We start from the raw sequence: 72089 nt of genomic DNA on the forward strand, positions 1-72089 counted from the left end.
AATAATCATGAGGCACTCCACCTTCAACTGTGAACTACAGACCACACTTGCTTTATCAGACTGACCCAGTGTTTTTCATAACCCACAGTCTAAGCAGGGGCTTATTAGCGGGTCACCAAAGTCTGGCCGATGACGCAAGGGATCGTAATCCCAGTATGTGGATTTCAAGTCCTCCCCTAGAGACAAGTCAAGGTCACCAAGACCTTATGCGACCATAGCTCAATGGCGCATATGGGTATCTCTTATACATGAAATGGCGTATAGGGGTATCTCTCATATATGCATACGCTTCACCCTAGAAGGTGGATTTCTAACTTTCCCGAACGATCTATCGATATGCATGTCATGTGATGGTACATGGATGAAGTTTTGGCCCCTATCTCTGTAGGCTACCATCACACACAAGGGTTACACAGTCCCTTGGCTCACTCATTCAAGCATGTTCTCCGACCTCATCAAGGGCTAACCCATAAACCCTCATCTGTTTGTTCTTCATGCCCAGGTAACATGGGTTTTTTCCAACCGACTGACCTAGATCGTCAAGCACAGATCGGTATCAACAAACCATCGTTTGCTTAGTATGGTCCACAAGGGACCATACTCATACTGAGTTCATGTTCAACTATATCATTTTATTTTACAAGCACTCATAAAGCCTTTAAAGGCCACATAAACCCAACATGGGCTACCAAGGCTCGAGGGCCAGGCTAGACCGAGCTAGTACAGGACCACAATTGGGCTGGTCCGACCCTCTTCTTTCTTTGTTTTTTTTTTCTTTTTCTTTTTTTTGGCATGACCCTCATGAGCCTAGGGCCGGGCTTGGGCCACAGCTTCTTTCGCCTGGTCCCCGGCTAGGGCAGATCTAGTCTAGGCCGAGCCAGGGCAGATCTAGTCTAGGCCAGGTGAGGGTAGATCAGCTCAGGCCCAACCTGTTCCTAAGCCTACACATAAAGTAACCCCCAATTTACAATTATTTTAGGCTCTTCCAAGACTTAATTTGCGGTTATTTATCAATTAAATTTGTTGTTATTTTGAGGGCATTTCGAGGCACACTTTTGTGTTATTTGCCCCTCAAGGTTGCTGTTGTTTTTTGAGTCACTTCTACTTCACTTCGGCTGCATTCCAACCTTGGAGTTTGTTATTGTTTTGTGAGCCAATATCGGCCTCAATTTGTTGTTGTTCAATTTTGAAACTAGTTGTTTTCCTTTGGCCAAGTCTAGCCTCGATTTGGTGTCATTCTACCAGTAAATTTATCATTACTCGGTAACCTATTGATTCGACTAAAGCCGTCAATCCTTTCCAGGCACAAATCTAATTTAAAATTGTGATTTATTTCTATTGCTTACGTTGATATATTTGATGTACAAATCTAGCCAACTTAACCTACACGAATAAAATGACATTTAAACTAGCGATGACATACCTACCAAAACTAGAGAAACTAAATGGAACTAATTTCTCAGTGTGGAAGAGCAAAATAGGTGACATTTTCTTATAATATAGAGTAGATTATGTTCTAGATTCAAAACTACTACGTCTAGAGGCTAATGCTAATAATCGAGCTAGAAGGTTATCAGAAGAATAGTTAGAAGATGACAAAATAGTTAAGACTACAATGTTCAGTTTCATGAAAGATGCCTTCATTAGGGCTTTTAAACTGTCCCACAGCTTGAAGCATGGTGGGTGCCCCATTTGAGCAGAGTATGGGAGCATTTCTAGGACCCATTTATAACATCTGTAGAAAACTAAAACCCTTATATGATGAAGGAAATAGACTCTTGATAACCTGTTTTGATTGCTTTGAACCAATGTGCCGAGGGCATCACCATGTTAAATCTTCCCATGTACCTCAGCTTTGAAGTTGAGTAATAATGAGGTAGAAGTCAAATGAGCTCCACTTTTCAAAGTTTTTCTTCACAAACTGCTAAGAAAATAATGAGACTAATAATAATAAGAGTAATGATCCTATAGGACCCTCCCCCACTTATATGTGTAGGACCCTAAAGGATCACCATTATAGTTGGCATGGATCTCAATAAAAGTTATCACATGCATGTGGGACTTGACTTTTCTATAGATCCATACCAAATTTAATGGTAATCCTTTGAGGTCCTACACACATGGATGGGGGAGGGTCCTATAGGATCATTTCTAGAATGATCATTTATAGAATAATCATGATGATGAAAATAATAATAATAACAATAACAACAACAACAGTAATAACAACAACAATAAGAATAATAATAATAGTAATAGTAATAGTAATAATAATAATAAAGTAATAATAATAATAATAATAATAATAATAATAGTAATAATAATAATAATAATAATAATAATAATAATAATAATAATAGTAATAATAGTAATAATAATAATAGTAATAATAATAATAATAATAATAATAATAATAATAATAATAATAATAATAATAACAACAATAATAACAATAATAACAATGATAATAACAATAATAACAATGATAATAACAATAATAACAATGATAATAACAATAATAACAATGATAATAACAATAATAACAATAATGATAATAATAATACTAATAGTAATAATAATAACAATAACAATAACAATGACAATGATGATAAGTATTAGGAAAAGAAAGAAATATTAAAATTTCAAAAAAGTAGGCTGATAGGACATGTTTTTACTATAAGAAAACCAAGTACATCAAGGCTAATTGACTAAAGCTGAAAAATAAAAGTAGGGACTAGAATAATAACAATACCCAGAATAATATTGATCAAAATAAGAAAAATGATTTTATTTTTATAATATCATAATCAATGGTTATTGATCGTGATTTGAGGAATTGGTGGATACACTCAGCTGCCTGATATGTTCTAGGACCAAGGATGGATTTCAGAGTTGAGGGAGATTGCAGCTAGTAACCAACGAATTTATATGGGAATGACACCTATTTTAATATAGTTGTAAAAAAAAATAATAATAATAATAATAATAATAATACTCCTGCTTACTAATACTTTGTATGCATTCAATATGCGGTGCAATTTGATTTTTCTTCTTAGGCATTTATATATGATACTAAGTTGACAATTAGTACCGATTCAATATTAGTGAAGATTCCTCTTATTATAGTCATATGGATGTTTCCTTTGATGGTTAAATTTATTTGGATCGTGCATATTTATGGTGTTTAAGATTGAGATATATAAATAAAATAGAATGAATAAAATGGTAAAAAAGCGGCTTACTCCCCAATTTAGGAGAAATTATTTTTAAAAAATGTGAGCCATGTCTTTCAGGTGAATCAACTAAAAAAGACTTTCCTTAAAGGAAGAAGGTTTAATGAACTTCTTAACTTTGATATATGTGAGCCATAACATGTAAAAAACACATTAATTAGTAGAAAAACAAATGTTTTAGAAACACTTAAAGAATATATATAGAATATAGATGACCATTATTGTTATAGATATGTATACCTAATCAATTGAAAATTAAATGCATTAGTAAAATTTAAAGAATATAAAGCTTAGATAGAAATCAACTAGGGAGACATATCAAAATTCTTGGACTAGAATGCAAAGGTAAATATTGTTCTGCCTTATTTAACTCAATTTTGTAAGGAGCATAGTGTAATTCACCAAACCACTACAACATCTGAAAGTAAAATTAGAACTCTAATAAAAATGGTTAGGTCTATGATGAGCTATTCAGATTTATCATCTGATTTTGGAGTGAGGCTCTCAACAAAATATATATTATTAACCGTATTCCAAACTAAAGCCATAGGCCTAACACCTTATGAATTATGTATTAGTAGAAAGCCAGACCTTAGTATATTAAAGGTTTAGCGCTCTTGAGCACATGTACTTATACCACCATAAAATAGAGATAAATCACAAAATAAAACAATCAAATGTTGTCTTATAGGGCTAAAAAATTCTAAGGAGCTACAAATTTTATAACCATGATACTACATCTTTAGTAGAGGCCGCAATGCCCATTACTTAGAAAATATAGATGATGAATGTACTTTAGGTAAACATATTTCCATATGTGAAATTGATAAAGATAAGGGTCTCGAAGACTTTATTACTCAATCTCCCTCTATAATTGTTGGGCATAGTTCCCTTAAAACTAATATACTAGATAAACGCAAAAGAACTGCAACGCCGCCTACCACTTTAGATGAATTTTATGTGTTTATGAATAAAGATAGCTATTTTCCAATGCGTGAGGATACAATAGATGAACCTCAAAGCTACATTGAAGCTACTAGTTCACATGACTTAGCTAAGTGCATTCAAACTATGGATAATGATCCCATTAAAACAAATTAAGTCTGGGAGTTAGTTGATCTTCCTGTGGATAGAGAAGTCATTGGTTGCAAATGGGTCCTAAAGAAAAAAAAAAAAATTTAATAGAAATTGATCCATAAAAAAAATATAAAGTTAGATTGGTAATTAAAGAGTTACTAGAAAGAAAGGTATAGATTATGCAGAGACCTACTATCTAGTAGCCGAATTTTACATTGAGTAGGATCATTTGTATATTCCAAGGTTTTTCAAAAAATAGATCAATGAACTAGATCGGCTACCCCAAAAACCATGTTGGATCGGTGGATCGACAATCCGGATCGAAGAATTGGCTGGTCTGAGCAAAAAAATTTCAAAAAAGCTACAATTTCTAAAAAAATCTAGTTTTTTAAGTTTCTAAAGAAACTAGTGACAATTGCATTATAGTTGTTAATTATTGTATCAGAAGTGTGTAAGTACTGATAATCTGTCTTATGTTGAGTGTTTGTTGTCTATTAAGTTCATTAATAAAATTTAAAATGCAACTCATAGCAATAAAATGAATATCTAACTCTCTCTTTTTTGTAATAACTTAAGAGTTTTTACTTTAGTAGAATACGTTATTAGTAGAGAGATAGATAGAGAGAGAAAAAGAGAAAAAATTCATGGAATTTTAAGTGAGTTGGCCATGTTTGATGCGGCCGACCAAGTACAACACCTGCTAGGAGGTGCGAGGTAGTTTAATTACAAAAACTGAAAAGGGCAAAAGGTAGACCAAAAGGATGTGGCTAGAAGTTGTCCGAAAGATAAGGGACTTATGACCTCTTTAAAGATATAACATTTAATAGAGCAAAATGGAAAACCAGGTTTATGTAGTCGACCCCAATTAATTGGAAAAAAGCTAAAATGATTATGACAATAATTATTTATAAAGAGAGATTTAATAGAATTGATTATTGGTAGAGAGAGATTGAGACTAGGAGGGGGAAAGGGAGAGGTGAGGTGGACGTGGAGAGAGAGAAACCCATAGTCATTGATAGAGATAGAGATTAGAAAGAGATCCACCACGAATTGATCAGTATGTAATACTATGTAATGAACATTAAGAGAGAGAGTGGGCATAATGTCATGTCCCACATTGGACATGAGAGACATGAACGTTGAGAGCCACGGAGGGATGGATGCCAAGAACGAGAGAGAGAGAGAAGTGGTAGTAGTATTTGACGCCCAAACAAATGTCTCATTTTTGACATTTCAATAGCATGATGGCTTATAAAAAGGCTAGCTTCCCCCAATGGATTGCAAATATTGGTATCGTAATAATGCTGACCTATGTATGCACAATAGTTGACTAATGAGTCCAGGGGGTTGGGCCCACTCTTTTTTTTTTTTTTGGGTAAATTTTGCAATTTTCAAAAAAAATTTAAAAAAATTTATCTTTCAAAAAATTCAAAATTGGCTCGATACTTATAGAACTGGCTAAATACTGCCAGAACTGGTACAGACCGGTTTGGACCTACCGATTTGATAGGGGACATGGACGGATCTCGATATATTATGGAATCCATAATGGTTAGGACGATTTCTGATCCGGATCGGGTGATTCCGAATACAGAATTAAAGGAAGTCATATGGATCAAACATTCAGAAAGATATGCAATTAAATGCTAAGAAAGCAAAGTATACAACCTTAATAAACCTTTATATGGTCTGAAACAATTTCTGGGCAATAGTACTTAATGCAATAACTAAAATTAGTTATATAGCTAATAGATTAGACCATTGTGTATATATTTGGAACAGTGGGAGCAATTTTTTTATCTTATTTGTGTATGTAGATAATATTTTGTTAGTTGTTAATCAGGGATAAGCCTCTTGTGCAATATGCATTAAAATAACAAGAGGTTGGAGCTTGAGACACAATAAAATTATTTCTAGAGAGTATTTTAAAGAGATTTAAGACAAAAAATTGTAGATACACCGATTGATAAAAGCTTGAAATTATAAAAAATATATGTCCATCAAATGATAGTGACAAATCTGATACAAAAATAATTCCATATGCTCAAGCTATTGGGTGTATAATGTACATTATGTTAGACATGATTTGAGTCATGCATTTGGTCTTCTAAATAGATTGCAGAGTAAACCTAGATGGTTTATTGGCAAGCTGTTAAAAAGATACTTAAGTATATTCATAACACTAAAAAGTACAAATTGTGCTTCCAAATTGATAATATTTATGTTATTAGGTACTTTGTTGCTGATTTTACAAGAGACCCAAGTGATCGAAAATCAACATTATGACATGTATTTCTCTTTGGAGGTGGATGTGTTTCTTGATCAAATAAGTAATAAGGTTATGTATCTCAATATATTATGGAAGCTGAGTATGTTGATTGTAGCATTGTTACTACTTATGACGTCTGAGGGATGCTTCCTAAAGGATTTGAAGTTGTATATAACCAACATACTAGGTTTTTTTTTTTTTTTGTGACAATAAGGTTGCCATCTCATTAATTAGCTCTAAAAGTAAGTACATTAAAATTGATTATCATCATACTTATAATATTATTGAAAAGAATGAAGTATATTATAAGTTATTTACATTCATTTGATATAATTGCACACCACTTGACAAAATGATTAAGTGTTGCGTGTAAGATTGATAGGACTTAAGAATATCTAAGTGAGAAACTCCTAAAGTGATATTTTTGAAGTTTTGGTCATGAGAGGAAATACTGCCAATAGCATGAAAAACCCCATGATTGAACTAACATGAAAAGCTTCATGATGAGAATATACATGTGAACAATAAATCCTCTAAGTAGCAATAGACCTTATGGTACATTCAACCATTATGGACAAACGAGAGATGTTGGTACATGTGTGGCTATGGTGTCTCACATGTACATTTGTAGAATATTTTATTTTGTTAAACCAATTTTAAAAAATAATATATGAATTAATTAGTTTTAAAAGGAGGAACTTTTTTGAGAGAGAATTTTTTTTTTTTTTTTTTTTTCACAGCAGCTCTTTGTACACGTTCCTTACTCCAAAATTTTGAGGGTCACTTCTTAAATATTTCATTAATGAAAATTGAAAGTTGGAGAACAACCTTTCTTCTCCATATAATAAGAATTTTAGGGTCATGAGAGACCCAATTAAAAAAGTTGTTCTTGATCATTCAAAAGCTTAGTCTCTCTATGATATACAATTGGACGACATTTCCATTAAATTTTGGGATTTTTTGGAGTTCTTCATTTTCCTTTTTTTCCAATACAAGTGGTTCAAAAAAATTTTAATTAAAATTTTAATTTAAAAAATAAAACAAATAAAATGGAACCCATGTGATTAAGGAGATCCAGATCACCTAGGTCTTAGGGGTGGCAATGCCAGGTTCCTTGACCAGGCTATCCTCAGGCCTAGCCTGACTCTAGTTCCCATAGGGGCGGCCTTGACTGGGCCAAAAAGGCCTTAGCACAACGTCGCCCCTAGCCTTAACATGCAGGGATGATCCAGGCCAAATATAATTTTAAAAAAAGAAAAATTAAAGAAAAAGAGGCCCAGTTGAACCGAGCCAGCCTTGGACCGGGCTTAGCCCAACCCAGCCCAGCCTCTCATTGAGCCACGGTTACCAGGCCCTGGCCCTGCCCTCGAGCCACATTTCATGGCTCAGGCCCAACTTTTTAACGGCCCTGGCGGCCGAGAAGGCCCGGTTACGCGACTCATTGCCACCCCTTCCGGGTCCGTTTCTTCAGCACAATCAAGCTAGTCCATAGTTGCCTGTGTAATCCACGTCATTACAGTAGACGTCCGACCATACCTGAGCCCATCCACCGTAAAATAAGCGGCGAATCGCCATGGTTGTGCTTTTAAACCCATCTCACTTCCCTCTGTGTTCACTCTGCCCTCTCTCCGTTAGTAAACGTGCGCGAATCCCTTCCCTCTTCGCAACCAATCTCTCTGTTACTTCGATGGCGTCTTCTCAGCGAAAGGTGAGCTAGTTCTTTCATATTCATGAGTCGCGCATCCTGAAAATTAGGTTTTACAATTTTTCTCGATGATTTTTTAATGTGGATGATTCATGGTTGTTTTTCCATCATTATTTGTGCAAACTAGGGTGTCTGTTTTCTCTCTTCATGGATAGGTGATGCTCTAGTGATTTTGGGATCCGGTTCCATTTCTTTCGACATTTTTTTTATTTGGAGTTTCTTACTTAAATTAGGGTTATTGATGATTTTTGATTAGCATGATCATAGGTAATGGTTCCAATTGCGAATGGCACAGAGGAGATGGAGGCGGTTATCATTGTAGATGTTTTGAGGAGAGCTGGGTCTGATGTGGTCGTTGCTTCTGTTGAGAAGGAGCTTCAGATTGAGGCATCTCGCAAAGTCAAGATTGTTGCGGATGCTTTTGTCTCTGATTGTACCGAAAATTCTTTCGATCTCATCGCCTTACCTGTACGATTAGTTGACAAATCACATGCCTTGTTACAAATTGTTCACATTCATGTTGACTTTTTTTCTTGGAATATCTGCAATTGTGGTAGAAATTGTTTTATTGCTTTGTCATTAAATTAATGCCTCTTTTGCTGGCTTTCGTGTACAAGCATATCTGTCAATGTTCTAGGAAGGAGTATAAGTATATGCAAATTGGACTGCGGTAGTTGAACACTAATTAAACTATACATTGTTCATCTCTGCATCGTGCTATGAATCTTTGTGCGTTCCATGGATCGGTTTGAGAAAATTGCTTTTTTGAACCGTTTCGTTTCAGGGAGGAATGCCAGGTGCTAGTTCACTTCGTGATTGCCAAGCTTTAGAAAGTATTGTTAAGAAACATGCAGCTGAAGGGAGGCTTTATGGTGCTATTTGTGCTGCCCCAGCTGTAGCACTTGACTCATGGGGTTTACTGAAGGGATTGAAAGTAAGTTCCTAAATAAGACAGGGAAAATTGCATAAAACTCCAGGATTTTCTAAGCAATTTACCCCCAACCTAACTTTTCCTAGCATCTTTTTCCCCAAAACCATGTTTTCTAGCGAATACCGCCAACTCAAAAATAAGAAAAAAAAAGAAGAAGACTAAAATACCCCTCGTTTGGAAATGAGACTTGATCCGGCACTTCACCATGGCGGTCCGGAAGAATGGATGGGTCCGACAATATACAACCACGGTCCGGCGTTTCCTTTTATTGGGATCCGAAAATGATTTGTTATGCACATGAAGGGTATTTTCATCAAAAAAAAAGAACAAACGATCCAATCACTTCGACATATAATTCCGGAGAAATTTTTTGGATACATAGAATCCGCAGTCTCCTTCTTTGTGATCTAAATGATCAAGCAATTAGGAATAAATCTCTTGAAATTCAAGAAATGAAGAAAAAGATACCTCAACGGTTATACAGATTAACTACCGATTTGGATCGTTTGTCCCATATGTGCAAATAGAATTCGGCATATCTTTACCCGGAGTGGAGCATAAACCTAAAAGACAAGATTGAAGAGGCCCATTCAAGAACAAGAAAACTACACTGTGATTTTGATCTCGATGAAAGAATACTGAACTTTTTGTATTTGCTATAAAACTTGATTTTTGGAAAAATATGCTAATAAAAATTAGGGTGGGGTAAAGTGCCTAGAAAGTCTACTTTTGGGGGTTTTATGCAATTTTCCCAATAAGATAACCCAATTTTTTGTATTTGTTATTCAGTGATCAGGATTTGAAGTATTCATTTCCCTTATTTAGTTGCTGAATAGAAATTTGATATTCTCAGTTCTAGTGGCATTTATGGTTTAGAACTGGTTGATGCGGAAGTTGTGATATTATTGTATTCTGGATATGTAATTTGTGCAGGCAACCTGTCATCCTTCATTTATGGATAAGTTATCAACTGCAGTGCCAGTTAAATCAAGGGTTCAGCAAGATGGGCGGGTAGTTACAAGTCGTGGACCAGGCACTGCAATGGAGTTCTCTTTACTCTTGGTGGAGCAGTTGTATGGCAAAGAAAAAGCTGAAGAAGTAGCAGACCCAATGGTTTGTTGATCTCTTATTTGATCATTCTGTTGCACATGTTATAGGCATGAATGATACTGCACATCATGTGACGACTGGCCATAGAATGCACTTGATCAGGGAAATAATTACATTCTTATCATTGAAATTGCAAGGCCCTATGCTAGGTTGTTTCTTAGTTAATTGTCAATGGTGAGCTCTCTTTTGCTTGATGGGAATGGCACATAGCACTCAGACGATTGGTTGTCTCTCTTTTCTTCTCAATCTAGAGAAGAAAATCATGGTCTGATGTTGCATGTATTGAAGAGTTAGACGGGTAGGGGCCTGTATTCCCCACTGATATACCCAAAAAAAAAAAGAGAGTAGACTTTATCTGTTTCTAGTATCATGCTAAAATATTTTGAACTATTTTTCTATAATGAAGGTTGCTACTGCCTACTGGTCATCTACTGAATCAGGTTATGTACCGAAGTTGGTGGGAGTAGGAAATATTTTGCGGTTTGGTTTATTGGAAAGTCTCTACTTCTATTTAGGATTTTCCACTCTTTTCTCTCACTATTCTATTAGAGAAGAAAGGTTTTAAGAATATATAGAAATGGCTGTCAAGACAAATGAGTACAATCTTGGACATGGAGCATCGATTACTGGGAATGATTCCTTGGGCCTTGATCTGGATCCTGAATGGGTGAATTATATCTTCCAAACCATTGAAGAACATGCAAAATTGGTGGGCGCAGAATTATTTAGTAAAGAGCTTGATGTAATTGTGCACAGAGTTAAAAAGTGCATGGCCCTTGCATGGGCTTAGTCTTTCTTGTTTTTATTTAGCAATTTTCTTAGTTGCATATGCAACACAATGCGCTCCTTTATGCTCATCAATTTGCTATAAGAGCAAGTTTGGGAGGCTGGATTTAGGAATGACATCTATATAGTGTTGTATGTCTGCCATAGGAGCCTCTGGGGTGAGCTCACTAAATGGCTCCAATAGGGGTTGAACCTCTTGTGGAATTGGTTGAGTCTCTGCTCCATCCTTTGCCACAATGAGAAATAATAATCATCCACGACTTCCATTATCATCATTCACAACTTCCTGCCTGTTGTGCGCACTGATTGAATTAGGATTTCCCTTGTGTCCCTCATTACTTTCTCACCCTGATTGACTCTTTCCTCAAAGTCATCTTAACCCTAGGACAACATCTAACACACTAACGAGGACTATATTATCCAATAGGAAGTCTAAGGGACTTAAAAGCAAAAGGTTAGCACCTTAACGACCTAATGAATGCTTTAAAACTCAAGGATATACCCTAAAAAGCTCAAAAAATAGACATCTAGCTCAAAAAATAGACATCTAGCTGTAGGACAGAACTTTCTCTTGTATCAAATTGATGTAATCTAAGATCAACAACTAATGTATGATTCCAAGGCCCTAAAACACATTTGGTGAACAATTTAAATTCTAATAATGCTGGATATCTAAAATTTTAGTAGACAATCGTCCGTAAAACTATGCTGAATCAACATGCAATCAAAGTTTTATTGCTTTGATGCCTTGGTGATGAGATCTCAAGGCCACAATGGATTGAAATCTATCGCTAAAGAAAATCAGCTTGAAGAAAATTGATTCCAGTCAAATTTTAGGGTAATCTACAGCTTAGAGAGATGGCTTAGAATAGCTTTCAATCAATTTCCGAGGGTCTCCCTTAGCTTTTTTGAGGAAAAGGGTCTCCCACAACTTAATTATAAGGTTTTGAGATAATATTCTACAATAATTAGTGTTTTGAATTTAGAGGGGAATTAGGCATTGGGCTTTGTAAGGGATTTTATATTGGTTGATTTTGAGGACTTGTGGTTTTCTTTGTACGGGTTTCATGGTTTTTTGAGGAAAAGAAAGGAGAAAAGAGAGGAGAAAAGATTAAGAGACAAAGGGAGAGAGAAAATAACATGGAGGAGAGGAGTTGAAATAAGATATTAAGGAGGGACATGAGAAGAGAGGAAAAGAAAAAAATAGGGAGGGGAAAGATAAGAAAGGAGCAGAAACGAGGAGGAGGTGACTAATAAGAACTTAAGGAGAGAAAAGCGAAGAAGGAGAAAGCAAAGCAGAACATAAGAAGAGTTGAAGAATACCTCACGAGGGAGGGATTTCAAGAGGTGCTACGAAGCTTTCTCTATGGCTTTCAATCAAAGGAATCAAGAAAGCATTCCTAGTCTTTTTTTTCTTCTGACGTTTTTTTCATGACAATCACTGAGCGGTTGGACACCTTTCTTTCCATTTTGCTAGTTTTCAAAACCTTACTGAACTTGCCAAATATTTCAAAGAACCAACTACCAAGCAGTTTACATGGATACCAACACGTGTGTTGGTCTAGTATGTATCTGATAGTTAAGTGCGTAAGGGAAAAGGGTCGTACGTCCTGATATATCCATACAATACTTTAGCTTTTAAGTGTTGTCATTATATATTAAATTTTCCACATCTGTAATGTCTTATACCTGTGGCTTGTGTGGTAAAGCGTTCTTAACTTTAAAGAGCGCAATGTCATGGGTTCAAACCATAGTTATTGGAAATGCCTGAGACTCCAAATCTTTTTAGAAAATAAAATTGTGGAATCGCAATTGGCTAGAAGATTCATGTTTTCGGAATTGATGTCCAGACAACGGGAATTGCGAGAATCGAGATTCCTACTTTATAGGAATCGAGATTTGATCCGAATAGAATCGACAATCAAGATCCCTACGTACATGGAATCAAGATTTCGACCTCTTTGAAATCAAGTTTCTGACCTATTAGGAGCCGACCCAATGGAATTGAGATTCCTTAATATGCGGAATCCAGATTCCGACATCTTTAGAACTAGTTTCTAATGTATTTGAAATCAAGATTCATACCAGTTTGGAATCGAGATTCGTATCAGTTTGGAATCGAGATTTGTATCAGTTTGGAATCATCTTTTGACCCATGTGTCAATCGAGAGTTGCAACTCTTAGAATAAATACTCTTACACCGACGACATCTTGCTCTGTAACAACTTAGAATCCCATCAAGCAATCAAGATTAGAGGTATCTAAGACCTGACAGAGGTTCGTTAGATTTGAAGTCAATGTTTGACTGTTGAGCCTCATATACAATGTTAAAAGTAAGGTCAATCTATACACACTCGTATTCCACCTAGGGAAATTGTCTACAAAAGATACAAATATCATCTCATGTATTTTTAAAATGTGATTTTGTTTTTATTATTATAGTTCAAAATGGTATTTTGTCTGTGCCATGGTGTTGTCTATTTTGTAGTATATGCCTTGGATACCTGAGGTGAAGACGTGGAGTATTCAATTTTTAATGTTGCAAGGCCCAAGTTCTCTTAATTTTAATGCTCCAACACCCAAGTTATACTTGCCTTTGTTACCTACAGAAGAAGTTATACTAGTATCTGTTGCATGTAAAAGACGTTGGAATGGTTCTTGTTAAGAACTTAACTCTGGACATTTGCATTTGAAAGTTGATTTGTGGAAACAATAATTTAATAATGAGTTCATCGAATTATTATTTGGGGCACATATGAACTATGAGAGATAATTGTCTCCAGATTGGTGTCCGAATAACTCAAACCTACTCCATGAATATTTGAACCAATCCATAAGTCACATATTTGTGCTCTAACACTTTGGTATTTGATTCTGTTCTATTACGATTCCAAAAAAATCGGATCGGGACTCTATGAGGCTGGAAGCAAGATTGATGTTTGATTAATTTGTAGTTTCTTTCATCTACGAACTGCAATACTTGATGTTTAAGAATATGGATTTGAAAACAATCGAATCGAGTATCATCATATGTGGAATCCAGATTCATCAAATATAAAATCGAGTTTAAGCAATTAAGGAATCGAGAATCAATGAACATTAGAAACAAGATTCTATAAGTGTTGAAATCGGGACTCTTAAAATAAGGAATCGCGATTCCTGACTTCACAAAAACAAAGATTTTAGTAACTATGATTCAAACTCCATGGATGGTGCCCATCTATTTTTTAAATTGCTTCAGTTTTTCCTGTTTTATCATATGGAGCGCTAACTAGTGTAGGAATAACTACATCAAGGATCAACATTGAGCCTGTACCTCTTTGTCTTAGTTATGGATGACTTAACTAGGCACCTACAACATATTGTTCGCAGATGACATAGTTTTGATCGATGAGACCTTGATGCAGATAAAAATCTGGGGGCTTCAAAATTTTAATTTTAATTTTAGTTTTATTAATTTTATTGTTAGAGTTATGGGTAGATTATTTATTTATTTTATTAGGGTCAATTTTTAGAAATAGGATTAATTGGGATTTGTTTTAGGTTAGTTTGATAAATTCTATGTTTTAGAAAGTATCTTTTTTTTAATTTTTAGTAGGTCCATACTTTTCTTTTAGTCATCCTTTAAACTTGAAGGAATAGGATGATTTTTTATATTATGAAGATGATTATCTCTGGGGGGAGACGTGGATTTGGATTTATCTTGAAGGAAATGTTGAGAGGATTTAACAATCTAGTCAAGTTTATCTTTTGGTGAAGATAAATTGAAGTTTAAGAGGTCGGACGTGAGAATGAAAAGTATGAAAGCAAACTCCTTTAAAAGGGAACACGTACATTGTAATTGGGGGATTTTGATTGAATGAAATAAAGAAAGTGTTTTCTTGTAGAGAGATAGGCCTTTTGTGGGTGTTGTTTTTTCTCTCGTATTTATGGTCTCGTGTCGGAATACTCGTATCTACGCGTTTTGTTCTTTTTGCTTGTGATTTCCTTCACAATTTTTATTTCTCTTTCAAACCCGGTTATTTTTGCTCGGTGGTTTTTGCCTGTAGTCTTATACTGCGTCAGGTGGTATCAGAGCTTAGTTGATTCTTGTGGATTGTGGTATTTGTCGATAGGCATCATGGCTCGTGGGCAAGTTCCATGGCTTGACATTGGGACTCAACCAATCCAACGAGAGCTAGACCTCCGAGATCTCCAAGAGCTTGAGATCAAAATTTTGAGAAAGAAAGTAGAGGTACTGACCTTGTGCTTGGCGCAAAAACTAGCCTCGACACAATATGATTACAATAGTGAGTTGGAAGCTATTTTCGAGAACCCATTTCATGCCAACGCTTTGTGTCGGGAGCATCATGGTCGGGAGATTGATCTATTTCTTTATGATTGGGAGATTGATCTATCTAAGTTTGATGAAGAATTAGTTGAAGATGAAGATCAAGTAGATTTGGATGTTCAATCGGAATCATCATTCTTTAATGTCACAGGTTACCCCATCTTTGATGAAATTCGTGTTTTTGATGAAGAACAAGATGAAAGAAAATAAGTTGTCCTTGAGGCAGCAAGGATATTTGATTTTTTTTTTTTTTTATTAATGGAGAGATGGAGAAGCAAGAGATTGAGCCTATGGAAATATTTGACGAAGAAAAAAAGTAAGCACTCAAAGGAGAATCCATAATTGAAGCTAAATCAGTTATCAAAAGTTCTTAGCTCCAAGATGCTCGCTTAGTATGTTTTAGGGCTGAACATAAACAATTCCTATGGATATACATTGGCCCATTCCTCGAGGGTTTATTGATTTCATTGCATGTTTTGATCAGTGCATTAACCCGCAGGTTGCAGGATCGTGTTTCCAAAATTCTGATTGAAGAAGGTTGCGACACTAATGGTATCAGAGCATTTATTTTTGTCGAGTGGTATTCGCTGATAATTTTATACTGTGTCAAGTGGTATCCGAGAGAAATAAAAATTGTGAAGGAAATCACAAGAAGAAAGAATAAAACGCATGGATACGAGTGTTTTGACACGGGCCCATAAACACAAGAGAAGAAACAACACCCACAAAGGGCCTCTCTTTCTATAAGAAAACACTTTCTTTATTTTATTCAATCAAAATCCCCCAATTACATTGTACGTGTTCCCTTTTAAAGGAGTTTGCTTTCATATTTTTCATTCTCACGTCCCACCTCCTAAACCTCAATTTATCTTCACCAAAAGATAAACTTGGCTAGCTTGTTAAAACCTTTCAACATTTCCTTGAAGTTAAATCCAAATCCACGTCTCCCTCAAAGATAACCATCTTCCTAATATAAAAGATCATCCTATTCTTTCAAGTTTAAATGATGACTAAAAGAAAAGTATGGACCTACTAAAAATTAAAAAAAGATACTTTCTAAGATATAGAATTGATCAAACTAACCTAAAACAAACCCCAATTAATCCTATTTCTAAAAATTGACCTTAAGAAAATAAATAAAAAATCTACCCATAGCTCTAAAAATAAAACTAATAAAACTAAAATTAAAATTTTGTAACGACCAGATTTTGATCTGCATTAGACCCGGAACAACATCAACACAAAGTTAGAACTTTGGCGGGATGCTCTAGAATCAAAAGGTTTTAAAATTAGTTGGACAAAGACAATATTCAGAATGCAAGTTTAGTAATAATAAGAGTAGAGATGTGGAAGTAGTTAAGATTGACGGCTAGGAAGTACAAAAAAGGCTGTAGTTTCGATATCTTGGGTCAATAATGCAGAAAAATGGAGCGATTGAGGAAGATGTCGCACACATAATTAGAGCTGGGTGGGCGTAGTGGATGTGCAACTAGAATTTTATATGATGGCCACATCCCAATGAAGCTGAATGGCAAGTTTTATAAGACAACTGTGAGACCAACTTTGCTTTATGGGGCTGAATGTTGGGCGGACAAAAAACAATACACTGATAAAATGAGTGTAGTGGAGATGAGGATGTTGAGATGGATGAGTGGTAGGACAAGAAGGGATAAAATTCGAAATAAGTTCATTCGGGGGAATTTAGGTGTGGCACCAATAGGCGATAAGATTAGAGAGAGTAGACTTAGGTGGGCTGGTCATGTGTGGCACCGACCAAGTATAACTCTTGTTAGGAGGTGCAAGTTAGTTCAAGTGGAAGGACTTGAAAAGGCAAGGGGTGGGCCCAAAAGGACGTGGTTGGAAGTAGTTTGGAAAGATATGGGGACTTATGGCTTCACTGAGGATATGGCTTTGTGTAACTGATTCCACTTAATTGGGAAAAGGCTATGATGATGATGATGTTGATGATCATAAGATAATTAGTCATTTATGAATCATCAATGTCTCACCCTCTATGTGGTGGAGTGGACTTCATCCATACTTGGTTTGAGTTTGACTGAGGCTGTTATTTATTGTTACTTCATTATGACTTGTTGAAATACATATATATCGATATTCATTATTCTATCACGGTCATCTCGATAAACTACCCTTCCAAGAGGTCGCAAGTTCAAGACTCAGCAGGTATGTTTGTTTTTTGTACTTTTTAAATATAATAATTAAAAGGACACGGCGTGTCCTAGTGGTTGATTAGGATTTGCACCCATAAAATCTCTCTCTTCAAGGACACTCGCTTTTCTCTCTCTAATAGGATATTTTAGGGTTATCTTCTTCAAAGAATGTGATTAAATCAAACAAAATAAAAGTCGATTAAGACTTTCAAATAATAATTTAATCCATCTGTATTTAGATTCTCTAATAAGATAGTATCTTGACTCTCTTTCCTTTTTGTCTATTTGATTAAATCAACAAAATGAAGGGCTCTTATTGTGTAACGATAAAGGAGCATACATCCCTTAGAGAAGTAGCATCTGCAGTAGCATTGCTTATTAGGTAATTTTTCAACCTATTGTAGCATTTGCTATATAATCTTCGAAGAATTCTTGGAAACCTTTTATCTCTATTAATGCCCATGCCCATGTAGTTATATTAGAAAGAGGGTTTTTTAAATATCTTTCCTGTTTTTTTTACTTGAGAGAGAGAGAGAGAGAGAGAGAGAGAGAGAGAGATGATTTTGTCTAATGCATGCCTCTATCTTGTAGAAAGAATAAGACTCCAACAAATCTTTTCTAAGTTGTTTAAAACAGTTCGCTAGAAAGTTGGATTCACTGAGTACATAGCCTTAGAGAAACAAACTTGACTTCCTGTTTCCTTTGTAATTAGAGATTGGTAGTACATCTTGGCATAAAATGTGATATTCTAATGTGGAAAGTTAGGACTAGTCTTGTGAGCTATAAACTTGACAAAGCTACTATATCCATAATTTGACATTTGGGCACATGTGTACACTCTTTATATGAGCTTATGACACAAGTACTATACTTGGGTGTCTTGATTCTAGATCTATGAGCTTTCATTTAAATAGCATGTGTGGACTATTTATGGATTATATGAGTATTATGCATGGAATGTGGGAGGACCTTTTATGAGAGCTGTGTAACATGAGAACTCGTGTGATGAATTTGGGGTATAGCATTGGCATAATTTTAACTAATCCTTTTGGCGTGTTGTTCCTCATATTCTAACCTTTTTCATGCTTTCCACGAGATAAGAGGAAAAAATAGGAATGTGACATTGTTTAGTTCTTTTGGATGTAGAAAGAATAAGACTCCAACAGATATTTTCTAAGTTGTTCAAAACAGTTTGCTATAAAGTTGGATTTCTTTTATATAAGTGAGATCCTATATAACCAGAATTATGTTGTTCTTATTTTCCTGAATTTTCATGTTGTTGTTATTATTATTTTTGAAATTATATTTTATAGTTTAAAAGACATTTGTATGTCAGGCCATACGGGGCATTGGCCTGAAGAACTAGGCACCCAAGAGGCCATTTCACATACTGACACCAGTGTCGGTGTCTATGTAATACTGGTTCGAAGTAGCTAAAAAATTCTTCTAAGAATATGCTTCAAATAGTGGATAAGATTCTCTATACAGGAAATATGTATTAGTTACTTGCTGCTTAAGCACTTTGTGAGTGTTCTGTTGATTATGATGTGATATGTGTGCTATTTTTTCTTGCTTGCAATATTTGCAGTCATGCGTGTCTTGTTATGCCTGTAAGAGAAGTCCCTTTTCCCTTTGTCTGTTGATACTTGTAACTTGCTGTTCAGGTGATGCGTCCATGTTCTGCAAGCAATCTTACACTGCATGAAGTGAATGCAATAGACTGGTCAGTTGGGAAAACTCCTCAGGTGAGGTTTAAAACACTTTTTTCCCGTCTTCTTTTTCCCAATAATTATGTGTGCTTCTCTCCATTTCATATGTTTTAGAAACCAATAAGCTCTTGTTTTAATATAAAGCTGTGATTTGTGGTTTTTTTTTTTGGCAGTTGATGATATTGTATTACTTAAAGGGATTGTATGTCAATAAACCATTCGTTTTCAGTACAAGGAGGTCTCAATCACCTTTAGCCATCAGATGTGAAATTCGATAGCTAGGGGCGTGTCACACAGTTTAATAAATTTTATTTTGATTTTTTGCTCAACCAATCACACAACCCCAGGCCATCCAATTTCACATCTAATGGTCAATAGCAATTGTGACTTACTAGTGCAAAACATAAATGCTGGTGTTATTGTATAGTTCTCCATAAATAAATAAGAAATATATAAAGTGTTGTGACCTTTACGAAGACAAGGCTTTCTTACACTACCAGAGTGCAAAAAATTTATCTTACACACTGGAGTAATAGAGGAGCTTCTAAAGGGGGAGTCAGAGAGGGAGAGAGATATGGAGAAAGGGGGAGGGAGTGGGGAAGTGTGGGAGATGGGTCGGGAGAGGGTGGGAGAGGGAGGCTTCGCAGAGGGTAGAGTGGGAATGTGGGATGATATAGGTTGGCCTACAAATTGACGGAGCAATCTGTACTGGCGTAAAGTTGGGGGTCAAGCCTTCTTTTAGCTAGGGAGTCGGCCGTCTCATTTGCTTCTTTTAACATGTGCTGAAATACCACTTGAAGGGGCCTGACAATTTTAAAGATTTGGTCGAACACTGCCTGAAGTTTCCATGTACAGGGGGAGCTCTTTGTACCCCAAGTAATTGTGTTCTTGAAGTCACACAGTCACACTCCTCTATGAGGGTGGATTTCCAACTAAGGTCAAACACCTAGTCCTTCCAGCAGGGCCTTGACCTTAGCTGTGGTCGACTCTGCCTCCCAAATTGGCCTAGAGAACAACTGCCCTATTTGGTATAAGCAGTCTCGAAAGAGAACTCCAATCCTTGCCAGTCTCTGAGTTGCTGATTAAGCAAATCTAAAAATTGAGTTTCATAATTCCATTGCAAGTGTGGGCCACAAGTGGGCTTTATAAATCTTCCCTGACCTTGACTGACTGATCTTGGACCAATTTTAATGGCAAGTCCCTCGCAAATTTAGTCACCCTAGGCCTCACCAACTTCTTATCTGTGAACTTCCTCATTATGGCCAAGGCCTTGCCATCAGAGTACATATAACATATTAAAACTTAGGAACTTTAGAAGCTAGATTAGAACAAATAAATATGCAAATTACAATTCCACAATGAAAAAGTAAGTTTTGAACTTATCGGTGTTGTCTATATATATATATATATACATTAGACAATTTATAATTTATTATAAGTTTACTTCCATCTGCAGTATTTAGAATTTGGGTGGTCTTATCAAAGTATTTTGTAGGTACTAAGCCTTCATTTATACAATTTAAATCAGCTCCAGAGTCTATTAATGCTAAAGATTGAAAACTATATTCTTCTCGTACTACTATTCGGATTAAAGTGTACCATTTTTTATTTATTACTTTATCAATAATATTTAGATGGTCTTCTTGTATTTCAGGTTTTGTATCAGAGGATTCAGGTTTTTCTCCTAATGAAAGTTTTTGGTTAGAAGTTATTAAATCATCAAATTCTATTTCTTCATTTGATTCAGGTTCAGAAAAATCTGTTGCCATCTCTAATATACGAATCCTATTTTTTAATTGTTGGACTTCAACTTGTACTTCATTTATCTCATGTTTTAATTCAGCTATAGTAGGTTCCTTTTGTATTGCTTCCCTTTTATTTATTCTTTTAAGTATTTCAGAAAGACTGTATTCATCTTGCGGTTTTATTAATTGTGGGGGTTTATTTTTGTTTTTAGCAATTTGCACATATTGGGTAATAACTTCTCTTTTTTCAGTGGGATCTAAAATTCCATCTATTAGATCTAAAATTAAATTTTCTTCTTTAGTAAGCACATTACAGAAACATTTTTGTATTTCATCGATTGAATCTTTTTCTGAATCAGAGCTGCTCCATATGAGATTTTCATCCTCAATTCTTCTTGCTAACAAATCATAATCAGTGGTTGAGGATTCTTTATTTGATTCGTCTTCTATTTGAATAATATTATAGAGCTGGGTTTTTATTTCTTTATCGAGTGTAAGGGCATTGATTTTCTTTTTTACTCTGCAATTATTTTTATAATGGCCTATTTTGCCACATTTATAACAGATTGGTAATTTTTGTTTTCCTGATTTAAATTTGGCTTTTGGCAAAAATTTTTTTGTAAACTTATCTCTTTGTTTTTCACGTTTTATTGTTTTATTTTTCTTATATATATGTTTTCTCTTGACTTCTTTATTAGAAGAGGGGCTTATATTATATCCAAATTGCTCACAAAAATCACCTAACTCCTTACCTGTCATTTTCTGTTTATCCAATTGTTTTTTAAGTTTTAAGTTTGTACATAATGCTAGGCCTTCTGCGCAGATTTCTGCAGAAAGTTTGCCTAGAGTATAATGAGAGTATGAAATGATTCCATTATTTTTATTTTTCAGTCTATTTTTAACCTTTTCAGCATAAAGGTAAGGCATACTTGCTATAAATTTTTCCTTCCAATGGTCTGCACTACTGTCTTCTCTTAATAAGAATCTTGAGAAGAAGACATCTTTATACCATTTGTAATGAGAAAGAGTGGGGCATCTTAGATTTGAGAGTAGATCTTTAAATCTAGCCTCTAATAAGGATGTACTGCCCACAAAATGAAGGGTTATAGTATATATTAATGTATTGACAGCATCACTTTCGCTGTGAGGCACATCTTGGTTATGCTCATTTTTTACTACCCATTGGTGGGTAGTATGAAGAATTTGGTTTTTGGTGGTTTCATTCATGTGAAAATCCCACCATCCTCGCAACCAACCTGTGAAGCCACAGATGATGGCTTTGGCAACATCTTGATCATGACTACCTGATACTTTGCATGCTGTGGCATACATAGTCATATGTCTCATTGTATCTAATATTTGATGATCCGACATTCCATCAATATTCCAGTTGATAATGGTCCTTCCAGAATAAGATACTGTATGGGATATTAGGTCTTCTTCGAATTGAATGTCTACAGGCGTAGGTCTAGTGTGGTACATTCTAGCATGAGTTGTAGGTCTCCATTTAGCTCCATAGGCTATTCTATCAATTTCCATATTGTTTTCTTTAAAAGCTTGTTCTATATTTAAGAGTTCATCTTCAGCCTTTATAACTTCTTCTTGGATAGGTTCTTCTTGAAGAACCAAGGCTTCTGATTCTAACATTATTCCTTTGCTTTTAGTATATTTAGTTTCTTTTAATTTTAATTGTGATAATCTATTTATTAATTCTTCCATTAATTCCTTATTATCCTCTTTAAGGATAAAACGGTCTTTATTTATTTCAGGAGGTGGTTTAAACATTATTGCTTTTTTCTTTTTTTCAATTTGCTTAAAGGGTTTGCTAATGATATTTTCTATTCGAGTAGCTTGCTTTCCCAAAGAGTGGAGATACAAATTAGTATAATTATTTTGTTCCACTAGGTGAGGAACTAATTCAATTTTATGAGTATATTCTCCAGGAATTATTTTATAGGGTGAAGCTTTAGTTTCTAATTTATTTTTCTTTATCACAATAGCCTTCTCAGGGGGGTGTATGCTTTGACTCCTTCGGGTGTATAAAAAGTCTGATACTGACTTTCAAGAGTATTAATTTCAAAATTAGGTATCTTAACCCTTTTTTCTTGAAGAGTTGTTTTCAACCATTCGAAAAATCCTATATTTTTCTTTTTTTTTTTTTAAAATTTATTATATCTTTTATGACAAGCATCTATTAATTCTTTTGAAATTTTTTCGAAATACCAGTTTCTTATCATTTTATTTTGTTCTGACAAATAATCTTGCTTTATCCACTGCTTATCTATTTTTTCTTTTGTTTGCAGGGTTATGACTTGAAAGTCTAAATCTTCATATGTGCATTCACTGTTTGAGGAACTAGGTTTCGCTGATTTATAGATAGGAATATGGGCAGTACCTTTTGACCTCCTTAATCCTCTTATAATAGGCTCAGTATTTGAAGAAGTTGAATGTCGTTAGGATATTATAGGTTTTTGTGGATTAAGAATACTATCATCTAAAATATTTAGCTTTGTTCTACGAGTATTATTAAATTGTAATTCAATTTCTCCATCGGGGTGTTCAATTATCTGTTTTGGAGTTTGATTAACAGGTACTCTGTATTGTTGATTTTCATTATAAATAGACTAGGTTTTTGGAAGAGTTACCTGAGACCAATCTATTGTTTTAGGAATTGCAGTATTGGATTTTTCATTATTTGTCTGAAATAATATTGTTTGTCCTTTTGTGTCAACTTGTAACACATTTGGGCTTAAGAGTATTCATAACCTTATAACAAATTCGATATACTAAGACTATATTTTGTGATCTTGGGTTCATATCAAATCCTTGAGTTTTAAGATTAAGGGTAAGTACTTTAAGGAGGTTTGGATCACCTAAGGATACAGAAAAATTTGGGAAACAATTGAAATACACTGGGCCACTACATAGGCTAGATTCTACAACACCTAGTAATGAATTTGAAAATTTATTGTGACGACTATCCCTAAGACATAGCAATATTGAAGTATCAAGTCCTAACCTGGTAAGAGGTTTTACAACAACTTGTATTAATCCTATGTGTAAATATTTATAGTCTTTATTTTTATGAATTTGTAATACCTTTTGTGATAGTAATTGGAAGCTTTCTTGCTCACTGGTAATAGATAGATTCTGCTCAACTGTTTTTATTGCATAACTTGTCCTGAATTCAAAAGTTCCCTTCTTATATATATATGTTATTGGTACTTTTGGTATGTTCTAGTTTTGGATTTGTTTTTCAATATTTTCAATTACTATCTCTTCTTTATTTTTCAATCTAAAAGACAAGATCTGCTATTTACTCAATTCTAGAAAAATATATTTATAATTCTTGAATAATAAAGCAGAGAAAATGTTATAACAATGATTGAGAATGGAGAAATATCTAGAATTATCCAACTAGTCTAAGTAATTCCACGAATTTTTATACTAAATATGAACTTTAATTACATTTCTAATTACAACAGCATAAAGGTTCATGCATTAAATAGTAACTTACTGATTACATATGCAAAAGCTGGCAAACAGCTTCCATTCATAAGGGTAATGACTTGGAAGGGAGCTAAGATTACAATCACACATTACAATATCTAAAGTGGTTTATAACATACCACTATTTACATAGACCAAGTAATAAAAGAGTAAAGTTCAGAAACAGTTACCCGGACAGTTGAATAAGAAGAAGTACTTAGTTTACAAACTTCCGGTATGGCTGGACCAAGAGAAAAAGAGGGGAAAGAAAGTTTTTACAGAAGAGAGGGACTAGAGCTGAGAATTACAGAGGAGAGGGACTAGAGCTGAGAATTACAGAGGAGAGGGACTAGAATTGAGGATTTCGACCTGCCTTCAACTTCTAGGTTCTGCCTCCTTTTATATAGAGCGGATTTCAAAGTTTATAGGTTATATTTTATTCTGGTGGCACTTAGTGGAGTGTCGGTGGAGCGTCAGTGATTTTGTCGGACAGGTGGTATCTTCTTTTTGCTAGTGGGGTGTCGGTGATTCCTTTGGTCGGACAGGTGGTCAACAGATCCCGTCAGATAGGTGATGTTTTTGGATGCTAGTGTCGGTTGAGACACTGTTATGTCGGTAGTGGATGCTGAGCTGGCGAAAACTGTTATGTCGGTAATGGATGCTGAGCTGGCGAAATACTGTTCTGTCGGTAGTGGCGAATATTATTTTATTTGATATTGGGCTTCGGGCCTTGGGCCGACTTTTTATTGATAAAGGTCAGCTGATACTATTGCTTCACAGTCCTCATTTTCCATCCTGTAGTCTTCTTCATCTTTATTTTGCTGTGAAGTTGTAGTATTTTCTTCTTCCTCAAAGATTTGTAGTAATTGTCTTTCTAATTCTTCTTTGGTTGTCTGGGGGTGCTGTTTTCTCGTTTTTCTGATATATTTTGAGATACTATTTGGGTTTTCATATTGGGATGGTGTTGGTATTTTCCTCAATTTTATTTTATCTGGCTCCAGATTTTTGTTCTCAAACACATCCTACCATTTAACAGATATCTTTTTTCCCAACCTGCGAATATATTCAAAATTATTGGTAGTATTCTCAGATATTCCGTATGTCCATTTCATAATCCACGGTATCTGATAGATAGCCATGAAATACAAATGGTAATCTATATTTGGGTCTTTATTATTGAATTCTACAAATTTTGCTTGGGATATTTGGAGATGTTCGGGTAAGATCTGAGATCCCGATCCCCAAGTTAGAAACCAATTCCTGAACCAATTTGGGAATGGTTCAGTAATAGGCATTTTTATTTGGACAAATCATGTATGGGAATTATTGCTATTTTGGAGAGAAAATATTTTGTGCCAGGCGTATATATATTCCGAATATTTATAATATTTGTTCTGGAACTCTTGTGCCTGTAATTTTCATCCTCTTGAAGGGTCTAAGCCCCAATCACTATATGGTAGTATTTTCCTTATTTGTAATTTTGAATATGCAACTATTTTGGTATTATGCTGATAATAATGAACCAAAGAAACATAACCTGTTTCTAAAAAGACTGCCTCATACCATTCACGTGTCTTATTTCCGTTTGAGGGATTGAGGTTTTTGAGCAGATATACTGCGTGTCTTATTTCCGTTTGAGGGATTGAGGTTTTTGAGCAGATATACTGCCATTGCATGCTCATCCTCTATGATAGAATCAATTAAAAAAGTAGTTTCTTCAAATTGAGATTTTCGTAAAGGGGATAATCTCTTTGGAATAGGGGATTGAGAAAATACTGGAGTCTGGTCGGAAGTTATTTGACTTGAATATTCTGGGTAATTTGTTGGACTGGTAGGTGGATAGCTCATTATTGGGGATCCAACTGGAGAGGATGGAATTATATCCATTTTAGCTTTGCCTTTGTTTTGGCTATTCATATTTATTATATTTGTATTGAGTAAAATTTTCAAATTACCAGAAATTTCTGGCTGGTTATTGGTGTATATATATATACATATATATATATATATATATATATATATATATATATATATATATATATATATATATATATATATATATAAATAATCTACTTCCATCAGCAGTATTTAATATTTATGTTGTTTTGTAGGTATTAAACCTTCATTAATACAGTTTAAATCTGCTCTTGAATCTATTAAAGCTAATGATTGAAAATTAGATTCTTCTTTTACTAGCACCAACCATTTTTGTATAATAATTTTATTTATTAGATTCACAGATTTCTTTTCTATTTCGTCAACTATTTTGGTTATTGATGATTCAGGTTCTTCTATTCTTATAGATTTGTTATGATTATCTATTAATTGGGTGAATTCTATTTCATCAGTATTTGTTATATTTCCTGAAACCTCATTTTGTAATTCTAATATTTTAATTCTATTTTTTAATTGTTACACTTCTATTTTGACTTCATTTACTTCCTTTTTTAGTTCTGTAATAGTTGGTTCTTTTTGAATTGCATCCTTTTTATTAGTTCTTTTTATTATTTTAGCAAAATTGTATTCATCAGGGGATTTGATTAAAGGAGTAGGTGTATTTTTTGTTTTGATAATATTAATAAATTGGGTTATGATTTCTCTCTTTTCATTTGGATCTGTAATTTTCTCTATTAAATCTAAGATTAAAGTATCTTCTTTTGCTAACATATTACACGAACATTCTTGCATTTTATTATCATCAGATTCTTCTGTTGAACTAGTCCATATAAGATTTTCATCTTCAATATTACCTATTAATGAAATATTACTAGAACTTTCTGTGGAACTATCTTCATCATATAACTGTATGATATCATATATTTTATTTCTAGTAGTTTCATCTCATATTATTGTATCTATTTTCTTTTTAACCTTGCAATTACTTTTGTAATGACCAACTTTCCCACATTTGTAACATACATGTAGCTTTTTCTTTCCTCTTTTATATTTATGTTTTGGTGAAAATCTTTTCATGAATTTTTCTCTTTCATTTGTCCTATATATTTTTCTTTCTTTTTTCTTTGTCCTATATTTTCTTTTTTTATTATATTTTATCCTTGGATTTTTCAATATTATAATTTGTTCGCAGAAATCTCCAAGTTCTTTGCTACCAGTCATTCTCTGTTTATCTAATTGTTTCTTTAATTTTATATCTGTGCATAGGGCAATCCTTCTCCACATATTTCAGCAGATAATTCTCCTAAGGTATAAGCAAAATATGGTATTATTCCTCCATGCTTACTTTTAAGTCTATTTTTTACTTTTTCAGCAAATAAATAGGGTAATCCAGCTATAAATTTTTCTTTCCAATGATCTAATTGACTATCTTCTCTAGTTAATAATCTTGAGAAAAATACATCTTTATACCATTTATAATGTGATAATGTAGGACATCTTAAATTAGATAATAAGTCTTCAGATCGAGCTTCAAGTAGGGCTGTACTCCCCACAAAATGAAGGGTGATGGTATAAATAAGAGTATTAACAGCATCACTTTTAGAATATAATACGTCTTGATTTTGTTCATTTTTGACAGTCCATTGTCTAGTTGTATTTAAAATTTGATTTTTGGTATTTTCAAGTAGATGAAAATCCCACCAACCACGAAGCCATCCAGTGAATCCACATACAATGGCTTTTGCTACTTCCTGATCATGGTTCCCTACCATTTTACAGGCTGATGCATACATGGTCATGTGTTTCATTGTATCAAGAATTTGATGTTCAGACATGCCATGTATAGTTCAGTTTACTATTGTTCTTCCTGAATAGGAGGTTGTATGAGATATTAAATCTTTTTCGAATTGAATATCTACGGGAGTAGGTCTAGGATGATATGGTCTGGCTGTAGCGGGTTTCCAGGTTTTACCATAATATATTCTTTGAATATGTTGATCATTATTATTTTCAGTAAATGCTATTTCCATAAATGCTATTTCCATATTTTCTATTGTACCTTCTATGATAGGTTCTTCTTCTTGAAGAGTTAAGGTTTCTGATTCTTGGATTATTTTTCCCTTACCTTTTATATCTTTTATAATATCTTTTTCTTTTATTCAAGTTTAGCTAATTTTGATATTAATTGATCCATAAGAGTTTTATTGTTTTCTCCAACATGGAATCTTTCTTTATTTATAGCAGGAGGTGGTTTGAATAGTAACGATTTTTGTGATTCTTAGCATATTTTCAATTCTTAATGTTTGTTTGCCTATGGATTGCTTATATAAATTGGTATAATTATTTTGTTCGTATGAGGAATTAATTCGGATCTATGAACAATTTCTCCAGTAGTCATTTTATAAGGAGTAGCTTTTGTTTCTAAAGTTGGTGAGCTATCTGATTCTTTTTCTTTTATTATAATGCTCCTTTTTGGAGGATGTATATTAGTGATTTTATTTCCTTCTGTTGTATTATAGGTAGTGTATTGACTTTCTAGGGTGTTGATTTCAAAATTAGGAATTGGGACTCCTTTCTCTCTTAGAATTTCCTTTAACCAAATGAAAAATCCTTTATTTTGTTTTTCTGTCTTAAGAAACTTATCATATTTTTTATGAAATAACTCTATTAATCTTGGTTCAAATTTGTTAAGATACCAAGTTCTGACTTTTTTATTTTCTTTAGACAAATAATCTTTTTCAATAAATTCTTTATTAATTTTATTCTCTTCTTGTAGGGTAAATATTTGGAAGTCTGTTTCTGTATCAGAAAAATCTGGATCATTTTGTATTATTTTAGAGTCACTTTGTATCTTTTTATATTGGGGTATTACAATATTTTCTTTTGTTCTTATTAATCCTTGTATCTTTGGATTAATAGATGAAGTAGAACTTCTAGATGGTTCTAGATTTCTTTTGTGTTCTTATTTCAGAATCATCCTTACTAGTCTTATCTTTCTTTTGGCTAGCAGATTGTATTTCTATATTTCCATCATCATGTTCTATTAACCTATCTGGATTATTTTTAGAGGGTGCTATTAATTGTTGATTGTCATTTTGGATCGACCAAGATTCTGGTAAAACTATCTCGGACCTTTCTATTGACTTTGGTATAATAGTGTTAGATTTTTCTATATTAGTTTGAAAGAATATAGTTTTTCCCCTAGTGTAGACTTGTATTACTTTTGGGCATATGGTGTTCATAACTTTATAATATATTCTGTATATTATAGCAATATTTTGAGATCTTGGGGTCATATCAAAACCTTGGGTTTTTAAAGTTAATGTTAATACCTTAAGGATATTAGGATCATTTATTGAAACTGAATAATTAAGAAAACAGTTAAAATGTATTGGTCTACTACATAAACTGGATTCTACCATTCCTAACAATGAATCAAAAAATTTATTATGTTTGGTATCTCTTATGCATACTAAAATAGAATTATTAAGTTCTAATCTAGTTAAAGGTTTAATTGCTACTTGTACTAATCCTATATGTAAATAATTATAGTTTTTGTTCTTATGTGTTTGAATTATTTTACTGGATAATAATTGAAAATTTTCTTGAGTATTTGTGACAGATAATGTTTGCTCTGATGTTTTAATTGTATAACTTATTTTTAAATCAAAGGTACCTTCTTTATATATATCGGATATAGGTACTTTGGGTATATTCCAAATTTGTATTTGTTTTTCTATATTATCAATCAAAGTTTCTTCTTTATTTTTTATCCTAAGAGTATTACTAGACTGGGGTAATGCTTCATTGGATAGATTCCTAATAAAATTTTCCATTATTAGGTTGCGGATGAGTGCTTTTGGACTAACCTCTTATGTCTTTCTTGACCTCAACGGCTCTCCTGGCCTTAACGGTCTCTTAGACTGGGTGTCTCTAGCCTCAACTCTCAGACCAACTTTCTCTAATGGGAAATGTCATTAGGTGTCTAACTAATAAAGCCTTATCTCAGAATAATAATATTCTTTTTTAGATAAAATTTCAAAGGATTGGCTCTGATACCATTTCACCACAAGATCTTCCTTTCTTCTTTTTCGACTAATTTTAACCTAATTATGATAACAGTCTAAATAACCTAGGTATAATAAGATAACAATAATCACAAATAATGAAAATGGAGCTATATCAATTAACAACAAAGTAGCATAAGAAGTTTCATATATTTTAATATTGAACACTACTCTAAATTGCATTATAATTCATAGAAAATATTACAAACTTATACAAACTGTATTACAAACTAACTGTATCACAAACCAACTGTATCGAAACTATACAACCAACAAACCAACTGTATCAAAACTATATTATAAACTTAACGACACAATCCTAAAACTTATAAATAAGAACAGAAACTAAAAAGAAAGCTTACAATTTGCAAATGCAATAGCTGCAGAAGGCTTTCCACTCGTCTGGAAAATAGTTAGGTAGACTACTCATATTACAATCGCACATACACTCAGAATAAAGAGGAAACTAGGAAGGGAAACATAGAAAATCTAAGAACTCTCTGAAGTCTCTGAAGATTTGCTTGAAAGCTTGCTTCAAAGCCTGCCTCCTTCTGAAGAGAACTGGCCTATTTATAGGCATGGATGTGAAACCTTATTGCAATTAAGTTAATGCTGCTTTATAGATGGACGACTTGGATTAGGATGTCAGCAAAGGCGGATGACAGGTGGATGGCTAATAAAAGAGGAATCTGCTTTATAAAGGCGGATGAAAAGAGGAATCTGCTTTATAAAAAGGGAAAGAAGAAGGAATCTGCTTTTCTCTTTTGACGTTTGTCGTGTTCTGTCGGTAGAGGAGCTTTTCACTATAGCTGAGGGGAATTAAGCTTTTCACTGTAGTTGAGGGGAATTTTGTTGGTGGAAATCCAAGTGGCATATCGGACAGAATCTTTAAAGGTTTGTATACTTTAGCTGATTAGTTTGCTTGTCACATTTGGTCTGGTGAATTATTTGGGCTGATTACCGTGTCGGGTCGGTTTAATATAACGTCTGCTTTTGTGAACAGTCATGAGTAGCTGATCTTCATTTTCTTCAGCTTCTTTTTCTTCTTCATTATGAATTTGTGCTGTTTCTGCTTTTTCAGTAAATATTTGTAATAAGTGCTTTTCAAGTTCTGCTTTGGTGGCTTGAGGGTTTTGTTTTCTCATAAGAGATATATATTCAGCTAAGTTATTTAGGTCAGAATAAAGAGGTGCTTTGTAAACTGTAGGGATTTGTTTAAGATGAATATTGTCTGGTTCCAGATTATGGTAGACAAAAACGTCCCACCATTTTATTGAAATTCGTTTTCCAATATAGGGAATATATTCATAATTATTGGTATTATTATCTGTTATGGCATATATCCATTTGAGAATCCAAGGAATTTGATATATAGCAACAAAATACAAATGATAGTCTATATTGGAATCTTTTCCATTATAGTCAATGAACTTTGCTTGGGATAATTGCAGAGATTCAGGCATTATTTGGGATCCTGATTTCCATACCGCAAACCAATTACGAAACCAGTTTGGGAAAGGATCATTTACTGGCATTTTGAACTGGATGAACCAGGTGTGAGAGTTATAATGGTTTTGAATAGTCAGAACTTTATGCCATGCATCAATATATTATGAAAAAACGGTAGTATTTATTTGGGAAATCTGGGGATATTAATTTGGAAGGATCAGATCCCCATTCACTGAATTGTAAGACTTTCCTTATTTGCAATTTTGAATATGAAACTATTTTTGAATTTTTCTGATAGTAATGGGTCACAGTAATTGAACCAGTTTCAAGTAATATCATTTCATACCATTCTCTGGTTTTTATTCCATTGGAAGGACTGAGATTATTGCATAGATAGTATTTTGCAACAGTATTTGGGTCATCATTGGCATGAATATCTTCTATTATGGAATCAACAACAAAAGCAGTTTCTTCATACTGGGAACTTCCAGTAGAAGGTTTTTTATTGGTGATTGAGAATAATTTGCTGGTACAATATCGAGAGATATTGCCATGGGTGTTTTTCCTTTTGAAGTATTATTATTCATGGCTCTATTATTATTAAACAATATTAATGCTAAAGATGGTTCTTCTGGGTCAGACTGATCCGCTCAGTCCCCCCTGCAAAAATTCTCACGTTAAAAAGTCAGGAAGATGGTTAGCAGAACCTTTTAAATGCTCAATAGTAAAATCAAAAGAAGAGAGAATAGCTTGCCATCTAGCAAAGATTTGTTTGGAGACTAGATTTTGCACATCTTTAAGAAGAATATCTTTAGCAGCTTTACAATCAGTTCGAATAAGAAATGTAGTATTCAGAATATCACTCTCGAACTTTGTAACACAATGAACTATGGCTAATATTTCTTTTTTAATAGTTGAATAGTTTTGTTGAGTAGAATTCCATGCTTTAGAAGTATAACGAACTAATTGTTTAGTAGAATTTATTTTTTGATTTAGAATACCTCTTAAGCCTAATTCAGATGCATCACATTCTATTATTTTAAATGTATTAGGATCTGGGAGTGAGAGACATGGTAATTCTTTAGCTTTTAGTTTAAATCGTTTTACTGCTTGAGTATGAGTATTTGTTCATTTTGGAGGGTTCTTTTTTAATCTATCATATAATGGCTTTGCATCTAAAGCTAAATTTTCATAAAAATCTACTATATAATTGAGACATCTTAAAAATCTTTGTAATTCTTTTTTATCTAATATGATATCCGAAAATTTATCAGCAAATTGTATAGATCGATCTATTGGTATTATTGTTCCTTGATATATATTATGTCCTAAGAATCTAATTTTAGTTTGAAATAAGCTCATCTTTTTTGTAAAGACTACCAATCCTGCATGTTTAACAGCATTTATAAAAACATTAATATGTTTAATAGCAGATCAGTCTGACCCAGAAGAACCATCTTTAGTATTAATATTGTTTAATAATAATAGAGCCATGAATACTAATACTTCAAAAGGAAAAACACCCATGGAAATATCTCTCGATATTGTACCAGCAAATTCTTCTCAATCACCAATAAAAAACCTTACACCATATTCTCCAAGTACTCCAAATAGCCCAATGTCAAATTATCCACCATATTCCAGCCAGAAACCATCATTTTCTCAAAACCCAGTATTTTTACAGTCTCCAATTCCGAATAAGACTACTTCTACTGGAAGGTCCCAGTATGAAGAAACTGCTTTTGTTGTTGATTCCATAATAGAAGATATTCATGCTAATGATGACCCAAATACTGTTGCAAAATACTATCTATGCAATAATCTCAGTCCTTCCAATGGAATAAAAACCAGAGAATGGTATGAAATGATATTACTTGAAACTGGTTCAATTATTGTGGCCCATTATTATCAGAAAAATTCAAAAATAGTTTCATATTCAAAATTGCAAATAAGGAAAGTCTTACAATTCAGTGAATGGGGATCTGATCCTTCCAAATTAATATCCCCAGATTTCCCAAATAAATACTATCGTTATTCAAAATATATTGATGCATGGCATAAAGTTCTGACTATTCAAAACCATTATAACTCTCACACCTGGTTCATCCAGTTCAAAATGCCAGTAATTGATCCTTTTCCAAACTGGTTTCGTAATTGGTTTGCGGTATGGGGATCAGGATCCCAAATAATTCCTGAATCTCTGCAATTATCCCAAATAAAGTTCATTGACTATAATGGAAAAGATTCCAATATAGACTATCATTTGTATTTTGTTGTTATGTATCAAATTCCTTGGATTCTCAAATGGATATCTGTCATATCAGATAATAATACCAATAATTATGAATATATTCCCTGTATTGGAAAGCGAATTTCAATAAAATGGTGGGACGTTTTTGTCTACCATAATCTGGAACCAGACAATATTCATCTTAAACAAATCCCTACAGTTTACAAAGCACCTCTTTATTCTGACCTAAATAACCTAGCTGAATATATATCTCTTATAAGAAAACAAAACCCTCAAGCCACCAAAGCAGAACTTGAAAAGCACTTATTACAAATATTTACTGAAGAAGCAGAAACAACACAAATTCATAATGAAGAAGAAAAAGAAGCTGAAGAAAATGAAGAGCAGTCTACTCATGACTGTTCACAAAAGTAGACGTTATATTAGACCGACCCGACACGGTAATCAGCCCAAATAATTCACCAGACCAAATGTGACAAGCAGACTAATCAGCTACAGTATACAAACCTTTAAAGATTCTGTCCGATATGCCACTTGGATTTCCACCGACAAAATTCCCCTCAGCTACAGTGAAAAGCTTAATTCCCCTCAGCTATAGTGAAAAGTTCCTCTGCCGATAGAACACGACAAACATCAAAAGAGAAAAGCAGATTCCTTCTTCTTTCCCTTTTTATAAAGCAGATTCCTCTTTTCATCCTCCTTTATAAAGCAGATTCCTCTTTTATTAGCCATCCACCTGTCATCCGCCTTTGCTGACATCCTAATCCAAGCCGTCCATCTGTAAAGCAGCATTAACTTAATTGCAATAAGGTTTCACGTCCATGCCTATAAATAGGCCAGTTCTCTTCAGAAGGAGGCAGGCTTTGAAGTAAGCTTTCAAGCAGATCTTCAGAGACTTCAGAGAGTTCTTAGATTTTCTATGTTTCCCTTCCTAGTTTCCTCTTTATTCTGAGTGTATGTGCGATTGTAATCTGAGTAGTCTACCTAATTATTGTCCAGAGTGGAAAGCCTTTTGCAACTATTGCATTTGCAAATTGTAAGCTTTCTTTTTATTTTCTATTCTTATTTATGAGTTTTAGGATTGTGTCGTTAAGTCTGTAATATAGTTTTGATACAGTTGGTTTGTGATACATTTGGTTTGTAATACAGTTTGTATAAGTTTGTAATATTTTCTATGAATTATAATGCAATTTAGAGCAGTGTTCAGTATTAAAATATATGAAACTTCTTATGCTACTTGGTTGTTAATTGATATAGCTCCATTTTCATTATTTGTGATTATTGTTATCTTATTATACCTAGGTTATTTTAGACTGTTATCATAATTAGGTTAAAATTAGTCGAAAAAGAAAAAAGTAAGATCTTGTGGGGAGGGGGATAGAGCAGCAGGGTAGAAGGAACTATCCAGATGGAAGGGAGGGGGGAGTGAGTGAAAGCAGTGGGGTTAAAATATGCCAATCATCTTTAGGGCCATCAGGACCCTCCAAATGGACAACAGTGATTGCATTTGAAAGAAATGGTTTGATTGGGGGCCATGTGGCGGACTGTATCCCATTGGATTTTTGTGGAGTTGAGGTGAAGAATGTTTCACATCCATTGATCTCATTTGGAGTTTGGGTTTATGTTGGACATGGATCAGGCAGCTAAGGTGGTGAGGAACTTCCTGATGTCCTGGACTCATTGGGGCATCCAAAGTCATTGGTGATTCATGCCATCGACCTGATGATGATTCCCATTTCATTTTTTTTTTATGTTTTTTGGGTGCCACCTCTTGGGGGGAGGTTGTGTGGGGTGTGGTATGTGTGTTGAGGTACTCAGAGATTTACTTGGCTAGGCACTTGTTCAACTAAGAGGTGGCTGATTTTGAATTCAAAATTTGAATTTGTTGGGACAGTGGGATTGGGTTGGTGGTGTCTAGGGAGTCTGCCATGTGTTGAGATCATGGTTAGACATTCCAACCATTAGATGTAGGGCAAGTTGCATTGAAGGAGAGGATCGCCAAGGGCCTAGTGATCATTGTGCAGTGAAGAATGGTGTGAGACTTGTCAGTGTTTTCATGGTGGAATTCTTACATGAACAAGTAGGCTCCAAGTTTGGGTGAATAGACAGTGAGGGTGAGAGTGAAGAATCTTTTGGGGGTGGTCGTCTCTCTGGAAGTTTCTTGGGGAGATACTATGGAGCAGAGATGTCTTGGGTCATCCTCATGAGCATCTCCAGCTGGTTGTACCTTGATGGAGGTCCATCTCCTTTCTGCGTCAGTCACTGTCATAGTATCGTTCCCGGCCATTGATCTATCATCGATCGCCTTCCTGTTTTTTCCTTGATCTGATGCAGACTATCTTCCCTCGACCACCGTACTCCATGCCATGATTTTCTGTTGTATACTCCTCGGCTTTTGTGCTATCGACTATGGTGCATCTCCTGCTGGGCTCGAGTTTCAGGTTGGTAGTTGTGGTTTATTTGGATGAAGAAGGTGTGCTCTATTGTGTGAAGGTGGATGACAGTAGGGACCATGCATTGTCAGGTGCACTCAACTTGGATTTGGATCGATCCCATATGCAGGCAGCCTAAAAGGTTCTAGTTATCTCTTTGTATTAGCTTGAATATCTTGAAGTGCCAGGTATGAAGTGGGAGCCCTTGAGCATGGATCTGATCTTCATTTTCTCCTATGTTGCATGGATACAGGTATGCATGACAGTGTAGGACATGGGTATGAGTGGATTCTTCGTGCCCCAAAAAGTAGGATTCAGCAACACGGCTACATACATACACACATACATGCATACATGATATATAATTACAAAGAATAGCAAAAAATTCATAATAATTCCAGTTATGACAGCATAGTAAATAAGCATGTGTCAGTATAAAACATGATGCACCACGACTCTAAAGCGGGGAAAAAAAAGAAGCACAAAACATATGATTCCCAATCCAGAAGTGTCTGTATCAGAACATGTGTCCATACGTCTCCAACACAAGTATGGGACCCTTGTTGAAGAATCCATGTCATCATCATCATCAGAGCCTTTTTCCATCTATTTGGGGTTGACTACATGAATCTTGGTCCGCCATTCTGCTTTATCAAAGGCCATACCCTAAGTGGGGCCATGAGTCGCTATATCTTTTCTCACTACTTCCAACCGTATCTTTTTGGGCCTATCCCTTGCCCCTTTTAAGTCTTCCATTTGAACCAACTCACACCTCCTAATAGGTGTTGAATTGCAAATGGCCAGCCCACCTAAGTTTACTTTTTCTCATCTTATTACCTATTGGAGCCACACCTAAGTTTTCTTGAATGTATTCATTTCGAATTCTATCCCTTATTGTCTTGCCACTCATCCATCTCAACATCCTCATTTTAGCTATATTCATCTTATGGGCAATGTTGTTTCTTGACCATTCAACATTTTACCCCATAACGCAAAGCTGTTCTCATAGTTGTCCTATAAAACTTCCCCTTCAGCTTCATTGGTATACGGCGATCACATAAAACTCTAGTTGCACATCTCCACCTCTCCCAACATAGATTTTCTCATTGCCCCAACTGATGTTTTCCAGTGAGAACTTGGCAGGGCCACTTTGAAATGCAAAGTAGAGCTTTGAAGGGCTGTCGTAATCTACTCGTGTTGGGGAAGACAAGAGAAAGGCGTCAGTGGAAAGAAGTGTGCAAACCAGATGGAACGAGTCCTAGGCATCCTTTGCCAGCTTGTAATCCCCTGAACATCATGTATGGAATTATGGATGGGCAAACGTGGCCGACAATGGAGTCCTTCGACATGTTGAGTCTTTCTGAGATGAGGTCCTGTCATGTGGATAGACAAAGTGTGGCAACACAGTGGATAAGAGGGGTTTTGCAAATAGGATCTTGGATTTAGCAACTAAGGTCTTGGGGATACTGGTGTCGGAAGGGTATGGGGTAAAGATATGGGGCTTCAACTCTGCAAGCATGGTTTGTTTGAAAGAGAGGATCTCTTTGTAGGTGTGGTTTTGGTCTTGCAAGATGTTGGCCTTCAAATAGTTTACGGGTTTGGTGTTTTAGTAGTTTGCGGAAAGGGAGGCTTACATCTTTTGTCCTGCATCTTTGAGTTTATAAGGGGAAACTGACATTTTGGTTAGAAGGAAGTGGTCAGGAGGGATGAACCTCCCCCCTTTCTAGAGGTTGAGAGGGGGGAGAGAAGAGCGGAAAAGAAGGTGGTGGGGGGCGGTAGCACGAGCAGCGAGTAGCCTGTCTCGGCACAGGGGGAAGCAACCGTAGTTCAGCAGTGATATAGGCTTGGGGAGCTGGACAGGGGAGGTTCATGGATGGTTTCGGTGTTGAACTCCCTGGCTTCTTAGGATGTGCCTCTATGAGAATTGTTTAGCAACTGTATCAGGTGGTTTTACTTTGCAATACATTTCGTGTTATTGGGAGGTAATCTGGCATCCTGATCTTGGTCGCTGTAATTGAAGTTGCGGTGGGAAACAAGCCAAAATATAACCATCCATGAACCCTGAGAAACAAAAATCAAAATGGAATTCATGTTAAACAATCCCCCAAATGAATCAAATTACAACGACCAAGAAACAAAAACCTCCTAACAATTGCTGTACTGGGTTTGCTCTACACTTGGCCAACCCATCAAAATCTACTTTCTCTCATTTGATCGTCTATTGTTGCCACACCTAAGTTCTTTCGAATGTATTCATTTCGAATTCTATCGCTTTGTCATGATAACCAAAATGTCTTGTACCGTTTGATTTAGAAAATGCATGTACCCAGCATGTTTTCTGCTTAAGGTCAACATCTTTCTGACCTTCGTGGATAAAATCCATGCCCTATCTTTTATTGGGCACACTTTCTATGCTTCCCCTACAGCATAAAACTTCTATACTTCCCCTTATCCAACCGTGCATTCTAAATGGACGGCTTAGATGGCCTCGATCACAATATCACCCTCTATACTATTTTATTTTTAATATTTTTTATACTAAACATTTTGACAGCAAAATTTGGGCCTCCAATCCTCTCTTGATCTCGCACCTATAAAAACTGTAAAACAAATATTCCCAATAAAATAAAATGACTAAAATTCCCCTAAAAGTTTCAGGGGTAGTTTGGTCATTGTATTTTATCAAAAAAAAATTTAAATATTTTATTTAGGTGCACCCTATTGAGGTGATGGCACATACCAAATTTCATATTCATATAGTTCGTAAAAAATAAAATAAAAATAAAATACTCCTATGCCGTCGGATCTAAAGTAAATGGTTAGTGGCTCACTTTATCTAATTGGACGGCTATATATTTTATGCTGTAGGGGAAGCATAGAAACCTTTCCTTTTCTTATTATTCAAGCATAGTTTTTCATGCTCACATGATTGGGCCCAGTTTGAGTCCATAGCTTCCTAAAGCTCGTTTTACTTGATCAAATGAGCTGTGAAAGGGCTTTTCATGTGGACTTTTGTTGTATGGGAAGGCATGGGGTGTTGGTTTTAAAAATGATACTTCTCTTCTGTGCAGATTCTTGTACCAATTGCAAATGGGTCAGAAGAGATGGAAGCTGTCATGATCATTGATATCCTGCGGAGAGCTGGTGCTAGCGTGGTTGTTGCATCTGTGGAAGATAAGTTGGAAATCGTGGCTTCTAGAAAGGTGAAATTAGTGGCCGATATGCTTCTTGAGGAGGCTGCTAAGTTACCCTTTGATCTAATTGTCTTACCTGTAAGTACACAGAGATCAACAAATACTTCTTGACAATTGAGAGATTCTGCAAGTGAGCCATTGAGTGGATTAATGCATTCTAATTTTGGGGTCTTAGTGCTAAATGTTTATCTTCGTGTACAATTGTCAGGGGGGACTTGTAGGAGCACAAGCATTTGCAAATTCTGATATGCTGATAAACCTACTAAAGAAGCAGGTAGAATCAAATAAACCATATGGGGCAATATGTGCGTCACCTGCATTAGTCTTAGAGGCTCATGGTTTACTCAAGGTATGAGGATATGAACTAGTTTTTAATAAGAAAACTGTGGGTACGTGTGTGTGCGTTTGCCTGTGGACTCAGTAAAAATAGTACCAGTTCTCTCTGTGGGGGGTGTGCAACTATCAATCTTATCCCAAATTTCATCTGAGCGCTTTGCTTCCATTTTTGAAGATGACTGAATTTATATTATGGTCTTCAACAGGGGAAGAAGGCCACCGCATATCCAGCCTTGTGCGATAAGCTCACTGATCAAAGTGCAGTTGTGAATAGAGTAGTGGTGGATGGAAACCTAATCACGAGTAGAGGTCCTGGGACATCCATGGAGTTCGCATTGGCTATTGTCAAGAAGTTATTTGGGTGTGACAAAGCATTGGCTATTGCCGAGCCCATGGTTTTCTTTTGAAAGATGGCTTGATCCACTGGCGAGGAAAGTCTAAAAGATTTTGCTTTTACTGGTGCAGATGATACATCATATGAGTTTTGGTCTCTCTCGTCTAGATCATACGAGTAATAACTATCATGGACGTTTTGGTCTCTGTCGTGTACATTATATCATGTAAATTTGGTCTCCCTCGCGTAGATTATATCATGTGAATTGGACGTGGTTAACCTCAACGATGTTTACTCACCCAAAAAACAAAGAAAACCGTTCTGCACGTTTTATCCTTTCATCAAAACTGTTTCCCATTGTCATCCTTTCAATGATCTTATTTAACGGTGATGAAACCATCTGAACCTGTTATTCAACAGAGAAGAAACCATCAAAACCGGCGAGGCCCTAAAAAAGTCTGGCTTGGGCCACGAACTGTGGCCCTAGGGCTGGGCTAGGGCTAGTACTATCTCGTTTCGGCCTGGCCATTTTTCTTTTCTTGTTCTTGTTTTATTTTTTTCTTCATTAGTTTTGACCCAGATCGAATCGAGAGGCAATTTTGAAAAAAATACAAAAATGCATGTTTGCCGACCTTCCTCTTAATATTTACCTATAATAACATCATTTCATGTTTTAGGTAAAAATTTCAAGTCCATACGTAAATCACTCTTTTTCGTAATTTACAAACAGTGGGTATGGAATCAATACAAAAACCCAAGCTGGTGAGAGAGCCAAGTCGCTTTTGTACGGTCTCCATGAAAGGAGTCTCTCACCTTCACAATTCCCATGAAAGAGGCGCCTCATTCACAATTCCCATGAAAGAGGCGCCTCATGGAAACTTGCCCTTACATTCTCCAAGAAACAAGAATAAATGAATCCTGTAATGGTGACTTCTCTAGAAATTGTTTACTTCTCTTCCTCTAGAGCTGACTCTAATTGCAGAAGACAGTGACCGAGCCTTGTTGATAATCAGAACTGAGCAAGTAATGGAGAATTCGGAGGAAGAGAGCAAGTCACCCACCGGCCCTAGTTCAGGGCAATCCTCCCAGCCTATGAGCCCTGCTGTGAGGCGTGATGCCCCCGGCCCTCCTCGACCCACAATGAATAATGAGTAGCTCACTGCGATCTCTCGCAGTGCTGTCACTACTTCCTCACCTGTGCGCAGTGACCTCTCGTCATAAGCTACTGTCTTTGATTTCACATATCTTTTACGACATTCACTGATGAACGCCTCATCTAACTCCATCTCGATGTCGTATCCACTGTCATCCTCGTCTTCAATATCAATTGCTTTCTCGTATTTGTCGCAGGGCACAAAGCGTATGATTGTGAAATTGATGCTCGGGTTTAAAGCCATCCTCATGCCGAAAGCCATGGCTTCGCGGTCATCCGAGCCGCCAAAAAACAGCACAGCCACGGTCATCCGGACATTGGTTGCAGTCTTGAACGTGGCCCCTCCGAGTCCTCGGTTTACTAGGATTCCGACTGAGCATGGCGCGTGATCCTGTGTCTGCCGGTTCACCTTTTGGAGGGCATGGTTGCGAATGTCCATCTTTCCGTCGACCCTTTGGAACTTGTGGAAGGGCAAGATGATGAGCGAGGTGCGCATGTCTGTTGCAGTGATGCAGATGTCCTCGTGCATGTTGAAGTAGTACGAGACGGCGGTGGTGAGGCGGATGGGGATCCCATTCGAGAGACGGTACGCACGCAACACCTCGGAGATGGCCTCAGCATCGTATGAGATGAATGTGGCCCTGGTGTCGCGGCGGTACATGAGGGGGGAGGCGGAGCGCTCGGTGTACTCAAGGAGGTGTACAGTAGAGACAGAGAGGGGTGCAATCTCGGGCTGGGCAACCCGGCATGCCTCAACGAGGTTGAGTGTGACAGGGACATCGGCCGGGCCATGAATGCAGGAGAGGATGCGTAGCAGGGCATCGGGGCTCTGCCGCTCCATGCCTGGGTGCAGATATGCAGGCATCCGCCGCCTCACCTGTCGCATGATGAGTACCACCGCCGGACCCGTAATTCCCGAAATGGACACCGCTGCCACGATGAAGATTGCGTAGGACCGTAGGTTGAACATCTATGGAGAGTGCTTTGGTGTTAGCCAGTAAAAAGAGACATTACACACTCAACTTTCCTACATTTACTTTCATGCCACCCCTGCCATTGAAAAGTGGACAACAGACAACTAAACACTAGGGCTGGCTGGCTGGCAATGGCCTGCATGGCCCACCCCAAAAAAAACAGTAGGGCTTGGGTTACAAACTATAGCTATAGGGCTGGGTTAGGCGAGTGCTAGCCCTCCTTTTTTTTTTTTTTACATTTGTTTTTTAGTGATTTATATACAAATCAATATAATATGCTTTGTTTATAAGGAAATTACATAGAAAGCCGGTCAACCTTTTTTTTTTTTTTTTTTCAAAATTACCATTTAATCTGAAGATGGAATATTCGATCTGAATTTTATATTATTATTATTAATTTTCATTAGTAGGACAGTGCTTCAAGCTTAGTGTAGTGCCTTACTAATGAAAAAATTAAAAAATTAAAATTAAAATTCGGTTTGATAAATAATTTTTAAAAAAATAAAAAAAATAAGTTCATCGACTTTTTTTATAATTTCCATTGTTTTTTGCCTGACCTGGCCCGTACGGGGATAAAGGTCTGGTGGCAGCCTGGGAGTTACCATTCGCTTATTAAAATGATGCTTGCCGTAATGTCGTCATACTGGTAACACAATTAGCTCTTGGTACTGGGGCGGTTTTCTGCATTGCTTATCCATTTTTTGTATGCGGGCTTTAATATGTGCCTGCTAACCTAAATTCGGGAACTTTTGTTCATGGCTGTGTTTCAAGACTTGGCTAAGTTTACTTAGAATTGGCGGAGTAACTCAGCCTTACTTTACTTAGAATCGGCCAAGTCTAGCTTGTTTATTATGCAAGTTGGGGTGCCCAACTAGCAGCGCAACAAAAAAACCCTTCGAATTATGCTTTTAAAAAAATATGGAAAATACCATTATTATAAGAAATGTTAAAAAATATGTAAAATACCATTATATTATTTAGAATTATGCTTTTAGATGATTTCAATGGTTTATAATATAATTTTGGAACTTTCTTATTGGTTATTTTTTGTTTTTTTTTCTGAAATATTGATGGTACAAATCAAGTTGTAATCCTTACTGCTTTTGATTTTTAATATTTTTTTTTAGTTTTTTACTATTTCTTTTGCTTTTCTAACATATTCTTGGGTTGTATATGACTCTCGACTGCATTCTGGCTTGTCCTAGTTACTCGCCTTGCCAAGGGCTAGACCCTAGCTGAGGTAAGCTTTAAAACACTGGTTAAGAGTATTATTTGGATCAAAAGAGTGATTTACATACGGACCTTCAATGTTTTTCAAAAATACGAAATGCTCTGTTTATATACAGAAATTACATAAAAGGCCGTTCAACTTCTTTATTTATTTATTTATTCAAAATTACTCTTCAGTCTAAAGACAGAATCTTGAATCCAAGTTTTATTTTTTCAAAAAGATTTTTGTTCGTATGGGAGTGCCCTACTAATACTAATGCAAAACTAAATTTTTTTTTTCAAATTCGTTTGTCCTCATATCATGGGACAGTTTTGTGAAAAAACAAAAAAAAAAAAAGAAAAAACCAAATAGGTTGACCGAACTTGGTGTTTTAGAAAAAAATTCAAGGTTGGTACGTGAATCACTCTCTCTCGGGTATCCGAGGTTAGCTGCTCCAAAGAGAAGGTGGGTAATCCCTATGGTGTACCTAGATAAGATAGGATTGTACTCTCCGCCCCAAACTGTATTGAAGTGAAATGTATGATGTGGTTTACCCCTCGGCTGGAGCAGACGTTGAAGAGGATGACGTCGGCGACGCCCCTGGTGTTGAGGAAGAATCCGAGCACCAGCGCCTCATGCAAAGGTATCTTGTATGCCGTCGCTGCCGCCACCACCGCGATCAGCTTACTCACAATCCCCATCACCACCATCACCACCACCGCCACTATCGCCCCCCCGTCCCACACCAACCTCAAGTTCGAGTACTGCCCGATGAAGCCGAAATATGTCGGCAAGATTCCCACTCGCACTGGGTAATAGAGCCTATCGGCCACCGTCAAAGCGATGCCCCTCTGCCTCGGGAACAGCACGCCGAACAAGAACGCGCTCACCATGCCGTCGTAGCCGAGAAACTCGCCCAATGCTGCTGAACCAATTGCGAGACAGATGATGATGCATAGGTGACAGTCGCTCATGCGCGCTCGCTCGGGCTCACCCGCCTTCGCCCAAAGCAGCATTGATGGTCCCACCGCGAACAGAAGCATGAGCGCGATGATGAGACCGATGAACACGGATGTGATGGTGTCGCCGATCCGGCCGTCATTCATTGACTCTGAGGTGAGGAAGGTGAGGGTTGAGAGGCACAACACATCGGTGAAGACAGAAGCGGAGAGCGCGAGCTGGCCCACCTCGGAGGTTCCGAGCTTGATCTCGGTGGCGAGGCGGTAGAGCACCGTGGATCCCCCATTGGCCATGAAGAGGGGTATGATGGCTCGAAACTCGCGTGCTGTTACGTTCGGACGGATAAGGGGGTGCAAGAACCTGGTGGCGAGTAATCCCGCCGAGCCCGAGACGAATATCCCAGCGAGCGCGATCACTGATGCCTGGCCTTTTGCGCGCAGGATAATGCCCGGGTCTAGCTCGAGCCCAACGAGGAAGCAAAAGAGCTGGCGTCCCGTGATGGAGACCATGTTCAGCACGCCGAGGCTTGTATTCGGAAACAATTCCGCCTTGAGCCAACCTATGCTGCCGAAAAGAGTAGGCCCCATAACGATCCCTCCCTAAACACGCCGGAAAAATTCGAAATTCAGGCCCTTCACACACATTTTACTCGTTTCGATCCTAGGGTAAACAAAACCTGGTTAAGCGCCTAGGTTATGCAAAGCCCTCGTTTGGTCATCTATTTGTTTAACTTGGGTTTACATTATTTAAGACGGTATGAAACGTTATCGTGCAAAATGTTTCCATTTGAAAATGGGTATTCTATGTGCTTGCTTAATTTAGGTTTACACTATTTAGGACACATTTGGCAGGTATAAAATATTTTCGTGCAAAATATTTTTATCTAAACATAGGATCATCTATCCGCCTAACTTGGGTTTACACTAGTTAGGACACATTTTGGTACGTACGAAACATTTTCATGCAAAATATTTTTATGTGAAAATTACGTTACACATATTTGGTACATGCAACAATATATATAAAAAAATTTCCCGTTATAAATTTTTTTACCAAAATTATAGAGAGAGAAACTATACAAAATTTTAAAGTGAGAAACTACTTAAAAATTTTTAGAGAGACAAACTACTTAAAAAAAAAATTTAGAAATAGAAACTATCCGAACATTTTAGGAGGGAAAACTGTCTAAAACTTTAAATTTGATATAGTTTTCTCTCCATGATAAAGTTTCTCTCTCCAGAATTTGAAATTTCATATGGTTGAAACAGAAACTATCCCAACATTTTTAAAGGGAAAACTATCTAAACTTTAAATTCGATATAGTTTTCTCTCCAAATATTTGGAAAAAGTTTCTCTCTCCAGAATTTGAAATTTATATAGTTGAAAATTTCTCTCTCTAAAAATTTGGAGATAGTTTCTATCTCAAAGTTTTTCAAGTAGTTTCTATTTCTAAAATTTGATATATTTTGACTCAGTAAACTTTAAGATACTTTTCCTCTCTAAAACTTAAATTTTGAGAACGTTTTTCTAAATTTTTTGAGATAGTTTTTCTCTCTAATTTTTCTGTTTTTTTTGGTAATTTCTCTCTCTAAATCTTGAAATAATTTCACTCTCTAAAGTTGTAAGATACTTTCTCTTTAAAACTTGAAATTTGATATAATTTCTCTCTAAAAATTTTGAGATAGTTCTCTCTCTAAAACGTTTTAAGTTGTTTCTCTCTCTAGGTTTTGATGTAGTTTCTCTCTCTAAAACTTAAAAGTTGAGATAGTGTCTCTCTCTAAAATGTTTAAGATAGTTACTCTCTAAAAAAAATTAGATAGTTTCTCCCTCTATAATTTTAAGATACTCTATCTCTCTTAAGCTTAAAATTTGAGATAATTTCCCTTTAAAAATTTTGAGATAGTTTCTCCCTAAAAATTTAGCTATTTTCTATTTCTAAAATTTTAAAAAACTTATCTCTCTAGAAATAGAAATTTAAGATAGTTTATCTCTCTAAAATTTTTGAGATAATTTCTCTTCTTAATTTTTTTTAGATAGTCTCTCTCTAAAATTTGATATAGTTTATATCTGTAAAATTTTAAGATACTTTCTCTTTCTAAAACTTGAAATTTTTAGACAGTCTCTCTCTAAAATTTGATGTAGTTTATATCTCTAAAATTTTAAGATACTTTCTCTTTCTAAAACTTGAAATTTTTAGAGTTTCTCTCGCTAAAAACTTTCAGATATTTTTCTCTATGAAATTTTAGGTAGTTTCTCTATCTAAAATTTGATATAGTTTCACTTTATAAAATTTTACAATTTTTTCTCTTTAAAAATTGAAATTTGAGATAGTTTTTCTCTCTAAAAAATTTCAGATAATTTTTCTCTCTAAAATTTGATATAGTTTCTCCCTCTAAAATTTTAAGATTTGTTTTTTCTCTAAAAGTTGAAATTTGGGATAATTTTCCTATCTAAAATTTTAAAATAGTTTCTCTCTCTAAAAATTTCATATAGTTTATCTCTCTTGATATAGTTTCTCTCTCTTAAATTTTGAGAAACTTTCTCTATCTAAAATTTAAAATTTGAGATACTTTCTCTCTCTAAAATTTTTGAGGTGGTTTCTCTCTTTAAAAATTTTCAAATAATTTCCCTCTCTAAAATTTGATTAGTTGCTCTCTTTAAAGTTTTAAGATACTTTCTCTCTAAAAATTCAAATTTGATATAGTTCTTCTTTTTAAAATTAGTTTCTCTATAAAAAAATTCAGGTAGTTTCTCTATCTATAATTTGATATATTTTATCTCTCTAAATTTTAAGAACTTTATTCGTCTAAAATTTATAATTTGATATAATTTCTCTCTTTAAATTTTTTGAAAAAGGTTATCTCTCTAATTTTTTATAAGAAATTTCTCTCTCTAAAATTTTAAGATACCTCTCTTTAAAACTTGAAATTTGATATAATTTCTCACTAAAAAAATTTTGTGATAGTTTCTGTCTCTAATTATTATTAAAAATATTTTTATTATTATTTTATTTTATTTTATTTTTAGTTTCTCGCTCTAAAATTTCATATAGCTTCTCTTTGTAAAATTAGTGAAAATTACAAGAACCCCCTATGAGTACATTTTCCATGCAACTTATCCCAACCTAATTTTTTCTGTCACTTTTTTCCCAAAATGAAGTTTTTGTAATTTTTCCTTAAAATTTTAAGATACTTTCCCTCTTTAAAACTTAAAATTCGGTTTCTCTCTCTAATTTGTGTGGATATTTTGACATAATTAATTATATTTAATAAAATGGGCAGCTTTGGTGTACAAAAATAGTATTGTCACAAGTTTTCTCTCTTTTATGCTTCTACGAAATAACGGTTTGGATATCTCAATTTTTTTGGTTTCATATACCCGGCCTCTCTTTTTTGGTTATATAAAACATGATTATGTATCCAAAAAGTTGCCAAAGGATACCTTGGGATCCAAACAACCATTAAAAATGATTATATGTTTGTTTGGATGTAGGAGTATTGCAATCCAAAAATCTTGTGAAACATACTTTTAACTACACGATTTTGCAAGATTTATTCAAAAATTAAAACCCCACACCTAGCTTTCTAGCTTTCTAGTTACCCATGACCCAACTCTCTCGCTCTCTCTAAGAAGATAATAGTTTAGTGGCACCAAGCATCAGTATCCACTGGACTCCATGATTGATTCAAATCTAATCCACGAAGGAATCCATGATTGATTCAAATTTATTTCACGAAGGATACTCACGAAGACTTCGGTCATTGAGACATGCGAATTTTACACAGCTTCAGATTTAATTTACAAAAGGATACTCACGAAGACTTCGGCCATGGACTGAGGCATGCGAAGGCGTCGGAAAACGGGGCGGAGCAACCAAATGATGGTGATCATAATGGAGGTCTGAAGGCCAAGGATCATCATCCTTTTGGGGACGTCATCCCGGTAGAGAAAACATGAGTAGTTCTGCGGTCGATATGACTTGATGACGCTGCTAATGGGCGGCGCCGGGGTCGTGTTCGCCATAGAGGTGGAGTCTAGCTTACTTGCTTCGGGTGGTGCAGAGGAGGAGGGTGGTGGCTCCGCCCGTCGCGTAAAAGGCGTTTTACTCCTGAGTTTCTGGTTTTTATGTTAAAAGTGGTGGACGCGTGAGCGATGTTTTTGCGCCAGGAATGGAGAATGACTCCACTCCTTCCTCCTACGTACCGGGTCAAATTCATTCTCCACTCCCTCCTCCTACTTACCGGGTCAAATCCGTGGAATATCTTTGGGATTTCTTTTGTCCCTCCCCCAATATATCCTCTTACTTACCCGGTCAAATCCGTGGAATATCTTTGGGCTTTCTTAAGTCCCTCCCCCAATATATAGCAGCGATTTAAGTGCCGATTTTTCAAACTAAATTATACAATAAATTTTTTCTAAGAAATAAAAATTCTAAAATTTGGGACTTGGGGGATCGTCTTTTTTATCTTAGATCTATGACGTGAGCCAGGGGATTCCGATTTGAATGCCGCTTTTTAAAACTAAATTATAGAATAAATTTTTTCTAAGAAATAGATTTTCTAAAAATTTGGGAATTGGGGGATCGTTTGTACTATCTTAGAATTTTTGTTTTTAGAAATAAGGTAACCAATTCCCAAATTTTAGAATTTTTGGTTATCTGGTAATTGAGTGATTTATATATGGACTCTAAATTTTTTTCTAAAATACAAAATATTCTAGGTAGAAATTACAAAGAAAGTTGGTAAATCTGCTTTTCCAAAATTGGTCCTCGGTCTAAGGACATCCATAGACCGAATATTTTTTAGTTGTTTCGTTAACGAAAACACTAAAAAAGAATATTAAAATTCAGACAGCATATTCTGTCATCATATTGAGGGGCAATTTTGGAATTTTTTTTAAAAAAGAGGGTTGACCCAACTTCTTTGTAATTTCTCCTTATAAAAAAAAGGGTTGATCAAGTCACACCAATAATAAAGTATTAAAAAAAAAAAACATAAAATAAAATGATGAAATTAAACCTGAAATTTTATAGGGATATTTTACGTATTCAATTTTTTTTATATATATTTTATTCATGTGCATCCACTAAGGCGCACACACCTATAAAATTTCAGATCATTATGGTTTGTAAAAAAAATATTAAAATTCAAACACTATTAGACATCTGCGACTGTGTGATAAACTTTGAACGATGATAAAGCCATAACTGAAGTACTATAGAACTTTACCTATAGACGTTTTGTAATGTTTTCCTCTATATATATATAGGAAAATCTTTCTACGTTTCCCTACAAAGTTTTATCGTCCCCTTTATCTAATCCTCTATTTTTTAATGGAGGGTTAAGATTGCCCCAATCACAACGTCATGTCTCTACACTATTTTATTTTTAATATTTTTCTATGAACTATTTTGACACCAAATTTCGGACGTCCATTCCTCTCTTAAGCTCGCACTAACAAAAAAATATAAAAAAAATATTTTCAATAAAATAAAATGATTAAAATACCCTTGAAAGTTTCAAGGGGTATTTTGATTATTATTTTTATCGATAAATTACTGTTAATATTTTTTATAAGTGTGCTTCAATTAGAAGATGACACGTACCAAATTTCATATTCAGAAAATTTGTATTAAAAAAACTAAAAATAAAATACTTTGAGACATTGGATCTAAGATCAAATGGTAAGTGACTCTCTTGATAAAAAATGGACGTTTGAATGGTGGGGGAGGATAGAACTTTTATGTTGTAGAGAGAACATAGAAATCTTTTTTATTTATATATATATATATATATATATATACTATATTATTATGTCAGAGTTGATGGATGAACACGTATCGTGAAAATAAAAAAAATCCTAATGCTAGAAAGATTGAGAGGCACACATTCCTGTTCTTTTTCTTTTTGGTAAACATTCCCTCTTTAAAGGAAAAGGGAACCAAATTCAAAAGAGCAGGGTACGTACGATTTGAAAGGGAGAGTACGCACAATTTGAATGCTTATCTTAACATATTTTATATTTGTATTTTTAAGAGAGAGTGAAAGATTAAGAGGCACGTGGAGAGAGATTATTTTAGATTTTTAGGAGTGATAATTCTAAAGATATGTATTTACCAGATATCATTTTCTAAAAAAAAATGATAAAGAGAGAATGAGGGGCACGTAGATGAATAAAATATATAACACTTTTCAAGTGACCAATCTAAAGAGATAAATTTATAAGATATCATTTATGGAGGAAGATAGAGAGGTACGTGAAGATGGAGAGAGGTTTGGAGAGTGATAAACCTAGATACATTTACGGAAGGTTATTTACTTAAAATATATAATGAGATATAAGAAAATACTGGATAAATACAATAATACACATTCCTGAATCTGGAAAATTTGAAAGTTAAATTTCTATCTTTCCTAATATTCTCCCGTTGAAAATTTCTTAAATCCTCCCCCTATCACTCTCTTATCTCTCTCCTTTTGATCTCTCCGCTAGATCTATATGTTTGAAGCAGTGGTTTAGAACCTAAAATTGGGTTATGAATTGGCCTTATGGTGCAATTTGGATTAAGATTTCGTGATCTTTTGGGATAAATAAAGTTCAAAAGATTTTTTTAAAAAAAAATTATAAAAATTAAATGAAGAGGAAATTGTTTATCTAATCCACATTGCTGATTCCTTTTTTTTTTTCAATCTAATTCAAATTATTGATTTGTCTAACATAATCATCACATACTTTCACAGAATTAGACGGTTCCCACCAAACGGACCGATTCCCGATTATGAAAATGAATAAGTCCATCCTCCTGTGCAACGCGACAATTCTTGTCCTAAGTCAATTTTTTATAGAAAAGTATATAATGAGGCCATTTATCTTGGGTAAGAAGTGATCACACTTAATCTTGACCGTTGAATGTGAAATGAGATGGTTGTATTTATTTTATTGACCAAGTTCAAATTTTTTTTTAAAAAAAGTTTCCTGAACTTTGTAACGCACCCAAAGCTAGTTGATTTCACATCGAATGATTATCCATTACAAGTAATGGTGACCTGCTTATAAATGGTTTCATTGTATACAAACTGTATTTTTATATAGCACTTATTGTGTGTATCGCTTGATCCGTTCCCTTGCCCTAAGACTTCGGTAGAGAGGCATAACCTATGGTCATGAGGGACGCCTCAATTAGTCCCCCCTTTTGCTTGGGCGGGAGCGGTAGCCGTTGCTTTACCACCAAAACCGAGCTCGTGATAGAATAGTCGGAACAGGACAATAAGTCCCCAATGGGCCCGAGCTCCGGGCACTCCTCCGACCCACTTATCATCAATTCTGTAAATCGGGACGTCCCCTGCCCCACCAGAAACAACTCAGATGATGCATCTAACTCTCGTAGGGCGTCCACTGTTTCCGCTTCTGAGCTCACCATCCTCTCCTCGTACCGCATACGGCCCGACTCTACATACCTCTGGCAAAAGTCATCCAGAAACTCCTCGTCCAGTGCCTCCACCTTCTCGTGTGGCGGGGCGGTCCCATCCGCCGTTCCACACTCCGAGAGAGTGAGTGAGGTATGGAGCCTCCCACAAATGAACCGCACCAGCCTGAAGCTGACGTTGGGATGCTCAGCCATCCTGCCGCCCAGCGCAAGGGCCTCGCGATCATCAGGTCCACCGAAGAAGAGTCCCGTGACTCGGTGCCTCTTGCCTGTGGCAGAGGCTAGCGTGGTGCCGCCGAGCCCCCTACATGCCAGCACCCCCACTGTGCAGGGGGCATGCTCTAGCACCCTACGGTTAAACGCCCTGTGCGCGGAACTTCGAACCTGCATTTTTCCATCGAGCCTTTGAAACATGTGGAAGGGGAGCACAACAATAGAAGCCTTTACATCCTCTGCACTGGTACACACATCCTGGTGCATGTTGAACATAAAGGAGATAGCGGTGGTGTGGTTCAGGGGAGTCCCCCCACCCTTCACATAGGCCTCCAACACAGCCGCTATCTCCTCCGCGTCGGCCCCAACTGGGGTGTTGCTGTTGTCATGGCGGTACTCGAGCTGGCAGGCAATTCGATCGTTGTACTCGATGAGGTGCATGGTGTAGGCTGCGAGGGGAGCAGAGGTGCTCGAGCCACGGAATGCCTCGATGTAGTTGATGGCAGTGGGCACATCGGTGGTGCCGTGTAGACATGCAAGCACCCGAAGCTCAGCGAAGAGGCCCTGCCTCTCAATGCCGGGGTGCATGTAAGGGGGGATCCCACGCCTGGCATACTGCTTCAGTGCTAACAAGGCGAAGGCCGATAGGAAGGAGCTCAGCAACGAGGCAACCGTTAGGATTGTCGCGCTCCGACGATTGACAACCTGTATGAAGCCAGAACATACTCCATGCTGTTACAAATCGAGCATCACACAAGTGCACTTACTTCTCCAAAGGGCAAATTTTCTACAGCGTCGATGGAGCACTAAAACCATCCATCAATTGGATGGCCGTTCACTGGGACTCTCAACCTTCTCAATGTTGGATGTGAATATCTACAGTTTTTTTTTTTTTTATTTAAAAAAAAAAATCGATTATTCTCTTTTTTTTTTTGGCGGAAATTTATCACAAGGTAAACTGAGAGGAAATTCATCACAAGGTAAACTGAGAGGTTATTGTAAAAGTTTCGGTCCTCTTATGTTCACTTGACATGTTTTTTTGTGTTTTGAGCAGTTTGAAGATCCAACTTTCAAATTGCTCGATCATTAGGTAGTTTGTATCTCCGAACAGTCATTTTCACCCAAAAAAACAGAAAAATGTTTAGATTTTTACTTTGCTCGACAATTAGGTAGTTTGTATCTCCAAATAGTCATTTTCACCAAAAAAAACAAAATAGGTTTAGATTTTTACTTTGAACTGGTTAAAGAAAAGAGGCGGTTTGATAGTTTCAAATTTAGAAATGGGGATAAAATGGAAACAATTCAAAATCACGAGCCTCTCTGTAAATTGTCCCATGAAACTCTTTTTAATATCGAAAATTATGCACAAAATACAAAACAAAATGTCTCGAATGTTGGTGACACATTTCATTTATTGAATGTTGTGATATATTTTCATTTATTGGATTTCACATCTAATGACTAAAAGTGATTGTGACATTCTTATACCAAACACAAAGGATCTCGTAACACCTTATTTTGAAGGCAAGGATGGAATTTGGAAACATAAAGCGTGTGCCTAATTGAAGATTTAGGATTCTAAATGTAAAGGGCAATGAAATTGACTAAGGCCCTTACAATATTATTTTTATGTTCTCTTAAAAGACAAGGTTTTTGGCTTGTTGAAGGCGTGAAGAGAAGAATCCTTCAGCAAGGAACTTAATTGGAGAGGCAGTGAGCGGGTAAGCTTTCTTAAAAAGAGGATAGAGTGAGTTTTTTCAAAATGTATTATTTGTAGAGCATAAAAACCAATGTTTAGGAATATTAAAGAAGAAAACTGGTACAGAAAATGAAAAGAGACATGACACAAGGATTTACGTGGTTTGGCAAGTTGCCTATGTCTATACGGCAGCAAAAAAATTTTCCACTAATTTATAAAATACTATACAAGCATAGAGAATAAAAAGGTTTGTCAATTTCTCTCTCAAGCCCTAAAATTGGATCCCTCTCTAGAACACACATCTAAAAGACAAGAACTAAGCTTTATGTTGATATCACACTTTTCCATATGTATTCTCTCTTTGCCAAAACTACTTTTATAAGGAGAAACATAGAGAAGATATCCACGTGAGCGCTCCTATCTCATTCCTATTTTCTAGGTTTTGAAAAGGTCTCCTATTTTCTCAATACAAAAAGGTTATTAACTACTCCCCCAAAAACGGTTATTAACTAATCCCCCAAAATAAGAATTCATATCCCATATAATAGGAGATCTAATAGGAATGCAAGATCACTTAATAACTTCTTATCCAAAAACATGGCTTCACACTAACAATATTCAATTTAAGATGGGTTCATTAGATTCACCAAGAGAACAATGGGTTTTAGGTGGATCAGCCAGAACAGAAAAAAGAAGAGTGATTTACTTACGAGCTTAATTTTTTTCTTAAAATATGAAATGCCGTGGAAATTACAAAGAAAGTTGATCCACTTATTTTTTTATTTTTTTCAAAATTGTGTCTCCGTCCGAAGTTATTCTCGGACCGAATTCTAATTTATTATTTATTATGATTTTTTAGATTTTCATTAATAGGGAATTACACTAAAGTTTGAAGCTCCTCTACTAATGAGAAAACTAAAAAATATAATAAATCAAAATTTGGACCGAGGATTCTAGCCTCACAATGAAGGGCGATCTTGGAAAGAATAAAAAAAGGCAGGTGACTGACTTCTTTGCATTTTCTGCTATAAACGAAGCATTTTTTGTATTTTAGAAAGAAATTTTTTTTTTTGGATCTGTGTGTAAATCACTCAAAAAAGAATAAACATGATGACAAAGGTCGGTAAGGGGGTGTCCTAGCTATGTTGGGGCCATGCCGAGCCAAAAAAGAAAAGAAAAGAGAGAGGGTCAGCTGAGCCGAACCAAGTCAGCATTGGCCCTAGCCCTAGCCTAGCCCAGCCCTTAGCCCTACGTTTTTAGCCCTTAGCCGTACGTTTTTTGCTTTTCTCCCAAGTCTGGTTTGAAAAATTGCAACAGCCATGACATTCTTGAGCTGCTACAATGAATAAAATGCGTGTTATTTACATGTAACCAGCATTTTATACTCCCTGTCATGCAACTGATGAGGGATGAGAAGATGCAATTTTGTAGCGTAATGCTGGTTATGATTAGAATTTCCGAAAGCTTCTGCAAATTTACTCACATGCAAGGTGCTGTCATAGATGATGATGAGGAGCAGGTCCGGGAAGCCTTTGATGGACAAGAGGAAGGCTGTCATGAGGCTCTCATGCAGCGGCGCCTTGAACACCAATCCCATGCTCAGTGAGGTTGCGACCTTCCCTGCAATAGCCAAGCCCGCGACGAGCAACATGCTCAAGCCTGCAGCCGGCTGCCTCAATTCGTCGGGCTTCAACAATAGGCTTATAAGGAAACAATACATGGGAAATGCGACAGACCGAACCGGGTAATACAATTGGTCAAGGAGCGCCGGAGCCACTCGTGTGTTCCTGGGGATGAACATCCCGAGCAACACACTGCACATCATTGGGGGGTAGCCTACCAGTGCAGCAAGCTGCGCTAGCGAGGTGACCATTGCTAGCACCACGCACAACGTAGTGTCGCTTATATGGATTCTCTGTTTTCTGTTGCGCCCCACCATCCAGTGAATGCCAGGCCCCATCAAGTAGGCGCATACCAGAGGATAGCTCAATGCCAGCAATGGTTCCATGAAGAAACCATGAGCCTGCAACCTGGCTACTGCCGGCTCTAGTGATGCAAGAGCGAGTAGCGTGAGGCACACCACGTCGTTCAACAGGGCAGTGGAAACCCCAAGTTGCCCCACCTTGGTGATTGCCAGCTTGAGCTCAGTGGCATGGCGTGCCTGCGTTGTGGACCCTGTGTTGGCTATGAAGAAGACCATAAGGCTACGGAAACTGCTGAGGGTTGAGTTGGGGGCGATAAGAAGCTGAAGGGGGTCGGTCACATAAGGAATCATGCCGCAGGCGATGCACCACCCCACTAGCACAAGCGAGCGGGCGTGCCAGCTGCTGCTCGTTACGAGGGAGATGTCCATCTCTAGCCCCGCCATGAAGGCGTAAACCTCCCTAGCTGTCCAAGCAAAGCCTTGCAGTGCAGTGATTCCTGTGGGTGAGAACAGCAATGCCTTAAGCCATGGGATGCTGCCTAGCGCGGATGGCCCCAGTAATAATCCCGTCTGCATGTGTAAAAGCCTTTTGTTAAGACTCGGGTTTAGATCAAAATTCATCTTTAATAAGTTTTGGCAAGCTGAACCATTGTGTTTGAACCAACTATTTCAAATTTGTTGAATGGTTGGGACTTTAATTATTTATTTTTTAAGATGTCCAAAATATTTTGATTACTTCTTTCTACCTTTACTTTTTGAAATTCTGTCCCATTACTGATCAAAATTGAATTGGTGTTGGTTGTGGTAGGTCTCATTCTACTAACACTGCTACCAATGGCTAGAAATCTTAACATCAGGGAACCCACCATCCGCAATACACACACCAAAAGCTAAAGAAAAATATTTAAAATTAAAAGGCTGGTGAAATCTCATGAGAAATTAACAATTATACATCCATTATGATTTTAAAATTTGCAAGAAAACAAGGACAAACCCCTGAGCCTTAAAATTTCAAAGGAAAAAAAGAAAAAAAAGAATGTTATCAGTAACTAGAATCTTTGTCTTACCGTGATCTCAGCGAAGTACTCCGGTATGTAAAAGAACCTGAGGATTGAACGCAAGACAGGGACGACAGAGAGGAGGACGCTCGCCTGGAAGAAGAGGAAGAAGAGCTGCTGTGCCGTCCCGTGGGAAACAATACCAGAAAGAATGTTCTTGTCCTCGGTGCAATTGAGAATGGAGGGTGGTATGAAATGTGGTATCGTAGGGCTTGCCATATTGTCCTAGAGCTTTTGTCGTCGTTAAACCGCCGGAAACCAGAGCCCAGCCAATCCACATGCCATGGCCACCCTCTGAAACTTGGGGGGGGGTTAAGAATGTTGGACAGAATGAGGGCAAGGCCTATTTACCAACTTCTATATTTGGCAGTGATCGGTATGTTTTCCAGTTTAATTCAAAGAAACACCATTCTTATTTAAAGAAACACCTCACCAGAGAGACAGCCGAACCAGCATTTCTTATTCAAATTGGGTTGGGATTTTCTAACTGATTACTGATAATAGTAAAAGTTCTTCATGACTCTGAGGGTGCAAGAGCCCGCTGACCCACCAACGTCCAGATTACCAACGTGGACGTAAAAAACTCACAAGGTTTATATGGTGTAGAATTTTTTTTTTTTTGAAAAATCACATTTTAAATATCAAGTTTATATATATATATATATATTTATTCATGAGTATCTTAACCTAGAATCCCTAAAGTTTTAGATTAAAAATCCATTTCTAAGATGGTTTAAGTAGGGGCTTGCATATGTATAATATGAGTTGGCTGACTCATAAAACTGCATCCTTCAAATATTCTTACACGAGATTTTAGGGAAACAACTTCTGTGGACTAGCAAAAACGCACTGCTCTACGCATGTTTTTTAGGAGCATGAGGTACATAAATAAGTATTTTTAGGAGCATGAGGTATATAAATAAGTATAATCAAAAGAAGGAAAATTGTTTGATGCGGCTTAGACCGCATTTTTATATATGCAGCCTAAAAGGTGTAAAACATCTATCTTAAAGGTGGATGCAAGTAGGTGTTCCATTTGAAAGCAATGGAAACTAATGGTCCATATGTTTTCTTACTAGAAGTTTTATTTCAAGTTTTTCAAATTTATTTATTTATTCATATTCATGATCTCCATGTTAGAGATTACATGTCTTTAAAACTAAGTCGTAAAATTCATCTCAAAAATAAATTTATTAAGAGGTCAGCATTTTTACATATACGGGCTGGGCCGCAGAGAAACCCTGTCCTGAAAAAAAATTCTAAAAGCACGTAAAAAATCAAATATTATGTTTCTCAAAATGGGATCTCAAAATGTTGGTGTTTAGAATGGAAAAAGTATACAGTGCTACCACTTACGTTTGGTACAAGGTGATTACAATTAATCTTGCCCATGAGATATGAATTGGGTGGCTCTCAAACTTCAAAATAAATTTTTTCAAATTTATTACATACCCAAATTATTAGATTTCACATCGGATGGTTATGAATAATTGTGACCTCCTTGTATCAAAGGTAAATGGTCTCATTGTATATATTCCCTAATGTCAAGTTTCCCACACTGAGATATCTAGATATTTCATCACACTCATATTACCTACACCCAAATTTATCCACATCCCATAATCTTAGACATGTATTATATAGAGAATATATATTTATATAATATGTGATTGCAATTGAAATCATTGCACAATTTAAAGTGTTTAATATTGGTAGGGTAGAAATTAAATTAAAAGAAAAAATAAAAATAAAGTGAAGCCCTCAATTTCAAAAAAAAATAAAAATAAAACCCCTCATTATATAAAAACAAAAAGCATATGCACAAATCTTAAAAAAACCTTGAAAAATATAAAAACGTTGTTAAAAAAAATTTAAAACTCAAGTATAAGAGTGAAACACATGAAACTAAATACAATAAGAAAATATTTACAAACCCTAAAAGAGTACCTATTGAATTATTGAATGAGTCTAATCTTTTTTTTTTTCTTCTTTAACACATGAAACTAAATACCTTTCTTTACAATAAGAAAATATTTACAAACCCTAAACGAGTACCTATTGAATTATTGAATGAGTCTAATCTTTTCTTCTTCTTCTTTTTTTTTTTTCTTTTTAATTATAAGCTTTGCTAATTAGCGGATGAAAAGTTTCATTCCCTAATTTCATAAAAGAAACATGCATGTAATATTTCAACAACCTTACATAACCTAAACTAGGGCACGATTAAAACAAAATAAGGAAATATTTGGTTATTTTTTTGTTTTAACCTGTAAATACAATCATAAATGAAATAAATTAAATTAAAAGATACAAAAAGAAAAAGGAAAATAAAAAATCACTTGCAAATGTAAAAATAAAAAAAAACAAAATAAATTATGAGCGACAAAACATGATTTATATAGTCCTTTATTTGTGTTCTTCCTTGCTGACTTTCGGGTAATGATTAAAGGCTCTCTGACATTTTTGAATTTTGAAAATCCAAAATTCATCTGAGAATTACATTTATGGATTTTAAAAATTCAAAAATTGCAAAAGAAAAGAAATAATGTCCCAACAATTATATTTGACCCAAAAAAAAAAAAAAGGGTGCGGTTTGTATAGAGTCAAGGCTCAAAACAATCAAATTAAAGCCCACCTTTGAATAGTGTCGATAAATGTTATTTCAATATTGGAAATATTTTTGATAGCTTTAAAATATATTTTTATCTTTAATTATAAAATTTTAAATTTCAAAAATAATGTAGATTGAGCAGATCTATGAAATTTAGAAAATCTTGAAAACTGATCATCCTAAAATGCATTACAAAATGCATGATTTTCAAAACTTGAAATACATTTTTTTCTCATGTCCATGCATCTTGATGTAGAGATGATTAATTTAAGGATCTTTAGGCATCAAAAGAACCTCTTCTAGTGAAATTTGTGAGGTAGGCTCTAATGTGATTGTTTAGACCTACGCTCTATGTAAACTTTTTTTCAAAAAATAAAGTCGGAACATTTTCAGATTTTAAAAATTAAAACTTCGGATTTTAAAAATCCAAAATCCAAAACTTTTGGATTTTCAAATAAAAAATTGAATTTTAGCTTCGCTGAACATTTTCGGTTTTAAAAAATTCTTTTAAATTAAATATTGGGATTTTCAGAATAAAAAAATTTAATTTTCCAGTTGGATCATGTATTTTTTGTTAAATTTAGATATAGAAAATCCGGAAATCTTGTTAGGGAAAAAATGAAAAGCCTCAACTACCCTTCAAGATCTAGAAATCCACAAATAAAACTTGCATAGATCCAAGCAGTTCGGAAACCACAAAAAAAAAACTTGATAATGACGTAACAACGATAAATTGTAGGTAAATTTTACATAATGTCATTGTATTTTTGTATAAATTTTACAATTAATTTGGGCTGTCTCAGACGGTTCGTTATCTATTTAGAGGGAAACTGCATCGAAGGAGAGAAAAAATCTTATACAGCAGTATGAAAGAGAATTCAAAAACCATACTGTCCACGTTATTGTACATACAAAAAAAACGAAAGCAAAAAAAAGATGATTAGCCATTTTATCTTACGTGGAACTTGAAGAATGACCCGAGGCTTTGGCAGTAACATTGTTAAATTTTATGATGAGGTTTCTGACTCTATTCTCACTAAAAAAAATAAAGGCCAACTCTCGAGCTTTACCATTTTACTAACCTTTTATATATAAATTTTATTGGCCCCACTTCTCACTAAAAAGAATAAGGGCCAAATCCCGAGCTTGACCATTTTACTTACCTTTTTTATATAAATTTTACTTGCCTTATTTCTTTTGCTCTTTTTTTTTTTTTTAATACAAATTTTATTAGCCCCGCTTTGATAGGCCAAGGCCTCCTTGTCCCAATCCGAGCTTGGCTGGCCCACAGGAGAACTAGGCCGGGCCTAGACCAGGCCTCTCCCAACACTACTCACTGAAATAGCTATCAAGGCTATACGGTCAATTAACAACCATGTGTGATCTCTACGCATGGTCTCGTGCCCAAAATTGAAAACTAATAATATTGAGCATTTAAAGCCCTAATCTGATCCGATGATTCAAAGTCAACTTTTGGGAAATGATTTGTTCCAGATGCAAATCAGTTTCATTCTTTTTAAATTGATCTTAAGCATTGGTGAAGATGATATTTGAATTCTCAAATAAAAATAGTCCGCATATATGTTTAGGTGGGGGAACGAACATGTGTTTGGAACCACACCACCAAATCTTTCCCCTATCAATAAAATTTTGACCTTCCACGAATATTTATCTTTCTTTGGTAGTGCCAAAAAAGAAATAGATAATGGTGATACTGCTATTTGGACCAATCTGGGGCTGCCAATGGGTCCGTCGGCAAATCCGGGTCGGCCCACCCAAAAAAAATAGGGCATGGGCAAAAAATCGTGGCCCATGGGCTAGGCTAGGCTTAGTGCCGGCTCAATTCCATGGCCCGGCCATTTTTTTTTTCTTCAATAGTTTTTTGTCGACCTGGGCTGGCCCTATGGGAACACCGACCTGGCCAGCGCTATCAACGTTCACATTATTCCCATCCCCAAGATTGGGTAGAAATCAAGAACATAACTGCAATTCCACCTACATGGGTGCCTATAGAATTATACAGGCGCACATAGCCATCCCCTAAATAATATGCATATAGATAACTTTTAAATTGGGAAATTTGGTAAAAAACATACATATAACAAATCACTAGCAACCTGGAAAAATGCATTGGTTCGTCCCTACTCATGCGCGTCCTATTCAAAAAATTATTCTTATAGATGAATGAATTTTGGATTTAAAATGTCAAAATGCAATAATCTCAACCAAGGTAAAAAATATGGAAAAAAAAAAAACATATCATTTTATTCTAAAACGACATGGATGGAAGTATTGAGAAAAAGATATGGCGACATATTGTCTTACTGAGCGTATGACCTTTGATAGAGTAGAATGAAAGCAAGATTCTTATAGCTAACTGTAAATAATTGGGATAAAGCTTGGATAATGACAATGATGATGATGATGATAATCACGTTGGTCAAGATTATCAAGTTGTAAATTTCAAATACGAAATCCATCTCTAAGATTGGATTCTGGAAGGAGAATATAAACAAATAGGTGCATCAATCGACACATCAAAATCCATCCAACTAGTATTACGATAGAATAACTAGTTTTAAACACAGTCTCTGAAACTCACAAGTATTTTCAAGGGAAAATTACATAAAAAGAAACTCCAATATGTACTTTCTAGGCATCTTCCCCCAATGCTTTTGATGCTACACTATTAACCTCAACACAATTTTTCTTTGCAACCACCACCCAAATAAAAAAGTAAATTTTTTTACTAAAATACCCCAACTCCCCACGAGTTTTAACCCATGATTCCAAAATATCAAGTTCTGTCGGTCCGATACGTTGATATTTTAATCCAAAAAAACCTACTTAAAGCCAGGCCATTCTAGATTTGGCTGGACAGAGGAAAATTACATTAAAAAGTGAAAAAAAATGACATCTTCAGCTCTTGTTTGGAGCCCATTTGACTCAAAAACCGTTAAAACAGGATTTGCTCATTCCTAGGTTTCATAATTCTAGGAAATTTTAATTCTATTTTTTTTTCATAAATGTTGTTCTAAGAGAATTAGATAAAACCTAGGTTATCTATAAAACCTTGGTTTTGGCGATTTCTTTCCCTACGAGTTGTAGTATGTTTCCTGTCATTTTCCATACCTATTTGAATCCTCCTCTTGAATTTCAAATTGTAATTGTAAATAAATTTTTAATTTAAATCCTTATTATGTGATTTTATTTGTCTTCTTTATAAAGATCCAATTATTGTCAATAAAAACAATGGCTTCTTTTCTTTGAAGATCAAAATTTATCTTGTTAATACAAAAGAAAGTAAAGATAATCAAAGTATTTCTAAGTATCCACTAAAATACATTTATGGAAATGTATTTCCAAATATCCAAACGGCCCTTTAGTATTTTAATGTATCACTCTCTTGAGAAGATCAGTTGGCCATGGATTCTAGGCCATCTTTTGCAAGCTATAGACAAGATGGGTACTCGTCATTTGATGGAATTTTGGTGATAGATCGTAATAGCAGCTCACCACGTAGGAGAGAAGAGATCAAGGCCTGCTTCGTTGTGTTCGTCATCTTTCATTTACATCAAGCCCTTGTTTGTATTTTAAAATTGGAGCTGTTGTATGTATTCTGTTGGGTTCTCTATATTTCTTTCCGGATAATGTTTTCATAAGAAAAAACTTCATCATGTGATTAGGTGTGGGAGTTTTTTCATGTTAATTTATTATAGTGTATTTTTTTTATATTAATTGGGAACCAGTTGGTGCGAAAATACTCTCACACCTAATCACATGGGGGAGTTTTTTCACATGAAAATACTTCCCGAAAAGTATTTTTACGTATACCAAACGTGCCTTCATTTGGGGCTCTCATATGTAGTTTAAAGCCAGGCCATTCTAGATTTTACCATGGCCTACGAACTAGCAATTGCAAACACTTACTATAAAAAGTGAGATAAACATTTAATAACTTATAAAAGTTACATAAAAGCCATATAACCTCTTCTTAGTTAAGAAGATAGATCGACCAACATCATGTAAAGATTATAAGGTTATCTCATGAGAGAGTTTGACTACATAAAATATGCTTGTAGTTATAGACCTATTTAGGGATAAATTAGTTAAAGAAGGAAAATGGAACTCTGAACATGAAGTCAATGTTATGTAGAATGAGATGGTTGATTGTAGTAAGAAAATGACAAAAAAAGTTTTAAGAGAATCTAGAGGAAAAATAAATCCCAACAAGGAAAGTTGGTAGTAGAATGATGAGGTTCAAAATGCCATTAGCGAAAAAAGATAATGTTAGAAAACTTAGCAATGTAATAAAAATAATCAAAACTTAGAAAAATATAAAAATGCTACGGAAAATGCAAAACAAATAGTAAATAAAGCTAAAATTTAAAGTATATGATTGGCAATACAATAAACCGAGAACAAAGAAAAGTGAAAAATATGTCTTCAAATTAGCAAAAATGAGAGAGAAAAAATGTAGGGATTTGGATCATATTAAATGCATTAAGAGTGAGGATCAAAGGGTCTTGCTGAAAGATGAAGAGGTCAACAAAAGGTGGAGAATTTATTTTAAAAAATTATTAAATGATAAATACAATAGAAACATAGTCGTCGAAGGAACTGTTGGCATAAACGAGGGTAGACGTCATAGATACATTCGTAGGATTAGGATATCAAAAGTGAAAGAAGTTTTGAAGAGGATGAAGATATACAAGGCTTTAAGACCAGATAGTATTATGATAGAGGTTTGAAAATGCGTAGGGGAGATTAGCATTGACTGATTGATCAAATTGCACAATGAAAAGATGAATGTTTGTCGCTTATTTGCATCCGCACATAGAGCATCATTTGAATATGGACAAGCCTCATTTTTGTAGATGATCCACTGTCAAGACCCTCTGGTGTAAAGACAACTAGCTAAAGACCTGATTTTTCGAAGGGATGAAAGTCATCCATGCATTGGATGGGGCTACAACCAGCTGAGGGGGGTTATGGGATGATAGGGAGACGAAGTAGCAAAAAGGTACCGTGAAAATGCCTGATGGGTTGGGTGCCCAAATGATTTTATCTTCCTCCATAGGTGGGAGGAAGATGTTTTACACCAGAGCTTAAAGTTGAAAGAAGGAATACAACTCTTAATCTCGAAGGGGACGTCTGAAAATGAGTGTCCAAGATCTAGGCTAGTTCGACAAGGGAAAATACTAAAAGATTGTGGCAGATGCGTATAGTAAGTAGGAGACTACAGGGCCTCTACTACAAACCTTGAAGCTTTTCAATTAGTGTGGGTGTACATAAAAGATAGGGATCGACTGAAAACCTCAGAAACACTGACAAAGAGGAAAGGGGAGAGGGGGTCTCCTCGCCTAAGTCCTCTGGAGGACGGGAAAAAACCTTTAGGTAAATTGTTAAGCAAGATGGAAAACTGGGCACTGGAAATTCAACCCCTAACCCAAGACCTCCATTGAAAACCGAAGCCCATTCTACAAAAGGTCATGTCTAGTAAAGCCCATTTGAAATGATCGTATTCTTTCTCCTAATCTAGTTTGATGACTAGACTTGGTTCCCTAGCCAAAAGGTGAGAATGGATGCATTTGTGTGCTACAAGAGCCCCATAAAGGATTTGCCTATCTTGGATGAAATGTGATACCGTAAGAACACAGTTGCCCGACTTGATATGTCAAATAGAGTTCTCTCTCCTTCTACAGTAGGCAATTCTATAAAACAATGTTGTGTTTTAGTCCCCTAATTTCAACCATTTAATTCTGGAAAGTTGGAACCAATAGGTTTCTTCTTTCTTTAGGATGGATTGGTATAGCAGTTTGAGTTGGGCCCTTTCGCTAAGTTCAGAAGGGAAAAGGTTCCTGGATTCTTCAACGAGATCCCACTCTTTGATGGACAGGTCACAAGAGTGTAGGAATTTTTTAGGCTTGAAAGTTCCCTTGCAAGTTGCGACTCCAAGTTTTAAGCGATTGGGGACGGAGTTGGAGCTTCTGTTTGAGGTTAAACAGGCCCATCCAAGGGCCAAGGGGGAGAAAGAAGCCCACCAAGTTGGAAAAAGGGATTTTTGAAGCAAAAGAGCTCGAAGCAAAAGGGTTTTGGGCCTCTAGGGATGGGTTCCATGTAAAGGAGGACGGGTTTATGGGCAGAAGTGGGTTTGGCCAAGGTGGACGAGCGGGTCCCAATGACAGCCACATCCCAAGACATAAATAAGATAACGATTTAGTTTAGAGAGAGGAGTGGGGGCATGGTTACATCAGGTAAAACTTGCTCCTTCCAGGGGAATGTCAATGAGAAGGTTTCTAGCTAAAATTAGAGAACTAGGCCATGCAAGGGGTTTACCCTGGAGGAGGTCTTGCATTCATGAGACAATGGATTGCATTGAAATTGCCACCCACGCACTAGCGAAGAGCCGACATTGCTGCAATGTCGTCTAACTCTTCTAAAAAAAGGGGTCTGAGGTCATCAAAATTAGGGTCATATACTTTTGATGTAAATTTACATGGCAGCCCATCTAAGGTTCTGTAGAGGGCTAAGGTGACCGAGAAACGGGCTACATGTGATTGAGAGACTAGTAGGTGGGGTCATAAATGACTCAAATACTGCTTGATGATCCAACTGCTTCCAGGGCACACCATCGGCAGGATTGTGTGCCCCAAACCCTACGGTTTCAATTATGGCTATAATGGAGGGGTTGAACTGCCTTGAAGTCTCTGATAGAGTTTATCTTGAGGGGCCCCTCGAGGCCCCTAACATTCCAAGTAAGTATTTTCATCTTGAGAGTGAAAGGGTGTGAGGCCTCCTTGTAATTCGCCTTAAGGAGGTAGATGAGGGGGAAAGGCTAGCCGGGGAGGAGAGGGGCTTGGAATACCTTCCTGAATAATAGCGGCCTTTGGATGTGAGACTAGCCAATTCTCTATAGTCATTCTTCTTCTTCTTCTTAGGTTCTGGGGAACTAGATGGGATGCCAGTGCGCGAAGGGGCTGCATCACTTTCCTATGGTTTGCCCCCAAAGTTAATGACTCTAAGGACTTTCTTTATGTCTCCTTGGGTGTCGTCAATTTCGTTGACGAAGGTGGTGTCCCCCGACGAGGGGAGGGGGGGAAGAGAGGTTATTTAAACTCTAACGATGAAGATGCGTCGAGGTCGGTGAGGGATAAGCGATGGGTGAAATTGATCGCTCAAGGAGGAGAAGAAGGAAGAGAGAGGGAGGGGGGTAGCTTGGAAGATGTGAGGAAGAAAAAAGAGAGGGAGGAGAAGGTATAATAGTCAAGGGGGAAGGGAGGTTGAATGGAGGGGTGGGTCAATAGGGCACTAGAGAAGGAAGAGAGTTGGAGGGGTGGGGGATTCTAGACCATAAAGGACAGGAATGAGCAAGAGGGAGGTAGGGGCAAGGGTGAAAAATAGTGGAACCGGGGTTGGATGGTGGGCTGGGTTGGAAAAAAAAAAAGTGGAAGTAAAGGTTGTAAGAGTGTGTGGTAACATGGTAGGGGTTAAGGTTGTCTCAATAAGCTTAATCGAGAGGTTGCAAAAAAGGCAGGCCAGCTGGCGGGGAAGGATCCATGAAGGGCAAGGAGGAGGAGATTGAGGGTCAAGAGGGACTAGTGATAAAAAACCCCAAAGGGTCAGGAGGTGGGGAGGGGGAAGCCGAGTGAGAAGAGGAACAACGAGAGGTAGAGTGTGGACGATGATGGGAGGATGTCGGAGGAGGGTTGGAAGAGGGGGAGGTGTAAGCTATACTGGTATGAGACTGAGGCTTCTGATATCGGCTGGGGGTCTCAGTTGGTGGAGAGAGAAAGGGTGGGGAAGGGCCGAAAGGAGAGTCAGAAAGAAAGACCAAACGAAGTTGGGGAGAGAGAAGAGGGTGGTCGTGAAACAGAAGAAGGTGACGGTGAAAGAGGATGGTGGGTGAAGTGGAAGGGCCAAAGTAGTTGTTAGAAGGAAGGGTTGGCAGTAGGGTCCCATCATGTGGTGAACATCCCTGCATTGGGGCAAAGCCCTGGGGACAAAAGGACGATACGAAAGGGACAAGGGCTCGTACTTGTACTCGCGGGGCAAACACTCTGGCTGGGCGAGAGGCTATAGGTGCAAGGAGGCAAACGTTGAGAGCCTTCGCAAGCAAGCAAAAGGCCGAAGGAGTAGACACCTGGCCTGCATGTATCAGGGGTAGGTGGGATGGCCGAGGCGATTGACAGCTGTAGGGGTATCACGGTGCAATGTGGAACAGGGTGAGTAAGGCTTGAGGAACTGGCATCGTGCCTATCACAATTGAAAACCATAGCTGTCTGGCTATGTTGCCTTTCTCTCCTGGGCTGGTGGGTAGGCAATTATCGTCGTTCAAGTCTGCATGTCCTTTGAATAGGAGCTGTCACGATTAAGAAATCGGAGGTTGCAGGGTCTCTTCTTACGCTTCTAGGAGAAACAAGGGTCCATCCTCCATGGATAGGTTTTCTAGGGTCTCATCAAGTGGCGAGGGAGACGCCATTGCGCACGAGACGTAGACTATGTAAAAAAGATATTGGGTCAAAATGAGCAAAGAAGACAGAATAGAAGTGGGATCAAACACTTCCACTAAGAGCTTGATTGTTTCAGGGATTGCCAATGAATGTAAACTAAGGAGCCCAAGCGTTCGCCCAGGATTTTGAAGGTGATAGGGTGCCACAAGTGCAGAGGAATGTGAGAATAAATGACCCAAATACGAAGTTTCTTGGTAATCCCCAGATCTGGACTCCAAGCTTTGAGGGTAAGAAAAAGTTGCGCCTCTAAAACCAGGGCTAGCAGCCTGAAGGGTTTCTGATCATTGAACATCGAAGAAAAGAAGAAGAGAATTGAACTATCAGAGAGTTTATGGCATCCCAGATGAGGCTCCTTATAGAAATCTTGTCCTCATTTCTCTAGTCCTCGAACGCCGCCTTTCCTGGGATAGAAGCGGCCGACCAGCGATAAGGCAAGCTTCATTTGAAGTTCATGGATATGAGGAATGTCCAAGGAGATGAAGTCCTGAGGGTGGTTACGAGGAGGCGAAAGAGAAGGCTTACCGGACGAGCAGGGGTGGTCTAGACTATTAGCGAGGGGCGCACATGGAGGGTGCAGTCGGATTTGTTGGGATGAAGGAAGGTGCTTGGGAGGAGGTTTGAGAAGGTGTGCGTAGTTGTGGTAAAAGGAAGAGAGGGAGCACAGGAGGGGGCAGGCAGGGACAAAGGAGGTGTTCGTGGCATGAGAGAGAAGCCGAGTGGCTGAGCAGAGGTTAAGGGAGCACAGGAGGGGGCAGGGACAAAGGAGGTGTTCGCGGCATGAGAGAGAAGTTGAGTGGCTGAGCAGAAGTTAGGGAGGATGGTGGGATGGGCAGTGGGAGGGAGAGGGCGAGGGTGGAGAGAGCGAGACATGCTATAGTCAATTCTTTGGCTTTGCTTATGTACATCTCGAACATAAATTTCTTTCATGTTTTCTTTGAGTCATTTGTAGCGCTTGTGCACTGAAACATTCCAACCTAGGCTAACGCTAAATATTTCTGAGGGAAGGGCATGAAATGATATGGAAACCCTCCCATATTATAGCTTGGTTTAAGCATGCGTAGAGTGTTCAATTATGAAGCCATTTTGCACTATGATACTTGGTAAACGAGCTATCTTGTGCACCAATAATTGCACTTAGCTGTAGAGTTGTCTGGTGCATTGATGGGACTTGGCCACAAGACTGTTTCATTCAGAGATTATCATCCATATAAACATTTTGTGCATTGGTGTTCACGATTCATTCCATCTCCAATGTCGGGACATCAGCCGTGCAAATTATTCCACATTAAACACCTGAGGCGTTTTAGGCATGGTTTACACAAATCTCCCACCATTGAATATGTAGGAGCTTCAAGTGTGGACCCAGTGTCTTCACTACGTAATTAAGATTTCTGACGTTTGGGAATCAAGTTTGTGCATGTATTCTGCTGTTAAGCACATAGAAGATATAGCAGTCAGCTTATTCATTTATATTGTCATTTGACCACTTGGTTTAGGCATGCATCCTCTCAACCGTTCCAGCATTAAACACTTAATTATGTGGACCCAGTTCATCCATCCATGTACAAAGCCATAGAGCACTTGGGCAGTCGTGGTGTCAGATCCATTTATACTGCCATTGAAGTGAGATACATTCATGAGATACGTGCCTGGGAACAATTTGGGTTGCAAAACCCATGCAAACACATGAATCGTGATACATTCACATGCCTTAAACAGAAACATAGAGGCATCAAATGCACATTGTAACTAGCCCCAACCTTCCTTCCCTCACCCTAGAATCGAGGCATCAAATGAGCCCAACAACACACCAATCAGTAGTTGTCCACCCATCAATCGGAGACATTCTGAGGTTGAAAGGAAAGGCCCCAATATCTCCCTTAACATTACGAATAGAACATTTTACCTACTTAGCCAATAGGCTGCAAATCCTTAGTATGCTCCACCCCCACTGTCAACCTCTTGATTAGTTACGCATTCACCTCCCTTTTCCTTGTGTGCTCATTACTTCTTATAACTCAAGGAAGAACTTGATCAGATGATTCCCCTCACCCTTGCAATAATGGTTCTAGGCAGTGCTCAAAGACGCAAAACCATGCAAGGGGTGGGTTCAAGTCAGCTTGCCAAGTCCCAAATCGGACCAGTCAAGACTCAGACCCGAAGCACTAGTTTTTTCAGTGACCTTGACAGATGCAGTAGACTCGGCCAGACTCAGCAAAATTAAAGTATCCAAGTATTCGAGTCAGGGCCATCCAGAACAAGGCCAGGTGCCGGTAAGCGAGAGAAACAGGTGACTCTGTGTAAGACTCGCCAAGTTTAAAAACATTGGTTTAAGGAAGGAGTCATCATGAATCAATCTTACCTTTTAGACTCATTCAAGTCAAAGCAAACAATATTTTCTTCACCTCTTTCAATAAAACATTATGGAATAGGTTTTATGGCCCCCTATTCGAGTTACGCCCTTAACCAACTTCTTAGCCTTTAACACATTCTGCTTAAGCTACATTCTTCACTCACCCCTTCTGTTAGGCACATTGACTCATCTCTTGTGATCTAATTCTTTAAGTATTTCAACTTCTCTTTAATCCCCCTAGAGGATTCTCTCCTCTCCTACAACTTAAACTAACCAACCTACCCAAAAGAAAACCCCTAGACCATGAGCATTTTGCCCAACTGTTGAACCTCATCCCAAAGCTCTTGTAGCTCTCCTGCCATTTCATCCCCTTCTCTGCCACTATGAGTACCCCACCTCTCCATGGCACCTACATGTAATCATCCGTCTTCCCATCATCATCGAGTCACTCACATATGATTGCTCTAGAGGTAAAGTTTATAAGGTAGAGAGATCTTAACCCTTCTCCCACCTTGTTTTTTCCAACATAAACATGGGGCCACTTTGTTTTAACCCTGCCTCCGTTATCTTCATGTAGCAGGTCAGCCCCTTCATCAGCACATTTGGCATGTGAATTATCAGAGCATGTAACCAAATTCTTTGCAGCATCATTCACTGCCTACAAAAAAGTGAGAAAAATCTGAATTTCTAAATATGCAAACAGTTAAAAAATAATTAAAAAATAAGATGCACTACAAGTTAAATGATTCCATCTGCTCTTTTTGGATGTGCTCCAGTGGCAAAGCACCATAAACGACCATCGTAATAGTAATCAGTGAATCAGAGAAACCAAATGTGTCTATGTAAAGATATACAGAGAAACAAGATGGTGACTCAACAACAACAAAAACAACCAATTAGTATCAATAGTAACACAAAACTTACACACTTTTTTTTTTTTTTTTCCGACTGTCAAAGTTACAACTTTGGCATTGACATATGACCAACTGCATTGCATACAGATCTTAATTTACAAGCTAAAACCAATTACACCTTCTTACAATGGAAGTTCAATGATTCATGATACCATGGAGAATTCGCTAGAACCAACCGATGTCCAAATTGATGCCTATATATAATCATAGAAGTGACTAATATAAAAGCTCAGCTTAATGAACTCAGAGAAGTCTGGCAGCACCAGGAACACGTTGAACTCAATCAAAACCTTCAAGACGGGCAGATGTCACTCAATTGACAGCTTTTACGAAGAGGAGAATGAAGAATTGAACAAAGAAATCCTCCGTCTTTTGCTTGAAAACGAATTCCTCGTTGAATACTCCGAAGAAGAAAATCTGTCCACAACAGAATTCAAGGCCTTATGAACAGAACTTGCAGATACCTGGTGTTTGTTAGCATCACCATTTTCTTTGCATGTTGTCAGCACAAAGACATTCTTTACTCTGCCACCCAAAGTTGAGATCTCCGCACTTATTATTTTCAGT

The 72089-nt window shown here is 36.5% G+C and overlaps 4 protein-coding genes across 11 annotated transcripts in view; 1 reads left to right on the forward strand and 3 right to left on the reverse strand.

Annotated features, from left to right (window-relative positions):
- The first annotated feature begins 8141 nt into the window (after positions 1-8141).
- Positions 8142-40861, forward strand: LOC18442151 (protein DJ-1 homolog B). Of its 7 annotated transcripts, none has more exons than XR_016055576.1 (9): positions 8142-8287; positions 8552-8752; positions 9069-9218; positions 10149-10328; positions 19277-19357; positions 31970-32072; positions 39722-39922; positions 40053-40193; positions 40387-40861. XR_016055576.1 is itself a non-coding variant. In XM_088866743.1 (9 exons), the coding sequence occupies exons 2-9, from the start codon at positions 8555-8557 to the stop codon at positions 40585-40587; spliced, it is 1194 nt and encodes a 397-aa protein (XP_088722869.1). In that variant the 5' UTR covers positions 8142-8287; positions 8541-8554; the 3' UTR covers positions 40588-40861. The 7 variants fall into 7 exon arrangements, 6 of the variants coding, with proteins under 6 accessions (XP_088722869.1, XP_088722860.1, XP_011626266.1 ...); XM_088866743.1 differs by lacking the exon at positions 31970-32072 and adding an exon at positions 27718-27759 and having other exon boundaries at positions 8541-8752; XM_088866734.1 differs by lacking the exon at positions 31970-32072 and adding an exon at positions 27718-27759.
- A 298-nt stretch (positions 40862-41159) lies between these two features.
- Positions 41160-48932, reverse strand: LOC18442415 (cation/H(+) antiporter 15). 2 transcript variants are annotated; one of them, XM_020672257.2, is made up of 3 exons: positions 48628-48932; positions 44406-45410; positions 41160-42637 (listed from the first exon to the last, which is right to left on the reverse strand). In XM_020672257.2, the coding sequence occupies exons 1-3, from the start codon at positions 48832-48834 to the stop codon at positions 41450-41452; spliced, it is 2400 nt and encodes a 799-aa protein (XP_020527916.1). In that variant the 5' UTR covers positions 48835-48932; the 3' UTR covers positions 41160-41449. The 2 variants fall into 2 exon arrangements, with proteins under 2 accessions (XP_020527916.1, XP_088722857.1); XM_088866731.1 differs by having other exon boundaries at positions 44339-45410; positions 48628-48919.
- A 2863-nt stretch (positions 48933-51795) lies between these two features.
- On the reverse strand, positions 51796-57663 carry LOC18442156 (cation/H(+) antiporter 18). The gene is made up of 3 exons (XM_006852380.4): positions 57141-57663; positions 55633-56643; positions 51796-53155 (listed from the first exon to the last, which is right to left on the reverse strand). Exons 1-3 carry the CDS (start codon positions 57348-57350, stop codon positions 51941-51943), a joined length of 2436 nt encoding a protein of 811 aa, XP_006852442.3. The 5' UTR covers positions 57351-57663; the 3' UTR covers positions 51796-51940.
- Positions 57664-71517: 13854 nt separating this feature from the next.
- Positions 71518-72089, reverse strand: part of LOC18442159 (transcription factor bHLH30) — a 6843-nt gene continuing 6271 nt past the window's right edge. Inside the window, exon 2 of the mRNA XM_011627965.3 lies at positions 71518-72089. This exon is cut by the window's right edge and continues 230 nt beyond it. Within this exon, the coding sequence (XP_011626267.1) occupies positions 71849-72089 (241 nt within the window). The 3' untranslated portion in view covers positions 71518-71848.

Source organism: Amborella trichopoda, chromosome 1 (genome assembly GCF_054954075.1).
Source record: "Amborella trichopoda isolate Santa Cruz 75 chromosome 1, AtrichopodaSantaCruz75HAP2 v2.0, whole genome shotgun sequence".
Classification (NCBI taxonomy): domain Eukaryota; kingdom Viridiplantae; phylum Streptophyta; class Magnoliopsida; order Amborellales; family Amborellaceae; genus Amborella; species Amborella trichopoda.

Coding starts and splice junctions, on each gene's coding strand:
- LOC18442151 (XM_088866734.1), top strand. CDS start 8,153: ATGGTTGTGCTTTTAAACCCATCTCACTTCCCTCTGTGTTCACTCTGC. Junction 8,753..9,068: donor TCGATCTCATCGCCTTACCT/GTACGATTAGTT, acceptor GTTTCGTTTCAG/GGAGGAATGCCAGGTGCTAG. Junction 40,194..40,386: donor AGGCTCATGGTTTACTCAAG/GTATGAGGATAT, acceptor GGTCTTCAACAG/GGGAAGAAGGCCACCGCATA.
- LOC18442415 (XM_020672257.2), bottom strand. CDS start 48,834: ATGGCGAACACGACCCCGGCGCCGCCCATTAGCAGCGTCATCAAGTCA. Junction 45,411..48,627: donor AGTCCATGGCCGAAGTCTTC/GTGAGTATCCTT, acceptor CGGCGTGTTTAG/GGAGGGATCGTTATGGGGCC. Junction 42,638..44,405: donor ACGTCTGCTCCAGCCGAGGG/GTAAACCACATC, acceptor CACTCTCCATAG/ATGTTCAACCTACGGTCCTA.
- LOC18442156 (XM_006852380.4), bottom strand. CDS start 57,350: ATGGCAAGCCCTACGATACCACATTTCATACCACCCTCCATTCTCAAT. Junction 56,644..57,140: donor AGTACTTCGCTGAGATCACG/GTAAGACAAAGA, acceptor TTACACATGCAG/ACGGGATTATTACTGGGGCC. Junction 53,156..55,632: donor TCTATGACAGCACCTTGCAT/GTGAGTAAATTT, acceptor GGCTTCATACAG/GTTGTCAATCGTCGGAGCGC.